The 72,089-nt window shown below is 43.7% G+C and overlaps 3 protein-coding genes across 4 annotated transcripts in view; 2 read left to right on the top strand and 1 right to left on the bottom strand.

Annotated features, from left to right (window-relative positions):
- Positions 1-15,313: 15,313 nt before the first annotated feature.
- Positions 15,314-17,983, top strand: prr15lb (proline rich 15 like b). The gene has a single exon (XM_043674656.1). It carries the CDS (start codon positions 15,564-15,566, stop codon positions 15,879-15,881), a length of 318 nt encoding a protein of 105 aa, XP_043530591.1. The 5' UTR covers positions 15,314-15,563; the 3' UTR covers positions 15,882-17,983.
- A 20,198-nt stretch (positions 17,984-38,181) lies between these two features.
- On the bottom strand, positions 38,182-48,479 carry pnpo (pyridoxamine 5'-phosphate oxidase). Its single transcript, XM_043674748.1, has 7 exons — positions 48,210-48,479; positions 47,178-47,302; positions 43,804-43,903; positions 43,561-43,614; positions 42,579-42,707; positions 41,861-41,931; positions 38,182-38,424 (listed from the first exon to the last, which is right to left on the bottom strand). The coding sequence occupies exons 1-7, from the start codon at positions 48,396-48,398 to the stop codon at positions 38,259-38,261; spliced, it is 834 nt and encodes a 277-aa protein (XP_043530683.1). The 5' UTR covers positions 48,399-48,479; the 3' UTR covers positions 38,182-38,258.
- Positions 48,480-71,591: 23,112 nt separating this feature from the next.
- sp2 (sp2 transcription factor) overlaps positions 71,592-72,089 on the top strand; it is a 37,296-nt gene continuing 36,798 nt past the window's right edge. Inside the window, exon 1 of one of the 2 annotated variants that reach the window (XM_043674746.1) lies at positions 71,592-71,696. In XM_043674746.1, the coding sequence (XP_043530681.1) occupies positions 71,690-71,696 (7 nt within the window). In that variant the 5' untranslated portion in view covers positions 71,592-71,689. The remainder of the gene's footprint in view (positions 71,697-72,089) is intronic. The other variant, XM_043674747.1, reaches the window with a different exon arrangement.

The following is a 72,089-nucleotide window of genomic DNA, read 5'->3' as shown; positions in this document are numbered from 1 at the left end:
TTCTAGCTCTCGCTGAGGAGTGCTCAGAGTTGTCACGAGTTTTATTGTCTTCGGAATTTATTTGAAATGATTCTGCGATATCATGCCTGAGGTAAAAACAATGACTGCAGATGCTGGAAACCAGATTCTGGATCAGTGGTGCTGGAAGAGCACAGCAGTTCAGGCAGCATCCGACGAGCAGCAAAATCGACGTTTCGGGCAAAAGCCCTTCCTGATGAAGGGCTTTTGTCCGAAATGTCGATATCATGCCTGAGTCTATTTAATCCATTTTCAAAAAAGACTGGGAAAGATTGCTGCCCAAGATGCACCTGTCTCAAAAGCAAACAAATAGACCACTCCAGACTGATGTGAATCAATGCCCTTTCTTGAAACTAATCCAGAATGGCATCATCAAATTAAACAGAGCATTTAAAAGCACAGACACTGACTTTCTCAATCACACATGGTGTTAAATGACAACACAGGATGTTGGAATCAACACAAACACCAGCTTTTTTCTGGAAAATGAATGTGACCTTGTTAAAATCATGTGATGAGGGAGCTACACTGTTCTCATCTTTTAAGATCAGAGAATCATAGAAACCCTATGGCCATTTGTCCCATCGAATCCACGCTGACCCTACAAAGAGCATCCCAGCTAGGCCCCCTACCCAATCCCTGTAACCATGATCAATTCCAGGTAGAAACTATTTGTAAGTGGAGTTCCATAAAAAAAACAACTACAAGCAATCCAAGCAGCTGAGTGACTAACAGCAATCTCTTGAAAAGCAGGAGATTCCAGCAAAAAGAGGGATTACCCAACTTGTTCCAGTTAAAGTTCACCTGCGAACCACCATCCTAGAAATTCAATGACAAGAAGCCTGGCAGTCTGCTGAGAATCCTGTGCTTTACAAGACCCTGACTCTGAGCCTGGGAAAGTGCACAGTATTAATGTAAATGTTTTACTCAGTTACTAATTTGGCCAATTAGATATTTTATCTAGTTTATAATAAAAAGATCCACCAACCAGGTTTCTTTAACAAACAATAAAATTATTGATTTATTGTTCAGAAAAAGACCATAAGAGAAAGCAACAGAATTAGGCCAATCGGCCCATTGGTCTGCTCCGCTGTTCGATCATGGCTGATATGTTTCTCAAACTTGTTCTCCTGCCTTCTCCCTGTAACCCTTGATCCCCTTACTCATCAAGAATCTATCCATTTCTGTCTTAAAGACACTCAATGACTTGGCTCCACACCCCACAGCAGCAATGTGTTCCACAGATTTATCACCCTCTGGCTGAGAAGGGAGGCAGAAAGCAAGAAACAATTGGCGAGTTTGCTTCACATCAGTCTCTGGGAAATTGCTAGAGTGCATTATTATGAAAGAAATAGCAGAGAATTTAGAAAAGCTTAACCTAATCAAACAGAATTGAGAAGGGAAATCAGGTTTGACTTATCGAGAATGACTAAAGAGATTAGCTTTTTGTTCATTAGAGTTTAGAAGGATGAGGGGTGACCTTATTGAAACATGCAATTTTCTGAGGGAGCTTGACAGGGGAGATGTTGAGAAGATATTTCCACTTGTGATGGAATCGTGAACGAGGGGACATAGTTACAGAATAGGGGATACTCATTTAAAACTGAGATACAAAGGAATTTTGTCTGTCAGGGGATAATGAACTTCAGGACTTCTCTACCCCAGAGACCTGTGGAGGCTATATCACTGAGTATTTAATGAGGAGGTAAATACATTTTTGAAAAATCAGGAAGTTGAGGGCTATGAGGAACTGACAGAAAAGAGCCTGGAGCAGATTATCCATAATCTTGTTGAATGGGGAGGAGGAAGGGAGGACTGCAGATGCTGGAGATCAGAGTTGAAAAGTGTGGCGCTGGGAAAGCGCAGCCGTTCAAGCAGCATCCGAGAAGCAGGAGAGTCGACATTTCGAGCATAAGTCTCACTTTTCAACATTGTTGAAGGGGGAGACAGGCTTGAGGGATGGATTGACCTACTCCTGTTCCTATTTCTTATGTTCTTATGAGTTGTAACTTCAAAACCCAAAGCATACTCTCATATGGTATATTCTCATTTCTGAATTATTTGATTGCAACTCATCATTCATCTTTATACCTGAACAGAACAAAAAGCACCAAATGCTGTGATGCCGAAATGACTTGATCAGTTTACTTATTTAACAGATCTAATATTCAGATGACAACATGCAATCCATTCCATGGGACAACATCACACCTCCTCCCTCACCTCCATCCAAGGCCCCAAAGGAGCCTTCCACATCCATCAAAGTTTTACCTGCACATCCACCAATATCATTTATTGTATCCGTTGCTCCTGATACGGTCTCCTCTATATTGGGGAGACTGGATGCCTCCTAGCAGAGCGCTTTAGGAAACATCTCCGGGTCACCCGCACCAATCAACCCCACCGCCCAGTGGCCCAACATTTCAACTCCCCCTCCCACTCTGCTGAGGACATGCAGGTCCTGGCCTCCTCCACCACTGCTCCCTCACCACCTGACGCCTGGTGGAAGAATGCCTCATCTTCTGCCTCGGAACACTTCAACCCCAGGGCATCAATGTGGATTTCACCAGTTTTCTCATTTCCCCTTCCCCCATCTCACCCCAGCTCCAATCTTCCAGCTCAGCACTGTCCCCATGACCTGTCCTACCTGTCTATCTTCCTTCCCACCTATCCACTCCACTTTCCACTCTGACCTATCACCTCCATTCCCACCCCCACTCACCTATTGTACTCTATGCTACTTTCTCCCCATCCCCTCTCATTTATCTCTCCACTCTGCAGGCACCCTGCCTCTATTCCTGATGAAAGGCTTTTGCCCGAAACATCGATTTTCCTGTGCCTTGGATGCTGCCTGACCTGCTGTGCTTTTCCAGCACCACTCTAATCTAGATTCTGGTTTCCTGCATCTGCAGTCCTTGTTTTTACCTATCACAATTATAGGGTTTGTTCATATTGAGCAGCCCTTGCAGGCACAACAATGGAGCTTTCCTGGAACAGCATGCCTGTGGCAATGAACTCTGACCTGAGTGTTCACCCACACATTGAATCACAATCCTGGGGGGTGACAGAAGAGCCCATTAATTACAGAATAATCAGTTTTGTGGTCTTGGAACTGAAGGAGATAATTCAAGAATCATTAATTCCAACATAATAAAAATGGCAGTATAGACTCAGGGGGCCAAAGGGCCTCTTCAGTGCTTTATGATTCTATGCCAGAGAGCAGGAAAGAATTTCTGCTGAATATCATTCTCGGAATGTCAGCAAGGTTGGCAATAAGGCTGATCCCTAATTGCCCGAGACCATTTTGGCAATTGAATGTTACAGAGCGTTTTCCTGAGTTATTTCGGAAAGCTGTTAAATGTCAGCCACATTGGCATGGGCCTGGAGTTACCTATAGACCCTGACTGGATATGGGCAGTAAGTTTCCTTCTATAAAGTGAACCTTTTTGGGTATTGCAAGAATCTGACAGCTTTGTGACCACTTTTCATGAGATGCATTTTCTAATTTTCATTTTTAATTGAATTCAAATTCTCAAACATGTTCTCAATTATTAAACCAAACCTCTGGAGTACAAGACAGTAACACAGCTACAATATCACTACATCCAATCTGTATTTGGAGCTTAGGAGAAGCAGTTTCACAGGAGGATTAGTTATAGTATGTCAGGGATAGAAGCTGGTCATGGAATGGGGTTGGAGGAGAAAAAGATGAGTGGGATGATCAAACAACAGAGTTCCACCAGCAGTAAAACTTCTTTCTATCTGATTTGGCAAATGTCTTTTACTGTCACAGTGATCTTGCTGACAGCTTTGAACAGAGGTTTATAACTAAAGTGGAATCAATTGTTGTGTAAAGATTTTCCACATCACAGGGCAGCTGAAATTGAAAGTGCACCAACCGTCAGTGTAGTTAATGATTGAGCTCCTGTTTGTTAAACATTGTAAGAATGGCCAGAAAATCTTTATTTCTCTGTACCCTAGATGGTATTTGATCTTCAGACTTTGCACACACCACTCCCAACCCCGCTCCCCAGAATATCTTTCAACTGAGCACATCAAATCCCCTGGCCTCTTGTTTTGTGAATTTTGTGTCATGGTGATGGGATGTTGGTGTTGGCAACAGGAACATTTTCACCTGTTACAATGTTCAATGCAATAAATGCAGGGCGCAGTCTTAAGCAACAACATACAAAGGCAGGGCAACACACTTTTAATTGGTTAGTGGGATGTGAGCATCATTAACAAGACCAGTGTTTATTACTTGTCTTTAATTGCCTTTCAAAAGGGAGTGGTGGTCCATATCTTTAAACGACAGCAGTCCTTGTCATGCAAGTACACTCACTGTGCAATGAGGAAGCGAATTCCTTGATTCTGATTCCACAGTAGTGAACAGCAATAAATCTATCAGTCGAGGTAGTGAGTAGCTTGAAGGAGAACTTGCAGGTGGTGCTGTTCCACATATATACTGCCCTTATCCTTCCAGATTGTAGTGATTGTAGATTTGGAAGATGCTGTCAAAGAGGTCTTTGTGAGTTCCTGCAGTGCATCTTGGTACACACTACTGCGTTTGAGCATCAGTGCTGGAGGGAGTGGATAGAGTTGTAGAGTTGGACAACATGGAAACAGACCCTTTAGAGCAACTTGTCCATGCCAACTAAATATCCTAAATTAACCTAGTCCCATTTGCCAGCATTTGGCCCATATCCCTCTAAACCCTTCCAGATGAGTTTTAGGTGTTATAATTCTACCCACCTCCACCACTTCCCCTGGCAGTTCATTCCATAAATACACTGGAACAGTTGCCCCTTAGATTCCTTTGAAATCTTTCTCCTCTCACCTGTGTTTGTACAGACTTACCACTTCCTCTGGCAGTTCATTCCATAAATACACTGGAACAGTTGCCCCTTAGATCCCTTTGAAATCTTTCTCCTCTCACCTGTGTTTGTACAGACTTTCTCATTCTCCCTTACACCTGTAACTCCAATGCTAGGAGGACATACTCCTGGAGATATTGCTCCATGACCTTTCAGGACCATCTGTCTCACTCTCAAGCCTCCTGCCAATAGTCTCACAGTTTGTTTAGTAGCGAGATATCCGAATCAGAAGGCAAACACCATTTTCTTTACACTATTGTACAGCCTTTGAGTGTTCCCCAAACAGCATTTCCACCCCATTACTAATGTTTCTATAACTAATGAATCAACATATTTAAAAATGGACAAACTGGATATTCTTAAGGTCTTTTTTTACATCTGGGATATGCAGATTGTGGTACTGTAAAGATCAATACCCTAATTCTGGAGATTGATGGCAACTACAGGGACTTAGCAACTCTACAGTGATCACATATTGACAGCAAACCACACCCAGTGGGAGCAGAGATAAGATAAATCAAAGCTCAAATGACTTATAAAGGTTTACAAAATGATGAGGGGCATGGATAGGATAAATAGACAAAGTCTTTTCCCTAGGGTCAGGGAGTCCAGAACTAGAGGGCATAGGTTTAGGGTGAGAGGGGAAAGATATAAAAGAGACCTAAGGGGCAACTTTTTCACGCAGAGGGTAGTACGTGTATGGAATAAGCTGCCAGAGGATGTGGTGGAGGCTGGTACAATTGCAATGTTTAAGAGGCTTTTGGATGGGTATGTGAATAGGAAAGATTTGGAGGGATATGGGCCAGGTGCTGGCAGGTGGGACTAGATTGGGTTGGGATATCTGGTCGGCATGAACTGGTTGGACCGAAGGGTCTGTTTCCATGCTGCACATCTCTATGACTCTATGTCAAACTTGATTTTCAAAAGCCTGTTGGAGGGAAGAGTGTGGGGAAAGTCGAAATCTCTGAAGGCTGAGTTCAGAACCACAGGGGCACAAGTATAACTGTAGTTCCATTTGTTACATTATTGTTACATTATGTATAATGTAACCATTTTAACTGAAATCATCAAGAGGGCGACGAAACAGACTACAGACGGCAGGTGGAAGACCTGAAAAATGGTGCACTGAGAACAACCCAGTTCTCAATGCCGGCAAAACCAAGGAACTCAATATTGACTTTTGGCGGGATGTTACTCATGCCCCCCTACAATTAACAGCACAGAGGGGGAATGAGTGGAGAGTTTCAAGCTCCTAGGAGTGGTCATCCGCAACAAGCTTTCTTGGACTCTTCATGTGGATGCACTGGTTACAACAACATCTCTTCTTCCTCAGGCAGCTGATGAAATTTGGCATGACAGGAAATCCCCTTGCCAACTTTTATTGGTGCGCCATCGAGGGCATTCTGTCTGGATGTATCACTACCTGGTATGGCAACTGTACCACTCAAGATCGGAGACGGTTACAGAGAGTGGTGAACTCGGCCCGGACAATCACAAAGGCCAACCTCCCATCTACAGAATCCATCTACCAGGCCCGCTGTTAAGGAAAGGCCCCAGCATTCTCAAAGATCCATCCCACCCTGGCAATGTTTTTCTACAATACCGAATGGACTCACAAACTCTTAACATTCACCTGTACCTGTGTTTTTGTTTTTGCTGCTGTTTATCTATTATTTACTTTTCTATGCTACTTAATTCCACATCGACCCTCCGAAGAGCAACCCACCCAGACCCATTCCCCTACACCTAACACTACAGGCCATTTAGCATGGCCAATTCACCTGACCTGCACATCTTTGGACTATGGGAGGAAACCGGAGCACCCGGAGGAAACCCATGCAGACACAGAGAGAATGTGCAAACTCCACACAGGCAGTTGTCCGAGGCGGGAATTGAACCCGGGTCTCTGGCACTGTGAGGCAGCAGTGCTAACCACTGTGCCACCGTATTTGTACAACTTTCCATATGAAAGTTGTACAAATGTGGAACTCTAACCCCATATAGGACATGGATGCTGAAGAAATTAATGAAATCTGCATCACTGTGATCTTTGTTGGGTATGGGGATTAAGGAACAGTACAATGGCAGCTGTGTAACTAGGACGTTATTTAATCAAATGGAAACAGAAATTGCTGGAGAAATGTCTGGCAGCATCTGTGAAGAGAGAAACAGAGTTAACGTTTCTGTTTTATTTCAGATTTTCAGCAGCCTCAGTTAATTGCTTTTAATTGAGCGCGATTTATTCACTTCACTGAGGCTTGAGGTTGATAACCTCAAGTTTGTAACTTTGATAACATGTAAATCAAATAGTTCTGAATTGTTATTTGGAGAGCTGAGTAATCTCCGACTGGGGCTTGCCTCTCTGTGAGATCATTTGGCCAGGCACAGCCGACCTTATCAGATTCCCTGTGTACAGAAAGTGACTCACTGCCAATTGAAACTCTGACTCTATGTTTAGACCTGATATTGCACATACACACTCCAAACACCTGAGCATATGATTCAGATGGACCTTGCTTTTAGAGAAGCCCAGTGCTCTGCTGTTTGTTTTTCCCACAAACTGACTGGACTCTTACTGCAATCAAAGTCCCACTGAGAAGAAGCTGCATTAATTATGAATCCAGAACTCAGTATGAGCATTACATTTGAAAACAGGGTAATATCTGCCCCCTCAGGGCATTGTATTGAACTGAAACCTGGAACCCGTTCTAAAAGATGAAAGACTTAACATCCATCTAGGTTTGATCATTATAGCGTATCAGTTGCATGACACTGTTATCTTTTGCTATAAATTCTGTGTCGTATGATCCTGTTCCACAGCTACCTGATGAAGGAAGTGCACTCTGAAAGCTAGTACTTCCAAAATAAATCTGTTGGACTATAACGTGGTAATTTTAACTTTGTCCACCCCAGTCCAATGCTGGTACCTCCACATTGAAGAAGAGCAAGTGAGCTCATCCTGATGTATTGTACCTCAGTTAACACAACTAAAAATTGATTTTTATGACATTATCACATTGCTATTTGTGGGATCTTGCTGTGCATGAACTGATTGTCAGATTGCCTACGTTACAACAGTGACTTCATTTCAAATAAAGCACTTAATTGATTGTAATATGGCTGGGGAATGGACTGAGTTTTTTTTTAATGGTGCTATATAGATTCAAGTGTTTGTTTTTGTTACCAATTCCAACAACCTCCCTGGTCCTCGCCTTTCATCCTCTGCCATTTCCGCCACCTATAAACAGATCCCACTACCAGGGATATATTTTCCTTCCCACCCCTATCTGCATTTTGGAGAGATCATTTCCCCCATGACTCCCTTTTCTGGTCCACACCCCCCACCAACCCACCCTATCCTCCTAGCACCTTCCCCACCACTGCAGGAATTGTAAAACCTGCGCCCGCACCTCCCCCCTCACCTCCATCCAAGCCCCAAAGGATCCTTCCACATCCGACTGAGATTTACCTGCACTTCCACACACATCATCTACTGTATCCATTGCACCCCATGTGGTCTCCTATATACTGGGAGACAGGATGCCAACTTGCTGAAGGTTTCAGAGAACATCTCCGGGACACCCCCACTAATCAACCCCACCGCCCCGTGGCTGAATACTTTAACTCCCCCTCCCACTCTGCCAAGGACATGCAGATCCTGGGCCTCCTCCATCGCCACATGCTAACCACCTGTTGCCTGGAGGAAGAACACTTCATTCTCTGTCTTGGGACCTTCCAAACCACGCGGGATCAATGTGGATTTCACCAGTTTCCCCATTTCCCCTCCCCACATCTTATCCCGGTCCCAACCTTCCAACTCACCACCGCCCTCTTGAACGATCCTACCTGTCCATCTTCCTTCCTACCTATGTGCTCCACCCTCCTCTCCGACCTATCACTTTCACCCCCACCTTCATCTACCTATAGCACTCTCAGTTACCTTCCCCGCAGCCCCACCCCCCTCCCATTTATCTCTCCACTCCCCCCCTGGCCTCATAAGCCTCATTCCTCATGAAGGGCTTATGCCCACAACGTTGATTCTCCTCTCCTCGGATGTTGCCTGACCTGCTGTGCTTTTCCAGCACCACAGATTCGACTCTGATCTTCAGCATCTGCAGTCCTCACTTTCTCCTTACCAATTAAGATTTACAAGGATGTTGCCAGGGTTGGAGGATCTGAGCTACAGGGAGAGGCTGAACAGGCTGGGGCTGTTTTCCCTGGAGCGTCGGAGGCTGAGGGGTGACCTTATAGAGGTTTACAAAATTATGAGGGGCATGGATGGGATATATAGACAAAGTCTTTTCCCTGGGGTGAGGGAGTCCAGAACTAGAGGGCATAGGTTTAGGGTGAGAGGGGAAAGATATAAAAGAGACCTAAGGGGCAACTTTTTCACACAGAGGGTGGTGTGTGTATGGGATGAGCTGCCAGAGGATGTGGTGGAGGCTGGTACAATTGCAACATTTAAGAGGCATTTGGATGGGTATATGAATAGGAAGGGTTTGGAGGGATATGGGCTGGGTGCTGGCAGGTGGGACAAGATTGGTTTGGGATACCTGGTTGGCATGGACGGGTTGGACTGAAGGGTCTGTTTCCATGCTGTCCATCTCTATGACTCGATGACTCTAATTATTCTGCTCCGCCAGAAGCATGTGTGAAGATATTGCCTTACATTCTTTAATTAGGAAAAGCAAACTTCAAAAAGATCATTCAAACAAGAATACTAAGCAATTTTCAAACTATGAACCCTCCCAGGGGGTGTGAAACACACTTTGTGTTACTATGCTGTTCTGTTTCCAGCTGATAGTTGTGGAGTGTAACTTTTTTTTAGAATTAGAATCCATGCAGTGTAGAAACTGGCCCTTTGGTCTAACAAATCCATACAGACCCTCCGAAGAGTAACCCACCCAGAACCATTCCCCTACCCTATTACTCTACATTTACCCCTGACTAATGCAACTAACCTGTGCATCCCTGAACACTATGGGCAATTTCGCATTGCCAATTCACCTGACCTGCACATCTTTGGACTGTGGGAGGAAACCGGAGCACCCAGAGGAAACCCACGCAGACACGGGGAGAGTGTGCAAACTCCACACAAACAATCACCCGAGGCAGGAATCAAACCCGGGTGCTGTGAAGCAGCAGTGCTATCCACTGAGCCAGTGGCATCTCTTAGTTTCAATGATTGCTCTGTTGAAGCCAACCATTCTAGAGGAAACAGGCAGCTCGTGTCTTTTTCAGAGCAGAGTTTCACTTTATGGAAGTTATTATTTGCCAATTTCTTTTGGCATTGTGCATTGAGAGTAGTCTAACCTGTCCCATTAGCCATATTTCATCTATAGCTGCTGGAGTCAGTCCAGGATAAAAATAAACACATCCAATTATTGAGGAAGTCTTGTGCCCTTGAGGCACAATCAACCAGACAAGACTTCGGTGTGAGGAGGGTTCGAAATCAGCAAGGGGGCGGATGTTGTGTGTTGAACACCAGCGGGCCCTAAATCTTTAAAGTCATCAATTTGGAGGTTTAATGGTCTTAAGTCAATGAAGGAGAACACAAAGTATATAACATCAGAAATCTCAACCTATCACACGCTGTCGGTATCTTCTGTTATATTTTAATTTTCTATTTTTGTCAGCAGAAGACCAGAATAACAAAGGCCTGAGACTGATACTGGGCGTGAAACTGGTTTGGCACAATCGCTCACAGTCAGTGACAGGTATAAATGCAGGGGGGAAACACAAGCATTTTGTTCATCTCTGCGACTCACCCTGGGGCCACATGGGGGGGGGGGGGGGGTGGGGGAAGACATCAAAGTGTCAGTGGCAACCCCGAATGTTTGGGAAACATCCTCGCCCAGCACAGCTGAAGGCAATCCGGGAGGTGGGGTGGGAAAGTTCCCACAGACATACGGTGAGAGGAGAGTTGGTTCGGTTTCGGGGTGGGACCAGCAGAGGGCTCAGTGCACAGTATCAGGTTACACTGGCGATCAGACACTCTGCTGGTGATGATCACTGGGTGACAAAAGCAGGTAACCAGGCGACTGACACAAACAAACACTGCAGAGACAGAAGATACAAGTATCACCCCGGCAACATGAGAATCAGAATTTAAATGTTCCATTTGTAATAAAATGTATGAAGATCAATCTTAAATTATATGCGATCTGCTCCTCATTATTTCACAGACATGTTTATTTCAAGGTCAGCGATATAAATATTTTGGAAATTTGATAATTTATTTTTGCTTCTTTCTTTCATTCCCAGGACAAGTGCATTCTTTTTCAAATATATTTTCATGAAACAAAGGGTGTTGCTGCACTTGTTGCCCATCCCTAACTGTTATTGAAGTTAAGAGTCAACCATATTGCTGTTGTTTAGCTATAAAGGAAAGCTCCCTTTACATCGTCCCCATCAAATACTCCCAGGACAGGGTTAGGTACAGAGTAAAGCTCCCTCTACATTGTCCCCCACCAAACGCTCCCAGGACAGGGTCAGCACAGGGTTGGATACAGAGTAAAGCTCTTCCTACACTGTCCCCCATCAAACACTCCCAGGACAGGGTCAGCACAGGGTTGGATACAGAGTAAAGATCTCCCTACACTGTCCCCCATCAAACACTCCCAGGACAGGGACAGCACAGGGTTAGATACAGAGTAAAGCTCTCTCTACACTGTCCCCCATCAACCACTCCCAGGACAGGAACAGCTCGGGTATGCTACTGAACAAAGCTTCCTTTACCCTATCAAACCCTCTCAGGACAGGTGTAGGACAGTGTTCGATACAGAATAAAGCTTTCTCTACTCTTAAAATGAAAGTAAAACTCACTCAATACTTTTTCCATCAAATACTCCGAGGACAGGGATAGGAGAGGGTTAGATATAGAGTAAATTGTCTGTACATGGTCCCCGTCAAACACTCCAAATGCCAACATGGGTGCAACAGGATGCCCAAGATAGTGAATATAAAGATTATTCTTGGTGTACCCATGGCTTGTTTTACCTCCTGTCTATTTTCTCAGACAGCAAGTTCCCAGGTGCAACAATCAACAAGTGTCAGTGGAGAATGCAGCTTTTATTAACATGACTAACCCTGGAAATATTAGTTTAATTGGCCTCAGGGGACTTGTTTAGCAAAACACCTTCTTGCTGAGTCACCTGGTGAAATGTTACCTTGTTGTGAAGGTCAGTACATGGCTGCACTGATCTGGGTGGTGCCCAGCTCAACTCCCAGTGTCAGAGCTACAACACTCACTCATAATCTGTGATACAGAGTAACTCAAACTCACTACAAAACCTGACTGGGTTTGTTGGGTTCTGAGTAATTGAAGAATAGTATGTAGATATCAAGCTACCTTCCTATCTTCAATCTCTTCCCTTTTCAGAGATATTGAACACATTGCTGACTTCCAGATTTTCTGCAACTCCTTTTTGAATGTCTCTAAACTGTTTTCCACAGCTGCCACCGCATCGAAGCGGCCCTTACCAAAGTCACAAATCACACCCCATGTGACTGTGACAAAGCCAAACCCTTCCTTTTTATCATTGTTTACCTGTGTGCCACCTGTGACATGGCTGAACAAAGCTTTTGCATTTATATAGTGCCCTTCACGATCTCAGTTTGTTCTAAATCACTTTATAGCTATTGTTGTACCTTTGAGGTTTAGCCATGGAGCAATCTACCACCGCCCAGCAAGATCCCAAATATAACGCTGGGATGATGGCCAGACAATCGGTGACGTCAGCTGAGGGATAAATGCTAGCCAAGGTACCATGCAGGATTCCCTTCTCTTCAAAATGGGATTTTTTTTAGGCTAAGTGGGACCTTAGTGGTGCAAGCAGACACCTTGAGGCTGGCATCTCGCCAAACCAGAGACACCCACATCCCATGAACGAATTAAAACAAAGCATCGACTGACTACGTAAGGAGTGTCAGCCAGGAGAACGGGTCCGAATCTCTCAAGTGGAAATGTAAACACACACAACATTTTGACTGAGAGTTCAGTGTGTTCCCCCCTTGAAGTTTTGTTGACTAACTGAACGATTACCGTCCCTGCCATAGTGGACGCTGCCACTGAAGGTGGGGACAGGTCGGAGACTGGCCTCAGATTTTTGTTTGATTAACCTGTTTGAATGCGTTAGGACAAATTCTCATGGACATCCTGAGGCAGGACTTGAACCTGCACCTTCATGGCCTGGGACAGAACCACTATACCATGGGATCCTCTCAGCCCTTGGAACGTGGTGAGCACAAACGACAGGCAAAAATGCACGTGGAGTCAGTTGCAGAGCCACGTCACAGAATCCCCCACAGCATGGAAACAAGCCATTCGGCCCATTGAGTCCACATCAACTCACCACCTCCTCCACCCCGCGAGAGAGCATCCCACCCCGGACCCAATCCTCTTCCTGTAACCCTGCATTTCCCGTGGCTAATCCACCTAGTCTGCACATTCCTGGACACTATGGACAATTTATTGGGCCATCTGGCCCATCGTGCTTGCACTTCTCTTCAACTAAGGATCATTACCAATGTCCTACTCTCCCCCCACCTCGCCCGCCCTCCATTAGCCTTGCATACCATTTCTATCCAAATAATTATCCAATGCCGTCTTGAATGCTTCATTTGAACTTGCCTCCACCACATTGCCAGGACTACATTCCATACTCTAACCACCTGCTGGGTGAAAAATTCTTTTCTTGCATCACCCTTGCTTCTTGTGGACGACACTTTAAATCCACAACAGTCCCAAACAGTGAGGCAACCTGAAACCCACAGACACTTGAGAAGCAGTTAATGTAGTCGAGTGGCTTTCTGAAACACCTCAGCAGGAAGCCAGTCTTTGTTCATAAAGCAGACTGATCTCATTAGACTGAATGAGATACGGAACACCACAGATCAATGACGGAGAGTTAAATTGGCAGCTTCTGTGCTCAGTGTCTGTACATTTCATGATGCCAGGAGCTACGGAGGGCTACGCTGGGTCCCTTATCACATAACACCAGGTTATAGGAGAAAGTGAGGTCTGCAGATGCTGGAGATCAGAGCTGAAAATGTGTTGCTGGAACAGCGCAGCAGGTCAGGCAGCATCCAGGGAACAGGAGAATCGACGTTTCGGGCATAAGCCCTTCTTCAGGAACAAGGGCTTATGCCCGAAACGTCGATTCTCCTGTTCCCTGGATGCTGCCTGACCTGCTGCGCTGTTCCAGCAACACACTTTCAGCTAACACCAGGTTATAGTCCAACAGATTTATTTGGAAGCATTAGCTTTCAGAGCACTGCTCCTTCATCAGGTGCTTGTGGAACATGACCAAACGACACAGAATTGAGAGCAAAAGGGTTACAGTATCCCTTATGGTTTATGATCTATCTAAACCATGTAGATGAAAACGTGGGAGGTGATAAGTAGGTTTGTCATGACACACAAAGATTGCCTGGGTGATTGACACTGAGAAAGAAGATTTTAAGAAGGGAGTACTCAATTAATGGCGGGAGACTAGGAAACTCAGAGGGATCTTGGAATGTTTATCAATAATGAAGAGTGACAATTTTAAAGTAAAGGTTTAGAGGGGATTTGAGGAAAAATCTTTTCACCCAGAGGGCGGTAGGGATCTGGAATGCACTGCCACGGAGGGTAGTTCAGGTGGGATTTCCAAGCCTTTAGAAAGTACTTGGATGAACACTTGAAATATCATAACATTCATGACTGTAGGCCTATGATAGGAAGGTGGAACTAGTGTAGATTTATTGTAGATTTGATGGGCCAAAAAGTCTCCTTCCTCTATAATCTTAAGTGGAATTCAGAGTGATCCCCTTGGAAACGCTAAAAGCTGGTCAGATCCCAAAGTTACCTTATGGGATCTTTCTGTGCACAAACTTGCTGCACCGTTTGTCTGAAATGACGATTAGTGTACTTTGAGAAACACCTCCATGGATGCAGGATGTGCAGAAAGAAAGAGAGGCCTTTCGGCCCATTGTTAGAAGAGCTTCCTGCCACAGCTTGCTGGGAGAGAGAAGGCCTCAGAATATTCCGCACAAACTTCACCGCCCACCCGCCATGCACACCCCATGCGCTGCGCCACACACCTGAGCCCCCAACATCCTCCCCCCATGTCCCCAGTCACCTCCCCACAACTACCCCCATAACTCCCCACCCACACCGCCAAACCCTCCTCACCCCCATCCACACTCCCCCATACCCACATGTCCCCATATCCCCATACACCCCCCCGACCCTAGCTATGTTCCACATTTCCCTCCTCAGTCAGGGACAGAGGGTGGAGTTCAGGAAGTTTCAGTAACTTAGTGACTGAGTCTCGCTTTCCCAAATATGTAAAATACTCCCCATTGGCCAATGAGCCACAGCTCTCTCTCGGCCACGTGACAGAAGGGGTTGAGCTCAGGTGGATTTATACCTGGGCAGGTGAGCTCCTATTTACCTGCCGGAGGTATACAGACACTCACACGGACCTAGACCGAGACACAGAGTGAGACAGTCACTGTCACTGACAAGGGGGACGGGAGATTGGAGCCTGGCCAAGATTGGGGGGAGTTAGATAAGGTTTTGTGTGTTCCCACAGAAAGGCGATGATCTTCGCTGAGGTGGGAGCTCGTAGACCTCTCTAAGACAGTGCAGTCAGCCCGCTGTGTGTGTTTGCCAAGTCAGTGAGAGGAATGGGTGAGTCTGCTCCGCCGAGCTGGTGGAAATTTACTTTCCTGCGCAAGAAGAAGAACAGCGCGAAGGTTCTGTACGAGGTCCCGGGGGAGAGGAGCAACCCCGACAGTAAGGAGGGCGGCGGCAGCCCCGAGAACGGGGAGGACTCGGAGCTGGAAGCGCGTCTGGAGAAAATCGTGGACAAAAGCACTAAAGGCAGACACGTGAGAGTGTCCAACTCTGGCAGGTTCAAGGAGAAAAAGAAAGTACGGACCAGTCTGTCAGAAAGCCCCGGCTTCTACAACGATTCAGGCAACGGCGAGGGAGCGCAGTCCTGAACCTCCCACCGGGACCGATGACCCCCTTCCCGGGGAGGGCTATAGCCCCGGGACCGTGTAGAAACCAGAGGCTTCTCCTGCACAGAATGAAATAAATCGTCCGTCAGTAACCACGGCCGGGTCAAGCCGGACCTTCCGTTTAAAGGGTTAATACCTGCGACCTGTCTAAGGGGTAAATACCGGCAATCTCCTCGCTCACTCCCCCACGCACTTTAAAGATGAACAGGCTTGGAATCCTTTCCAACTTCAGAAGCATCATCGTTTTTGCTCTGAACAGTTTACCTGGAAGAGAGGAGGTTGTGGGTTTTCAGTTTGGTTCTTGGAGTCAGTTATTTGAACTAAGACTCATCTTCGTGGGATGAATATTCCACTCGGGGTTCTTGGAGTGTGGAAACCAGTTGGAGAAAATGGCTGGGGGTTGATGGGGCTCAAGGACAGGAGGACACTCCATCCCACTGGGGTGGGAAGGTTGTAACTGAATGTTTCAACCATTGTACTGTATTGTGTGTGCGTGAGAGTTCCCCGTTTCTTTTTGAGACAATATAAAGGAGGACGATGGGGCTGAATCACAGTAAAAAGGAATTAGGAGAAGCCTTACATGTGCAAAAAAAAACGACACTGGATTGTATTTGGTCACCAGTGAATGCTCGATAAACTGGCTCCCACTTTAGTGTGGAAGCCGATGAGTGTAAAGTGTAACCAGAGGATTTCAAGGAGAATTCAGTGGCAGAGTATAATTGGGGGGGGGGGGGGGGGGGGAAGGTTCAGAAACGCCTTTTTCAAAGCTGATTTTTTTAAAAATGACCTAACTCGACTATGATTGTGTCAGCTTTTGTTTAACACTCGTGTGATATGCCTCGAGGCAAGCTATTATGTTAAAAGTGCTATCTAAATGCAAGTTATTATTCAGTCATAGACTGCTGGCCTTGTGGGATCTAACAGAAATTCATAGGTTTGCGTGTTTGTAGGTGAGAGAGAGTAAGTATTCAATCATGACCTGAGTGGTGAAGGAGACTGATGGGCTGAATGGCCTACTGCCCGCAGTTCCGCTTCCCACCGCCCCCCCGCCCCCGGCTCCCCAACACACACACTGTAGGGATTTTACGGCTAATACAACCACGTCATCTAGGAAGTTCCAAATGGTTTAGAAACAGATTTTAATAAATAAATAGCAAAATACTGGGTGCGAGAAATCGATGATAAAAACAAAGTGCTGGAGAAACCGAGCAGCTCTGGCAGAATCTATGGAGATAGGGAACTGTTAACGTTTTGAGTCTGGTATGATTCTTCAGAACTAGAAAGTTTTATAAAAAAAACATTCCTGGGTCTGCCTGAACACTAAATGATGTCAAGATTGGACAGATTATCGGAATAAAATGCACAAGAAAACTGACCAGGTTTAGACATTTTGGCAACAGAACTGGAGCAGGTCTGACTCAGACGGTTCAGTTAATATCCACATTTACCTCGACTACATGCAAGGTGTTTCCTACTATAAATATTGCATGTTGTTCATAACGTGTTACAATAACCACACCTGGGTCTCGTCAACAAGTACGGTTGGGCAACACTGGGTTGGCAGATCGGCTCAGAACGCAGCAGCTTAGTCAAGCTGTTTCTTCCGCCTCCTAGCCCCGGCCGTGACCATTTAACACTTCACCTGTGTAGTCTCGAAGAGACACACTTCCCATAATTTTGTGAAAACTAACATCCGACATATACGCAAAATTGTGAGGAAACACATTTACTTTATAAATTAAAATGAAAATTCCGAGATGGAAGTGTCAGTTTGTGACTCAGGCGAACATCTCGAAAGGAGGCTCAATATTGGAATCCTACCTTAAGTCAGATGGTATCATTGCATTTCACAGAGTTGATCTTTCTCTACTGCTACCTGAGTGCAAAGGCCAGCCAAGGGCAATAGACAGTTCTGTATTTTGGGTGCAATAGCAATAGGGTAAACTTGCATCTATATAGCACCTTTCATGACCGTGGGACCAAAATGTTTTATAGGCAAAAATGTTCAAAATGTTTTTGAGGTTCCTCTTCATTTATTTATGTTTTGAATTGACTATTAAAGTGATAATGGTTTAATGGTCGCACTCAAAGACTAGCTTTATTTTAATTTAAATTGGAGATTCTCTTAATTGAATTTAAATTCCAGTTAGTTGCCATGGTGGAATTTGAACCCATTGAGATTCCATTGAAGTCTGATTTGAAAAATGAATAATATACACCACTGACCATGTCGATATTAATATTTACCACCATGGTATGTTTGTGAACTATACTAGGTCTCTTGCTTTATCATTTTATGAAATATCAGAGTTTGTGCAATGTCTCTCTCTCTCTATAATAATTGCCATGGCTCTTTTTCCGTCCTCTTGAAAGAGCAGATGGCATCTTTCTAGTACTTCCAGTATCTCTAAACGTTATTTGTGGGGTGAGTATTACTGGCAAAGCCAGAATTTATTGACTGTCCCTAACTGTCCTTCAATTGAGTGACTTCTCAGACTTTGCAGAGGGCAGTTGAGATTCAACCACATTGCTGTGGGTCTGGAGTCACACGTAGGCCAGACCAGGTGAGGACGGCAGATTTCTTTCCCTGAAGTACATTAATGAACCAATTGGGTTTTAACAATAAACAATGATCATTTCTGGGTCACCGTTTCTGAGATTTATTAATTGAATTTAAATTCCACCAAGTGCTGTGATGATTGGGTGGCACAGTGGCTCAGTGATTAGCACTGTTGCCTCACAACACCAGGGTCCCAGGTTCAATTTCAGGCTCGGTTGATTGTCTGTGTGGAGTTTGCACATTCTCCTTGTGTCTGCGTGGGTTTCCTCCGGGTGCTCTGGTTTCCTCCCACAATCCAAAGATGTGCAGGGCAGGTGAATTGGCCGTGCTAAATTGCCCATTGTGTTAGGTACATTAGTCAGAGGGAAATGGGTCTGGGTGGGTTACTCTTTGGAGGGTCGGTGTGGACTGGGTGGGCCGAAGGGCCTGCTTCCACACTGTAGGGAATCTAATCTTTGAACCTATGTTCCCAAATCAATAAGTGGGTCCTCTTGATTCTTGCCAATCCAGTGACAATGCCACCACATCATATTCTTCCAGTTTCTCTTAAGGGCACAGCACAATTCTGCAATGAAACGTCAGCCTACAGAATGTCATAGATGCCTTGTGATCATTTAGAGTCATGGAGATGTACAGCACAGAACCAGACACTTTGATCCAACCCGTCCATGCCGACCAGATATCCCAACACAATCTAGTCCCACCTGCCAGCACCCGGCCCATATCCCTCCAAACCCTTCCTATTCATATACCCATCCAGGTGCCTTTTAAATGTTGCAATTGTACCAGCCTCCACCACTTCCTTTGGCAGCTCATTCCACACACATACCACCCTCTGCGTGAAAAAGTTGCCCCTTAGGTCTCTTTTATATCTTCCTCTCTCATCCTAAACCTATGCCCCACTGGACTCCCCACCACAGGGGAAAGACCTTGTCTATTTACCCTATCCATGCCCCTCATGATTTTATAAACGTCTATAAGGTCACCCCTCAGCCTCCGATGCTCCAGGGAAAACAGCCCCAGCCTATTCAGCCTCTCCCTTTTGCTCAAATCGTCCAACCTTGGCAACATTCTTATAAATCTTTTCTGAACCCTTTCAAGTTTCACAACATCCTTCCAATAGGAAGGAGACCAGAATTGCATGCAATATTCCAAAAGTGGCCTAACCAATGTCCTGTACAGCCACAACATGACCTCACAACTCCTGTACTCAATCCTGTATTTAAATATCTGGAGCAAAACCTTGATCCACCACCTTCTGTCTCTGATGGCTAAGTCAATATCGATAAACCACAGTCATTCAACTCATTGAGCCCCTCCTTCCCCCATTCAATGAGATTACAGCTGGTTTAATAATCCTCATCTCCATTTTCCTGCCTTGTCCCATAATGCTTGATTACTGTTTAAATATGTCTGTTCCAGCCTTGATTTACTTAATAACCCATCCTCAAATTATTGCATGCAAGGTGTTTTCTAAGTAGGGCTCTGTAGCACAGTGGTACTGTCTCTATCACTGAGCCAGGGCACCTAGGTTTGAGTCCCACCTGCTCCCGAGGTGTATCATAACAACTCTGAACAGGTTGGTTCAAAAATTTAAATAAAGTGAGTTACTTTCTACTTTAAATATTCATGTTGTTCATAAAGTGTCACAATAACCACACCTGTGTCTAGTCAGCGAGTTCTGTTGGGCAACACTGGGTTAGCAGATCAGCACAAAGCCTAGTGGCATCGTCAAGGTATTTCCCCCCCACCCCACCCCTTGCCATAATCATTGGACATTTTCACCTGTAGGGTGGTTGTGTGGTCTCTGAAAGACTCATATCCCATAAAAACTGACATCCAATCTGTATGCAAACTTGAGAGGAAATGTATTCACATTATAAATGAAAATGAAAATTCCTAGATGGAAGTGTCAGTTTGTGACTCACACCAACATCTGGTTTGAATAGATGTTCAATATTGAACTTTTACACAAAGGCGAATGGTACCATGGCCTTTCACAGAGTTGACCTTTTTAGGAGTAATGGTAAGCCAAGGGCAAGCAGCAATTTTGTAATTTGGGTTTAACAGAAACAGGAGCAGCTCTCAAACCTCAGGATAAAAGTGTTTTTATAGTAAATGAATCTGAGGCTGTTTATCATTTATATTTTGTGTGAATTATTAAAGTGACGTAAGGAGTCTTCAGAAAGTAGTGTTACACAGGCCACATACGCTCTAATTCATATTTCAGTGTAACCATTCTTAAAGTGGATTATTGACTGCTGAGGTCTGTATATGAAATTCCCTGGTTGCAGATTCTATCCTTAGATACACAACAGCTTATTTGATTTATGCAAATATAATGGGAGGTAAGATAATGGGGGAGGACTGATTTTGCAAGAGATGTCATGTGATAATACTGTAGTTTTGAGATTCTAACCCATATTACCTGCAAAATACAATAACTCCTCACTGGAAATATGTGGTAATGGAATTATCATTTATATCATTATCAGTTTTTTTAATCACCATGGTCTGCAATGTTTTGTCAGACAATGTAGAACAAGGTTCTGATGTTTGCGGATGTCCACTCAGGCACCACAATAGCTAGTGTTCATCATTCAGATCACTGTCCCCTTTGTCAGTGAGGCTACTTGGGCTGAGGTGAAGTTGATAGCTGGTTTGTTTGTAAGTTTAATTGTTGCCAGGAAACAGCCCATCAACACATTCAAGTTGTTTCCACTGTCCATTGCTGGGTCCTTCATCAATATTGCAACCTCCAAAGTCAATTTCCCTTTTCATTCTGAAGATCCTATAACTTGTCCAAGTTCATTCTAACTGCTCAATTTCTAGCCAGGTCTGTCATTAAACCCTTTTAAGTTGAACTTTATGCCTAACCCATTGCTTTTACTTATCATAGAAAGGGTATTCTTAACCCTTTAATCCTTCTTTCAGACTACAACAGACTCCAGTTTCTTTGTTTAAATTTTATTCAATGCAGATATGGGAAGTGTACGAATCAAAGATGGCTCACAACTCAAACTTTATTAAATGAATCTACGTATTGAATGCCTATCTGATACCTATCCCCTCCTCCCCAGTACCTTGCCCACTTGTCTTAACAGTCTTTCTTATACTGTTTGACTTATCTCCTCAAAACCCTAAATAGTTTAAATATTACTCCACAGCTTAACTAACCCTTTCCACAAAAATACTTTTAGAATATAGATCATTACAGCGCAGTACAAGGCCTTTGCCCCTCGATATTGCGCCGACCTGTGAAATTAATCTGATGTCCATATCAGCTGGGGCTGATCCATATGTATGTCAATGCCCAATTAAATGCCCTTAACGTCGGCGAGTCTACTACTGTTGCAGATAGGCTGTTCCATGCCCCCTACGACTCTGAATGATGAAACTACCCCGATATCTGTGCTAAATCTATCACCTCTCATTTTAAAGCTATGTCCCCTTGTGAGAGCCTTCACTATCTGAGGAAAAAGGCTCTCACTGTCCACCCGATCTAACCCTCTGATTATCTTATATGTCTCAATTAAGTCTCCTCTCAACCTCCTTCTCTCCCAACGAAAACAGCCTCAGTTCCCTCAGCCTTTCCTCGTAAGACCTCCCTTTCATACCAGGCAACATCCTAGTAAACCTTTCTGAACCCTGTCAAAGCTTCCACATTCTTCTTGTAATGCAGTGACCAGAACTGCACACAATACTCCAGGTGTAGCCTTACCAGTGTCTCGTACAGCTGAAGCATGACCTCATGGCTCCAAAACTCAATCCCCCTACCAATAAACACTAACACACCATATGCCTTCTTAACAATCCTATCAACCTGAGTGGCAACTTTCAGGGATTTATGCACCTGGACACTGAGATCGCTCTGTTCATCTACACTACCAATAATTTTATCATTAGCTCAGTACTCTGCATTCCTGTTATTTCTGCTAAAGTGAACTACCTCACACTTTTCCACATTAAACTCCATTTGCCATTTCTCCACCCAGTTCTGTACCTTATCCATGTCCCTCTGTAACCCACAACTTCCTTCGGCACAATCTGTCACAACTCTGCCTACCTTAGTGTCATCTACAAATTTACTAACCCATCCTACTATGCCCACATCCAGATCATTTATAAAAATGACAAACAGCAAAACAGATCCTTGCGGCACACCACTAGTAACTGAGCTTCAGGATGAAAATTTCCCATCAAGCACTACCCTCTGTCCTCTTTCAGCGAGCCAATTTCTGATCCGATTCACTAAACCACTTTTAACCCTGAAACTCCGTATTTTGTGCAATAGCCTTACTGAAGTCCATATACACCATATCAACCGCTTTTACCGTCATCACCTGTTTTGTCACCTCTCAAAGAACTCAATAAGGTTAGTTAGGCATGACCTACCCTTCACAAAACCATTTTGACTATCCATAATCAAATTATTCCTTTCCGGATGATTATAAAACCTATCTCTTATAACCTTTCCCAACACCTTACCCACAATCAAAGTAAGGCTTACTGGCCTATAGTTACCAGGGTTGTCTCAACTCCCCTTCTTGAACAAGGGGACAACATTTGGTATCCTCCAGTCTTCTGGCACTATTCCTGTACACAATGATGACATAAAGATCAAAGTCAAAGATTCTGCAATCTTCTCCCTGGCTTCCCAGAGAATCCAAGGATAAATCCCATCCGGCCCAGGAGGCTTATCTATTTTCAGATCTTCCAAAATTGCTAAAACCTCCTCATTGTCAACCTCAATCCCATCTAATCTAGTTCCAGTTTCTGAAGAAATGGCAATGCATTTCCAAGTCCAGATGCCGTGTGATGTGGAGGGAAGTTTGCAGATGCTGGTGTTTCCAGGTATCTGCTACTCTGGGGTCCTTCATAGTGGTAGAAATTGCAAGTTGAAAAGGTGGTGCTGGAGGATCCTTATGAATTGTTGCAATGCCCTTTTTGAAGGTACACATTGTTGCCAGTGTGCATCAGTAATGGAGGAGGTGAATGGGTTCCAATCAAGTGACTTTGGAACAATGTGTGGCTTCTTGAGTGTTGTTGGGTCTGCACCCATCCAGGTAAGTGGGGAATATTGCATCACACCCCTGACTTGTGCCTTGTCGATGGTGGACAGGCTTTGGGGAGTCAGGAGGTGAGTTACTGACTGCAGGATTCCAAACCTCTGATCTGCTATTGTGGTCACTGCATTTCTATGGCTGATCCATTTCAGTTTCAGTTTATCTGGGAAATTAAACAAAAAGGTTTGAGAAATAGAAGTACAACATTTCAATGTTATCCAGCTTCGCTTTAAGCAAGGTTTCTGTTTATTCTCACAGATAGTGCATTTCTGGAGCAGGAACAGAGACAACAAGTATTTTAATTAATAATTATTCATGAGCGATGAGGCTGTGGATTGGAGACAGATTAACAATATTACTTGAATATTTTTCTGGAAAGGCTGTGCAGGTGGATTGTGTGGAGGTAAATTATCTGAGTAATAGCAGCTCCTGTTTCTTAATTTTCCCATCAACAGCCCCATCAGCTTCATGTTATCCAGATTTACAGGATATTTGTCACTGTTAATTTTACTTTGGCCCTGACCTCTGACATTCTCTCCTTAACTCTCTCCACTTCTCTCTTCCCATTAAAAATGCTCCTTTTAAAACTTATCCTTTTGACCAATACAGTTTTATGTAGCTCAGTGTTATTTGTCATTTAATCTCTCATATGTGTTACCTTAGAAGACTTTCATAACTTAAGCTTTGTAAATGCAAGTTGTTGTTTTATTGTGGAGGGATTTCAGCTTAGAGTTACCTCATTATTGGTAGAAAATTAATTTGCTAAAATCAGATTTCTTTTGTAATATAGAGATTGTGGATTGTTTCTGACCATTCTCTGAAATCACATGGGAAGTGGCAAACATTGAGCAAGAATGGGAGGCAGAAGTAGTTAAAGCAAGGAACAGAGAGTGAATCCCAGAAAGAGAATATACCTTTCAAACTTCTATCTGAAAAATGTTACAGAAATTCATTTACTGGTTAATTATCACAATAGAGGTTTATTAAAAACATGGGCATAGATAACATGGATAGCCAAAGTCTTTTCTCCAGGTGGACAAGTCCAAAACTAGACAGCATAGGTTTAAGGTGTGGGGGGGGAAAGGTTTAAAAGGGACCTAAGGGCAACCTTTACACAAGGTGGTGCATATTTGGAACAAGCTGCCAGAGGAAGTAGTAGAGGCAGGTACATTAGAGGGATATAGGACAAGTTCAGTTTAGGAAACCTGGTCGGCACAGATGCGTTGGGCCGAAGGTCCTGTTTCTCTGCTGTATGACTCTGATTCTGAGCTGATTGGAAGGTTAATGTTTCACCCATATCATTATGCTATAAAAATTTAAACCTTGTTACATGAGCTTCTTAATGTTCTGGGGAGTAACTGTAGATGGTTCAGTAAAGAGAGTGAATTGATACAATTCATTTATATCAGAGAGCCACATTACCAAAAGGAGGTGGATGCTTTGGAGAGGGTGCAGAGGAGGTTCACCAGGATGTTGCCTGGTATGGAGAGTACTAGCTATGAGGAGAGGTTGAGTAGATTAGGATTATTTTTATTAGAAAGACGGAGATTGTGGGGGGACCTGATTGAGGCTTTTATAAAATCATGAAAGATATAGACAGCGTACATAGCAAGAAGCTTTTTCCCAGAGTGGATGACTCAATTACTTGGGGTCACAAGTCTAAAGTGAGAGGTGAAAAGTTTAGGGGAGATATATGTGGAAAGTTCTTCACGCAGGGGGTAATGGGTGTCTGGAACGCATTGCCAGCAGAGGTGGTAGGGGCAGGAACGATCGCATCATTGAAGATGTATCTAGACAGATACATGACCGGGCAGGGAGCAGAGGGATACAGATCCTGAGAAAATAGGTGACAGAAAATAGGTGCTCAGCACAGGCTTGGAGGGCCGAAGAGCCTGTTCCTGTGCTATAATTTTCTTTGTTCTTTCTTTGTTCTATCATAGCCTAGGCTAAAGCTTCATAAAACCAACACTCATTGGGAATCATTTCTGAGATCTCTGAAACACAGAGATTGGTTTTAAACCACTGAACTATACTATTGTGCTCGTCAAACATTTCAACTCAACATGTTGGAAAGAATTGTTCTGCTGCTTATGAATCTCCTACTTGTTAATTGTTCTGTTAGTCACCTGAGTCCCTTCACTGATCCTTTGCCTTAAGTTTTCCCTTGGACTTGTGGTGATGTTCCTTTGTAATCATAGGGTTGCTCCCAGTCACACCATCATGCCTTAGAGCTATATCATATTTGTCAACTATATGTACATATTTGCTGGGTCAAAATTCTGGAATGACCTCCTTAATGGTATTTTGGGTGTATCTACCCATGAAACTGCAGTGGGTTCAACCATCTGAGCCCTTCAATTAGATTCTGTTCTATAACTTGTGCTTGGGTATATTACTGCTGTGTATACTAACCATCCCTCTCCAATCTGCAGTTTCTAAAGAAATTAATCAATTTACCATTCATTTACATATTATTAAAATACAGAAACATATCAAGCTACATGGGAAGGCAGTTTCCGAGATCTAGGATTAACATGAATTTTGTGTAAATAGGACAGGAGATTTTCAGTTAATAGCGCAGCGATAGCTGCTGTTAATGGATGTTATTTCCTCAGCCCAGATCCTGATATTACTGCAGTGAACTTCTGATGCTTCCTTCACAACTGAACAGGGGTCTACTGACTGGTAAGGCACAAACGAATGGGGAATCTCAGGCTATAATAGAATTTAGAAATTCTCAGTGAGCTAGAACTCTACAGATGCTGTAGACAGTGGAAATGTGAAATAAAAACAGAGAATGCTGGAGAATCTGAGCAAGTCTGCTCCTCTATGTTCAGTGGTAAAGCCATCACTGAATACCCAACGAGGAATAACCCTGAGAGTTACCATTGTACTGAAACTGAACTCGATAGACAATATAAACACTGGCTGAGAATCCTGTAGTGAGTAACTCACATCCTATCTTCTAAAGCCTCTCGACCATCTACAAGGCAAATACAAGTGTGATGGAACACTCTCAACACTGACTAACCTCAATACTGTTCACCACCTTCACCCTTAATTCCTTTCCTCACTGATTTACAATAGCAGCAATGTACCATCCACAAGATACGTTGCATTAACTCTCAAAGGTTTATTTAATAACACCTTGCAAATCCATCACCACTAGAAGGTCAAGGACAGTAGTTACACTATACTCTGCAAGTTACCCACCAAGCCATTCACTGTCCTGACTTGGAAATGTATCAATGACTCAAAATCTTGAAATTCCTTTTCTCAGGGCATTTTGGGTCTACCCAAGCATACTGACTGCAGTGGTTCAAATGGCAGTTTACAAACATCTTCTTAAGGGCGACTAGGGATGGTTAATAAATATTGGCCAAGTGAGATACACTCACTTCACTTGAAAATATTAAAGAAAAATCTATTAAGGCTGGTTACTGTTGCAACGGAGCAAGATTCAATCTTACTGCTTGTCATGGCTCATAGAGTCATACAGCGTGGAAACAGACCCTTCGGCCCAACCAGTCCATGCTGAACATAATCCCAAACTGAACTAGTCCCACCAGCCTGCTCCTGGCCTATATCCCTCCAAACTATTCCTATTCGTGTACTCACCCAAATGTCTTTTAAATGTTGTAATTGTACCCGCATCCGCCACTTCCTCAGGATTTTCATTCCACTCAAGAAGCAACCTCTGTGTAAAAAAAAAGCACTCTTGTTTTTTAAATCTCTTTCCTCACTCACCTTAAAAAATGTCACATTGTCTTGAAATCCCCCATCCTAGGAAAAAGACAATGACCATTTACCCTATGCATACCCCTCATTATTCTAAAAGAAGTTTCAGTCTGGAGGCATGTAATCAGTGGAGTGCCACAAGGATTGGTGCTGGGTCCACTACTTTACATCATTTATATAAATAATTTGGATGTGAGCATAAGAGGTATAGTTAGTAACTTTGCAGATGACACCAAAATTGGAGGTGTTGTGGGCAGCGAAGAAGCTCACCTCAGATTATAACAGGATCTTGATCAGATGAGCCGATGGCAGATAGTGTTTAATTTAGATAAATGCAAGGTGCTGCATTTTGGGAACGTAAATCTTAGCAGAACTTATACACTTAATGGGAAGGTCCTAGGGTGTGTTGCTGAATAAAGGGAACTTGGAGTGCAGGTTCATAGCTCACTGAAAGTAGAGTTGCAGGTAGATAGGATAGTGAAGAAGGCGTTTAGTATGCTTTCCTTTATTGATCAGAGTATTGAGTACAGGACATTGGTTCGGCCACTTTTGGAATATTGCATGCAATTCTGGTCTCCTTCCTATTGGAAGGATGTTTTGAAATCTGAAAGGGTTCAGAAAAGATTTCCAAGAACGTGGCCAGGATTGGAGGATTTGAGCTACGGGGAGAGGCTGAACAGGCTGGGGCTGTTTTCCCTGGAGCGTCGGAGGCTGAGGGGTGACCTTATAGAGGTTTATAAAATCATGAGGGACATGGATAGGGTAAATAGACAAAGTCTTTTCCCTGGGATGGGGGAGTCCAGAACTAGAGAGCTTAGGGTTAGGGTGAGAGGGGAAAGATATAAAAGAAACCTAAAGGGCAACTTTTTCACACAGAGGGTAGTGCACATGTGAAATGAGCTGCCAAAGAAAGTGGTAGAGGCTAGTACAATTGCAACATTTAAAAGGCATCTGGATGGATACATGAATAGGAAGGATTTAGAGGGATATGGGCCGGGTGTTGGCAGGTGGGACTAGATTGGGTTGGGATATTTGGTCGGCATAGATGAGTTGGACTGAAGGGTCTGTTTTCATGCTGTACATCTCTATGACGCTTAGTGAGCAATGAAGGCCAGTGTGCCAAATGTTTTTTAACCATCGTTTCTATATATGATGCAAACATCAAGAATTATGTCCCTTAGGTGAGCAAGTTCTGTGGAGAAATGCAGAGAGGAGAAGGTAGGAATCACATGTTCCCATCTATCCTGTTCAAATCCTTCCTAATTTTGAATGTTTTCCTCAAGATCTTGGAGCAGGCACTTCACTCAGCCACCTTCAGCTGCACTTCCCTGCAGCTTAGGCAGTTCCAATGGCCACCTCTGCTGACCAGGGGAAGAGCGGCCCAGCCCCACCACCAATAACCAAGCAGCAGCACCAGCCCCATTCCCCTCAATCTGCACATCCTTCTGCAGGACATGGGGGGATAGACCCTGAGGTCCAACTGGAAGCAGGAGAGAGCCCTAACCGAGGGTCTCAAGTCGTGGTGGAAGTCAGCTCTCCCAGTACATCTGAGCCACCAGTACCTCACTTGGCAGATCACTGCTGATCGCTGTAGTCTCCTGAACAAGAACACTTTCCCAGTGAAGTTGGAATGAGCCCATTGCCAGCTGCCTGTCGCCGGAGGGCACACACATGCGAATAAGGAACAAGAATAGGCCACTTGGCCCCTTTAAGCCCTGCTCCACCATTCAATAAGATCATATCCCCCGATAATCTTCCATCTTTTTGTCATCAAGAATCTAGCTATCTCTGCCTTAAAACTGTTTGAAGATTCTACCCACTACCCTCAAGCCTCTGCCTCTGATCTGTGCTGTTCTCTCTTTGAGAGAGTTACATCAAATTCTATACAGAACCACTTACAAACTGAGGCTGCTGCCATTAAATCCCCACATTAAAGCCTCACTCATGTTATTTGACCAAGCCAAAAATCTCACAACACCAGGTTATAGTCCAACAGGTTTATTTGGAAGCACTAGCTTTTGGAGTGCAGCCCCTTCATCAAGTAGCTGTGAGCACTTCCAACTAAAGCTGTTGGACTATAACCTGGCGTCGTGTGATTTTTAACTTTGTCCACCCCAGTCCAACATCAGCACCTCCACATCATGGTTATTTGACAGGGTTGGCTGAGAATTTTGCATTTGCAATCAGATGGTGTTAGCTAGCTGAGTCAGCTGAGAGAGCTGCCTATTTCCTGTACTAGTTTAATTAACAGAACACCTTATAGAATCAGCTTGTGAACCAAACCAGAAATTCAAGACAGACTTGACATGCAGCAAGCAAATCAAACACAAGCCCCTTTCATTCTTTCACCACAAAGGAACTGAATCCCAGTTTCTTTCCAATCTTCTATTTTGGTTTCTGTTGAAACCTTTTCATCACCCAACTGAGTTAAAGGGCATCATTGGGCTGGAGTGTAATGATGTTATGGAAATGAGTCTTCCACTCATTAAATGCTGCAGAAAAAAATGCAGATGTGTCGATCAGTGTCGCTCAGTGATTGGTGCTTGTGCATCTGAATCATGTTGGATCAATTCCCTCTCCAGTTTGAAGAACACAGTGTGACTGGATTAATCAAATTAGCAAAGGTAGCCTCGAGGGAGACTTCATTGAATATATTAGAGATAATTTATTTGCGTAGTATGTTGTGGATCTAATCTAGGAACAGGCTATTCTGGATTTGGTAATGTGTAATAAAGTGGAATTAATTCATACACTCCTAGTAAAGAATCCTCTAAGGAACAATGATCACAGCATGCTGGATTATCAAATTCAATTGGAGGATGAGAAACTGGAGTCCCACACTAGTGTTCTGGAGTTGAACAAAGATTCTTACACAGGCATGAGGCCAAATCTGGGGCTAGTGGACGGGGGAGGAAGTCTAAAACACAAGACAGTTGATGAGCAGTGGCAGATGTTTAAGGAGATGCTAAATTTCTCCCAATTAAAGTATATTCTTGAAAGGAAGCAAAATCATAAGAGGGTATAAATACATCCATGACTAAGCAAGGAAGTGAAAGATATTATAAAGACAAAAATTAAGGCATACCATGTTGCAAAGGTGAGTGGCAGACTGGAAGATTGGGAAACTTTTAAAGACCAACAAAAGGGTTACTCAAAATAGTATTAAAAAAGGAAAAGGTAAATTATGAAAGAAAACTAGTGCAAAATATAAAAACAATAACAAAAGCTTCTGTAAGTACACAAAGAGAAGAGAGTAGCTAAAGTGAAAGTGGTCCCTTGGAGGGTCAGACTGGGGAGTTATTAATGGGGAACACAGAAACGGCAGGGTCACTAAACCAATATTTTGCCTCAGTGTTCACAGTGAAGGATACTTGTACTGTCCCAGTAGTAACAGGTAATACAGAGATTATAGAAAGGGCTGAACTTGAAACAATCATCATTACTAAGGAAAAAGTACTGAGCAAACTATTGAGATTGAAGGCAGACAAGTCTCCTGGACCCAATGGCCTACATCCTCCCCTAAAGGAAGTGGCAGCACAGATAGTAGATACATTGGTTGTAATGTACCACAAATTCCCTGGATGCTGGAAAGGTTCCAAACGTTTGGTAAAAATCTAATATAACACCTATGTTCAAAAAGGGAGGGAGGCAGAAAACAGGAAACTAGAGACCAGTTAGTTTACCATGTGTCGTTGGGAAACTGTTAGAATTGAATCCATTATTAAGGTAATAATTATGAGATATTTGGAAAGTCAAAACAGAATCCGTTAGACTCAGCATAGTTTTATGAAGTTAAGTCAATTTGACTAATTTTCTGGAGTTCTTGCCAGTTGTCAAGAAAAACCCATCTGGTTCACTAATGCCCTTTGGGGAAGGAAACTGCCATCCTTACCTGGTCTGGTCTACATGTGACTCCAGACCCACAGCAATGTGGCAACTCTTAACTGCACTCTGGACAATTAGAGATAGGCAATAAATACTGACATGGTGACTCAGTGGTTAGCACTGCTGCCTCACAGTGCCAGGGACCCAGGTTCAATTCCAGTCTCAGGCAACTGTCTGTGTGGAGTTTGCACATTCTCCCTGTGTCTGCATGGGTTTCCACTGGGTGCAGTGCTCTGGTTTCCTCCCACAATCAAAAGATGTGCAGGTTAGGTGAATTGGCTGCACTAAATTGCCCATAGTGTTCAGGGATATACAGGTTAGGGGTAAATATAGTGGAATGAGTTTGACTGGGATATTCTTCAGATGATCAGTGTGGACTTGTAGGGCTGTCCACACTGTAGGGATTCTATGATAAAAACAAAACAAAAAAAGTATGTCAATTATGCACTAATTTCTCATTTTCCTTGTTTAAGAAAAAATGTAAATGTGTTAGAAGAAGTACAAGGGCCTGTGCAGCTATCCATCAGACTTTAGACGGAGGTGATCTTTCAAAGGATTTGACAGGGTGGATGCTGAAAGGATATTCCCTGTCCTTTGAGAGACTGGAGCTGTGGGACACAGTTTAAAAATAATGGGGCAGCAGTAACACACTATTTAATTATCAATGGCCTCCTCCTGGTCAGTGTATTTACTGGGACAATCACACAATCTCTTACAACTAACTGATCTGATTTCTTCATCTGTTGTCTGTTTGGTGTTAAATTGCTCATTGTCCTTCTCGTGTAACAGTTGATGAATAAATGAGTAAAGAACAAATGAAACCAAACAGAAATGTGGGAGAATCTGCTATTGTGGATCAGATGTACGAAGAACACAGGAGGACCTTTTTGTGAGATTAGAGTCTTTATTAACAGCTGGTTTAGAATTAACACAGTTACCAAAAAGTTTGTACTGATTTTCTGAATGACAGAATGACTAGAAACTAAATACAAACATACATTGTAATTTTACAATATCCCCACCACATAAACGATGGTTAAAAGAGCAAGGTCTTATCACAATATCCAGACACTGATCAAAAGCAAATGCTGGAAATCACCATTAAAGACAGAAAGTACAGGGACTACTCAGCAGGTCAGACAGCATCTGTCAGAGAGAGAGAAAAAGTGAATGTTTCAAGTCAATGATCTTTCAATGGAATGTGTCCTGAATGATTACAGAATTTTCTGTTTTTATTTGAGAATAATCAGCCACGCCCTTAACTGAATTTCTTTTCTTAAGAATTGGGCGTCCCTCGCAAGACTGGCATTCAATGCACATTCCAAGATGCCCAGTTCCTTCAAACGGCATTTAAGAGTCAACGACATTGCTGAGGGTCTGGAGTCACATGTAGGCCAGGCCAGGTAGGGACAGCAGATTTCCTTCCCTAAAGAACATTAATGAATTAGATGGGTCTACATAACAATCAACATGGTTACATGGTCACCATTAAGCTAACTTTTCTTTCAATTCTTTTAAATCAAATTCAAATTGAATTCATACAGATGGAGTAAGCAGATAGATGGAGATGGATCCCAGAGAGAGAGAAAGAAAATTAGATAGACAAAGGTCTAGTTGATAGTAAGCCAGGGAAAAAGAGGGATCTGGATGTCCTCGTTCATGAGTCACAGAAAACTAGCATGCAGGTGCAGCAGGTAATAAAGAAGGCAAATGGAATGTTAGCTTTTAAAGCTAAAGGAATAGAATATAAAGGTAAGGAAGTATTGTTGCAATTATGCAAGGTATTGGTGAGACCGCATCTGGAGCATTGTGCACAGTTTTGGTCTCCTTATTTGAAGAACAATTAAGTGGCATTGGAGGCAGTTGAGAGGAGGTTCATTTAATTGATCCCAGAGATGTGAGGTTTGTCGTATGAAGAGAGAATGAACAGTTTAGGCCTATACTGTCTGGAATTTCGAAGAATGAGCGGAGATCACATTGAGGTATTCAAGATGATAAAAGGTGTGGATAAAATAGATGTGGAGCAGATGCTTCCTCTTGTTCTAGGATGAAAGGTTCTTAGGATAAGGGGTAGCAAATTTAAAACAGAGTTGAGGAGAAACTACATCTCCTAAAGGGTTGTGAATCTGTGAAATTCGCTATCCCAAAGTACGGTGGATGCTAGGACAGTGATTAAATTTAAAGAGGCGTTGGACAGATTTTGAATTGGTGAAGGGTTGAAGGGTTATGGAGAGAAGGCAGGAAAATGGGGGTGAGAAGCATGTCAGCCATGATTGAATGGTGGAGCAGACTTAATGGGCTGAATGGCCTAATTCTGCTCCTATATCTTCTGAACCTGTAAATGCTAATAATGGAGCTATGATTGACTGTGCTGAAAGCAGCCCTTATCATGACAGGGCCAGGCAAGTGGAGATTGGGGAAAAGGATATGGAAGGAGATGTTCAGGCCTTAAAATCATTGAACTGGATATTGAGTCCCAAAGGCTGCAGGGTCCCCAAGGGGAAAATGAGGTACTGTTCTTCCAGCTTGTGCTGAGCTTCCCTGGAGCACTGCAGCAAGTCTGGGGCAGGTGTGTTGGCTCAGGATCATTTTTACAGATCGAAGATAGGTGTTCCACAGAGCAGCTACCCAGTCTGCATTTCATCTCTCCAGTGTCGTGGACACCTTGTTGTGAGTATTGTCTTTTATATAATATGGGTTACCTGTTTGCATCCCATTGATCTATGTAAACAAATACCTATTTCCTTAAAAGTGTTATTGAAGCATTATTTAAAGGCATTTCCAGCAGTTTCATATGATAGTATTCATGAAATAGCATTATAATGTATGTGGAGAACATGATACTAACCCATCTGAATTGGCATCCTTTGAACACAAAAACTTGAGAACCACTACTCTGGGATTTATTAATCCAGAATCACAATTCCAGCAATATACCACAACACTACCCATAGCCGGTTCAAGTGGAATAGCTCACAATAGAGAAACTAATTGGGTCTTGTAAAAGCCCATACAAAGAGCAGAGAATAAGAACAGAGCATTGATCAGGATAATGGGGGTTGACCTAGATCAGAAACTCACTGGTAGAAGCAGACAACACAGGAGTGCATCGTCTTTATCTGACTGATTCAAACACAGATCGTTGTGTCACTCACTCATTGTGATTCTCAGAAATCTTTTGCAATTTCCCAAATTCAACTATTTATTGGAAGTGTGCCAATCCATAGAGAGAAAAAAAATCAATCTTTAAAGAATAGGCCAGGGATAACTGGAATGGACCCTAATACAGCCAGAGGGTGTATACATCTGTATCTCTAGCTTACACGTCACAGCTAATGAGGTGGCACAGGGCAGTAGATGTAATTAACCCAATAGCACTCATATCAGCACCCAGCCCTAACAACAAAGGTAATGCTTCTGTGGGAGTGCAAGTATTAGTTGCATCTTCACCCAAATTGTCTTCTTTCAGGTCCAAACTCCAGGAGTAAGTGCGCCTCCAATCCAACTAAGTCTTTGTTCAATGTCTGCATGTAAGTTCAGGCCAGGAAAAGACTGTGAATGGAGTCCTGCCCAATATTCCCTGTCCTTGATCCAGTGTTACCTTCTTCACCCCTTGAGGTGTCCTACCTCCAACCATCGCCTTTCCTACCTTCCTGCCACTGAGCTGCCCAGATGTTTAGATTAGAATAGATTACATTACATTAGACAATAGACAATAGGTGCAGGAGTAGGCCATTCACCATACCTCTACATTTACCCCTTACCTAACACTACGGGCAATTTAGCACGGCCAATTCACCTGACCTGCACATTTTTGGACTGTGGGAGGAAACCGGAGCACCCGGAGGAAACCCACGCAGACACGGGGAGAATGTGCAAACTCCACACAGTCAGTCGCCTGAGGCGGGAATTGAACCCGGGTCTCTGGTGCTGTGAGGCAGCAGTGCTAACCACTGTGCCACCGTGCTGCCCACAATGTTCACGGCACCTTCCTCCCAGTGGCCAATCAGAAAGTGAATAGGTGCTTCATTATCCAATTAGATGATGCTTTGCATTAACATTGCCATTTTGCTGACTCCTATACTTTCACAACTAGCACCTGAGGGATTCAATTTTCCTTTTAATTGTCCCCTCCATGATTAGTATTCCATGCTTTGCAAGCAGCATAGTCCTGGAGATTGTTTTTTATTTCCAAGAGACTGCAGGACAATCCTGGAGAGTAGGCAACCCAAAAGCACTGAGGATGAATGTTGGAGATCCACAGGAACAAATTATAAACCCATCTCTCATTTGTTAGGATATCTGTTTCCTTCCTTCCCTGCCCTGCTTATTGAACAGACCCTCACCCAGCCCCCAAACCCCCCACACAATGAGCTCTTTGAGATTAAAGTTTTAGCCAGAACGATGTCAATGTGAAACCTCACCCTGAGGACATCCTTGCTCACTTCCAATTTTAATTGTTCACATCCAGTGGCCACCCTGTCAGCTGCCAATACCCGAGCCTAAGGATTCCCTCCCTAAATCTCTCCATCTCTCTACCCTTTTTGAAATATACTGTTTTGAAATGTGGTTTAGTGGCAAGTGTTTACCTGAAGATGTTCCAAAAAACTCCTTGTGTTCCTTTAACTCGGATAAAGGTGCCTTATTAAAGCACATTGTTGGAAGAACACCATTCTTTCTTCATTAGTTGTTTCTGATAAATGACTATAAAGTTAATTTTGCACTATGAATCCGAAATGGATAAACACTCTGGGTCTCCTCCACAGTCGATGATGAAAACTGGATTCTACATCAATTGGTCAAATGAATTTAATCTTTCTCGGGCAGAGGTTAATTCTGTCAGCAAATGTAACCAACCTAGAGTCACAGAGTCAGAGAGATGTACAGCATGGAAACAGAACCTTCAGTCCAACCCGTCCATGCCACCCAGATATCCCAACCCAAACTAGTCCCACCTGCCAGCACCTGGCCTATTCATATACCCATCCAGATGCCTTTTAAATGTTGCAATTGTACCAGCCTCCACCACTTCCTCTGGCAGCTCATTCCATACATGTACATCCCTCTGTGTGACAAATTGCCCCTTAGGTCTCTTTTATATCTTTCCCCTCTCACCCAAAACCTATGCCCTCTAGTTCTAGACTGCCCTGCTGCAGGGTAAAAACTTTGTCTATTTATCCTATCCATGTCCCTCATGATTTTATAAACCTTTATAAGGTCACCCCTTGGCCTCCGACGCTCCAGAAAAATAGCTCAGCCTATCCAACCTCTCCCAAGAGCTCAAATCCTCCAACCCTGGCAGAATCCTTGTAAATCTTTCCTGAACCCTTTAAGTTTCACAACATCTTTCCGATAGGAAGGAGACCAGAATTGCATGCAATATTCCAACAGTGGCCTAACCAATGTCCTGTACAGCTGCAACATGACCTCCCAACTCCTGTACTCAATATTCTGACCAATAAAGGAAAGTATACCAAACGCCTTCTTCACTATCCTATCTATCTGTGACTCTACTTTCAGGGAGCTATGAACCTGCACTCCAAGGTCTCTTTGTTCAGCAACATTCCGTAGGACATTACCATTAAGTGTATAAGTCCACATAAGATTTGCTTTCCCAAAATGCAGCACCTCGTATTTATACAAATTAAACTCCATCTGCCACTTCTCAGCCATTGGCCCATCTGATCAAGATCCCATTGTAATCTGAGGTAACCTTCTTCGCTGTCCACTACACATATAATTTGTGGGCGGCACGGTGGCACAGTGGTTAGCACTGCTGCCTTACAGCGCCTGAGACCTGGGTTCACTTCCCGCCTCAGGCGACTAACTGTGTGGAGTTTGCACGTTCTCCCCGTGTCTGCGTGGGTTTCCTCCGGGTTCTCCGGTTTCCTCCCACAGTCCAAAGATATGCAGGGCCAGGTGAATGGCCATGCTAAATTGCCCGTAGTGTTAGGTAAGGGGTAAATGTAGGGGTATGGGTGGGTTTCGCTTCGGCGGGTCGGTGTGGACTTGTTGGGCCGAAGGGCCTGTTTCCACACTGTAATGTAATCTAATCTAAAAAAAATCTAATTTTGGTGTCATCTGCAAATTTACTAACTATACCTCTTATGCTCCCATCCAAATCATTTGTATAAATAATAAAAAGTAGTGGGCCCATCACCGATCCTTGTGGCACTCTACTGTCCAAGGGGCAGCATGTCAGGGTGAGGAGTAACTGGCCCTTGATCCAACTGCGAAGATTAGAAGTCAAGTTCAACACTTGGGAAAAAAGCAAATTACTGCGGATGCTGGAAACTGAAACCAAAAGAGAAAATGCTGGAAAAGAGTCAGTTAGACTCGAAATGTCAGCTCTTTTCTCTCCTTAGAGATGCTGCCAGACCTGCTGAGATTTTCTAGCATTTTCTCTTTTGGTTTCAACTCTTGGGAAGGTTTGGAGATAATGAGAATGTGTGTAGAGTATACACAGGCAAAGAAAGAGTTAAGTTCTGAGTTTTGTGAATCAAGAGGTTCAGCTGAGCATGATTCAGATCAGATAAAATGTTACAGTTAACAATGGGGTGCTGGAGGCAAGGGTAACGGGTTAACAAGGTGGAAAAGCAGCCATTACATAAAGCTATTTAACATGATGATGTAGCATTCAGTATGCAAGGTGAAAAGTATTCATTATGTGAAGCCAGTTATTCATTGTGTAACAGCAAATGGCTTAATCTTTACTATTGACACTCGCTGATTGTAATGGTCACCCAATCAATATGTATGTTGCCTTATCTGGATGCTCCTCCCTGTAAAATGGCTATGTAGCTCATTGACATACTGCTGTTCCAGAGAAGACTGTGAACTCATATGTCTGTGCACGTTGGGCAATCGTTCTCTCTCCCTCCAGGGCACTGAATAAAGATGAAGAGGTAAAACTATTCTGTGTCTCTGAGCATTTTGCTTCAACTGAGGGGGAAACGGGACGACAATAATCCTAATTGTGTAACCTTTGATTTAAAATAACAATCTGATGTGAAATGTGTCAGGACTCAATTAATTTAAAAGAAATTATTATTATTCTCTGGTTGGATGAGGAATGGTTTGAAGACTGAATTCCAAACATCTTGGCAGTTGTCAGGGTGACAGTCTTTTATACACCCAATCTCCTTCAGCCTTGTGAGTCATGGCAGCATCTGCAATGTTCCCTCCTTTTAATCGCTGGAATTGGATTCGGTCATGTAGACGGTTGGTCTGGCCTTGCCAGAACTCAATGGTGTCGGGCTCCAGAAGATATCCTCCCCTTCAAAACAATAGCACAGATAGAATTACAAGGACAGTTCAGCACAGAAACTGTCCAGTTGGCCCATCTAGTCTATGCGGCTGCTTAACCTCCACACTGACCTCCTCCCATGCTCTTCTTCACCTTACTTGGTCACCGTATCCCTCTATCCCTTTCTCCTTCATGTACATGTCTAGCTTCCCCTTACATCCTTCTACACTATTCTCTTCATGTAACCACTAGTTTTACATTCTAACCACTCTTCAGAAATAAGTTACTCTTAAATTCCTTTTTAAATTAAATAGTAACTCTGATATTAATGCAAACTGCAAAAAGGTACTGAGTGACTGGTAGAACCCAGAACTAGAGTCTTGACCCTCCCCACCTCTCTAACATGTAGGTGAAGGATTGCAGAACTCATTCCCTGAAGTGAAACAGTTGGGTTTTTGCTACAAGCTGACAGGCAATATTTTTTAGGATTTTTTTTAGGATTACTGATTCAGTTTTAAACTCACATTACAATGGGAGATGATGGCGTGGTGACGATGTTACTGAACTAATTATTCCAAGGCCCTCAGGGCACACGGGTTGAACGCTGTGAGGATTTAAGTTCAATTCATAGCTTGCGATTTTGGCAAAGATTTGTAGCTCAGGTTGAGGTTCTGGATGTAAGTTTGCTCACTGAGCTGGTAGGTTTGTTCTCAGATGTTTTGTCACCATCCTCAGTAACATCATCAGTGAGCCTCCGGTGAAGCGCTAGTGTACTGTCTCACTTTCTATTTGTGTGATTTGGTGTGTTACGGTGGGTGATGTCACTACCAGTTCTTTTCCTCAGAGGTTGGTAAATGGGGTCCAAATTGATGCGTTTATTGAAGGAGTCCCAGTTTGAATGCCAGGCCTCCAGGAATTCCCGTGCACAAAAAAGAACAACACAGACAATTCAGAGATTTGGATAAAGAACCTGTTGGACTGACCACTCTCAGACATGGAAAAAGCCGTCCTAGTACAAGTGATGAATTTCAACTACAGGGACGTGGGCAAAAAGGACATCTTAGCAGCACTAGAACCAACCCTTAAAGACAATGGACTCAAGGAATAAATCCAGCTGGCCAACAGACAGACAGTAGCACCAACACTAAGCAGAAAGAAAGAAAGGAACACCCTCAACACACTGGAAAAGAAAGCTCTGGAAGGACTCAAAAAAGACAGAAATATTGAATTCCTACTGGCTGAAAAAGGGCACATGACCGTCATCCTAAACAGAACATAGTACATTTAAAAGGCAATCTCTCTTCTCACAGATACCAACACCTACCAACAGGTGGCGATGGACCCAACTCCACCGCTAGAAAACCATCTCACTGCATCACTGAAGAAACTCCATAAATCAGGCCAAATTAACAAGATAGATCTCCAAAAAATTGAAACCTGATGGATCCAACACACCCCGGTTCTACGGATTACCTAAGGTACACAAACCAGGACCCGCCCCACAGACCCATCGTCTGTCTGGCATACCGACATACAGATGAGCAAAGGAACTTCATCGTAAACTGAAATACCCAGTAGAAGACTCATGACACTCTATCCACTCCATCCAAAACTTCCTGAACATCAAAGACATCAAGATAGAAGAGGATGAAGTCGTGTTCTCCTTCGATGTAACGGCCCTATTCACATAATTAACATTAGCCTGACCAAAGAAACACTGGCCTCACTGCTGGATGAACTAAGGACACAAACACCAGACAGCACCAACTCCATCAGCAAGGACAGCATCCTCAAGCTTGTAGATCTGTGCCTCACTAACCACTTCACCTTTGACAACAAGATCTACAAACAAATCAACGGGACACCCATGGGATCAGCACGCTTAGCAGAAACAGTAATGCAGAGACTCAAACAAACAGCCCTCCCCACGATCCAACCCAAACTTTGGGTCCGCTACGCGGATGACATCTTTGTCATCACAGAACAGAGCAAATTAGAGGAAACCTACAATATCATCAACAACGTCCTTTCTGGCATAAATGTTATCAAAGAGGAAAAGAACAACAATAGACCCCCCTTTCCTAGATGTCACAGTGGAGCGAACAGTTAATGGAGGACATCAGACCAACACACAGACCAGATACTCAACTACAGGAGCAATCATCCCAGTACCCACAAATGGAGCTGCATCAGGACATTATTTAAAAGGGCCACAACACACCCAAACAAGCAGGCACAACACACCCAGAGACTCTAGCCACATTACCATACATCAAAGACATCTCTGAAATGACGACCAGACTACTCCAACCCCTTGGCAACATGGTAGCACATAAACCGACCAACACACTGAAACAGCTACTGATGAAGCTAAAGGACCCTGTACAGAACAACCAGCAAAACAAATGTCATTTACAAAATATCCTGCAAGGACTGTAACAAACACTACATCAGTCAGACAGATAGACAGAAAACTAGCCACCAGGATACACAAACACCAACCAGCCACCAAAAGACATGACCCACTATCATTAGTATCCTTACATATAGATGAAGAAGGACACCACTTCGACTGGGGCAACACAGCCATCCTGGGACAAGCTAAACAGAGACAAGCACAGGAATTCCTAGAGGCCTGGCATTCAGACTGGAACTCCATCAACAAACACATTGATTTGGACCCCATTTACCAATCTCTGAGGAAAAGAACCAGAAATCATCCACCTTAAGAGACCAAGACACATAAATAGAAAGCAGGACAGAACACCAGTACTTCACCGGAGGCTCACTGATGATGTTACCGAGCACGGTGATGGAACATCTGAGAACAAATCTACAAACTCAGTGAGCAAACTTACAACCTCAATTCATTGTTCTGAAAACTAGTCTCAGTTATAATGCGAATGTCACAATGTTTTTTTTGTAAAAATTCATCTAGTTCACTAACATCCTTTAGGGAAAGAAATCTGCCATCTTCACCTGGTCTGACCCACATGTAACTCCAGTCCCACAGTGATGTGGTTGACCCTTAACTGTCCTCTAAAATGGCCCAGCAAGACACTCAGCTCAAGGGTAATTAGGGGTGAATACCAAAATGCTACCTTGTTGACGATGCCCACATCCCATGAAAGAATAAAATAATCCCTGGGATTAACTAATTCAGTTTTATGATCACTACATGAATCATATCCGCAGAAGTGAGGGTTCTGCTCAGTCACATGTAGCCATCACATGTAATTATGTAGTAGAGTCTAGCAGAGTTGTCTGAGACCAAATGAAGCTGGGAAACAGGTGATAGCTGTATGTAAGTAAAGGGATAAATGGGTGAGAACAGGGCGTGTACATGCAGAGTGAATAATCAGGGTGTTGGACTTGATGTGTAAATGGAATAAGACTCTGACCAGAAAAGTCCATTTCTCAACTTTCTAAGCAAGCTCCCAACCCTGTGGTTTTACACATCACTCACCAGTACTCAGGCACTGGCACCTCCCTGTCTTTGTAGAGTTCCTCCAGCTGTGCATTCTTCTTCCTCAGAAACTGGCAAGAGGAGAGAATGAAACAAATGTCACACTGGAGGAATTATAACATTTTCAAGGACTGCGTTCAGATCCAATAACTACTCGTGAAGATCGATTTCTGAAATTGCAGGTCAGAAGAATGAAGATGATCTCATTGCAATAGGTAAAATTAAAAAAGGATTGATGATGAGAGAGTGGTTCTCTTGCCTCAGGTGTCTCAGAGTAAGGGGACAGCCATTTGACACTGAGATGAAGAGAAGTTTCGGAACTCAAAGAATTGCGAGTGTTTTGAATGCTCTTCTATAGAGCGTTCTGAGTATATTCAAGATAGGGCCAACAGGTGTGAGGGTGACTGAGTATTCTGGGTTTTTGTACTGAAAACAAAAAATGCTGGAAATCACAGTGGGTCAGGCAGCATCTATGAAGAAAGAGCAAGGTAATGTTTCAAGTCTAGAAGTTTGCTCCTACATTGGGTTTTTGTTTTACTCCTTTTGCGCATCAGAACCTCAAACCAGGAAATTAAGTCTGTGGCTAGACTTCATGATGGAACAGATAATGTATGGATTACCAATTACCAGTGTGTGATCTGCTTTTGTCTTTCCTTCTGCTACAAGCCCATAAATGAGACCCATATGGCTTCGTATACACACAAACACACACACACACCTCTCTGTCAGGGATCACTGTGCTCTGCCGGCTAACCACAGCACCGATCTGGCTACTCTTGGGCCGAGAATGGAAGTACTCCTCCGAATCTGCGACTGGCAACTTGGTCACATGACCTTCGATGCGTACCTGAGGAGAGTGAATGTTGGTGAGGGTCAGGACCTGTGTTCTTATTCATCTCGTAGCAAGTGGGACAGAAGCAGAATAGAGGCAGCAAATCGATCAATGGATTTGGTAGAGAATGCTATACTGAATTAGTAATAGCAAAGACATTGTTGTAAATACTTGGCAGATCAGGCAGTATCAATACGAGAGAAACACAGTTCACGTTTCATGTTTGTAACCTTTCACCAGAACTAATCTACAGATGCTGCATTTTCTGCTTTATTTAATTAGTGATAAGGGCCACAACTCTTAGCTGATTTTTCTCCCTCTCCTCCTAACTGTGTGGTAATGCATACCAATAGTCAGCACTGGGAGGCATTCTTGCTTTGAATCAGAAAGTCATAGGTTCAAGTCCATCTCTTGCCACTGACACTGAGCTGCAGTGCAGTGCTGAGGGAGTGCTGCACTGTCAGAGGGTTTGTCTTTCACATGAAATGTTGAACTGCTTGCTCTATCAGGTTCCTGCAAAAGATGATTTAATACTTTCCAAAAAGGAATAGGGAATGTTTGCCAGTATCCTGGTCAATATCTATCCCTCACCGAGACAGTATCCCATCAGATTTTCCACTTAATGACAGTAACCATGCAGTAAAGTGCTATATGAGCTGAAAGGCATTTGGAGACATCCTGAAATCCATTAAATAAATCCAAGGTCACAGGTACATAAAAAAAGAAAATGCTGGAAATGTTCAGCTAGACCGTAGAGAGCAAAACATAGTTAACTGTTCAGGTCAACAAGCTTTCACTGGAGGTGGAAATGGGAGAAAAAGTAAAGAATGCTTTTAAAAAATAACAAATATGTAAATTGAAGACGTACTTGCCTATTCAGGGCTTCCCAGTAAAATACTATTGCCGCATTTGGATTGGATTCCTAGAAAATAGATATATCAACATGTTGTTCAGTCCTGCCCTTGACTCACAACCAGGAGACTGACAATCAGAATGTTTAACACAGTATTTCTGTGAGGATATTATAAGAAGGGGAGAGGTGGTAATGAGTTGATAATGAAGGTTGGCATTTGTAATTGGTACAAAAGTGACCTGTTAAGCAGTTACTTACGAGCTCTCTCCCTTTTCTGCTCTCATGGTTTGTGTAGAATTTAAATCCCTCTGGTCCAAACCCTTTCAAAAGCAACATTCGAGCAGAGGGCTTTCCATCCCTACAGAAAGTACAGAAATGGAATTTGAGCTAACTGATCCTGCTTTCAAATCCCACCAAGTTATTTGTGAATGCTATCACCCCACGTACAAACACACAAATTCCTCCTCTCTGATCCGGTCCGGTTAGAAAACAATTCCAGTAATTATAAGACAAAGACAGCCATTCTTCTTCTCCCCAACATTCCCAATCCTCTCCCACTAACTTTCTTCCCATTTCCTTCAAGCTGTGATCCCTGCCAGCAGCTGTCCTCTGGTATAGGAAAAAGGGGCCATTTCCCATGTCCATATCATGTGACAGCAGGATATTTGATTGAGCTGGACAGTGGGGCTCAATTCCACTTGAGCCGATTTATCAGATCTCCATCAGGTTTGTGGGAACAAATCTGGACAAGGGAGGTAGATAATTTGCAGGAATTCTCATACACAGCCACAATCACTAGTAGATACTGCATGTCAGTGGAGATGAGGTGAGATTAAAGCATGCCTGTGATACACATTGTGAATGGATAGGCCTATAATTTCTGAAGTGTGGTCTCAGAGGGTAGCAGGCACCAACCCATGGAGTGAACATTGTGAGGACTAGAGGGAATATGATCAGCAGAAGAATTAAACAAATAATTGAGCACACGCAGGAATATATGATTACATCAAATAAACAGCACAGAAAAGCCATTCAGTTCAGAGTCTATGCTGGTGATCCTGTTGCATGTCAACCTCCTCCCTCACTGTTTACGTCAGCTCACTCCATCAGAATAGCCTTCTGTTCCTTTCAAACTTATGTAATTATTCAGCTTCCCGGTACAACACATTGATTCTTCAGTACTCCCTGTGGGATCATGCTGCACATTCTCACCAGTGGGTTACTCCTGAATTCCTGATTGGATTTATTCATCACTATCTTATTTTTATGTTTCCTATGTGGTCTCTCCAACAAGTGGAAAAATCTTTACATTCTTCTTCATTCATGAAGTGTCCTGATCCCCATTAACTCCAGTTTTGGTCAAATGTAGCCTAAATATCAAGGGGAATCATGCTCCCCTACGCTCTGTAGCTCAGCTGTCAGGCCCAAGTTTGGAGCATCCCTGCAATGAGCTCAGGAACTGAATGGGCCTGGCCAAACTCAAATTGAGCATCACTGAACTGGCTATTTTTGAGTAATTGCCTCTTCATAGCATTGGAAGAAAGTGAGGACTGCAGATGGTGGAGATCGGAGCTGAAAATGTGTTGCTGGAAAAGTGCAGCAGGTCAGGCAGCATCCAAGGAGCAGGAGAATCGACGTTTCGGGCACGAGCCTGAAGGGCTCATGCCCGAAACGTCGATTCTCCTGCTCCTTGGATTCTGCCTGACCTGCTGCGCTTTTCCAGCAACACATTTTCAGCTCTTCATAGCATTGCTAATGATCTTTTCCATCACTTTGCTGATGACTGAGAGTAGATTGATGGGGTGGTAATTGGACAGGTCAGATTGTCCTGCTCTTTGTAAGCAAGACATACTTTGAAGAAAGAAATTGTCTACGTTGTTAGGTGATGCCAGTGTTCTAACATAAATTGGAACATCTCGGCAAGGGTAACAGTTTGTTCTGGACTTTGTGGGACAGTATCGATTTAGCAGCAGAGAGTAAGCAAACAGTGGTAATGAGCAAGAGGTTTCCTTGCCCATTTTTACCCTGATGTCATGAGACTTCATAAGGTCCAGCATCAATTCTGAGTACTCCTTGGGCATCTCCCTCCCAACTGTATAATGCTACCCCATCTCTGGTGATGGTGGTGTCTGGGACATTGTCTGTCAGGTATGATTCCCTAACCATGACGATGTCAGGCTGTTGCTTGATTCACCTCTGGGGCAGCTCTCCCAATTTTGGTATAAGCTTCCAGATGTTTGTAAGGGGACCTCACAGGTGCCCTTGTTGTATCCAGTGCCTTTGTCAAGATTGAGTGGTCTATCCAGTTTCATTCCTCCTATCAAACTTTGTAGCAATTTGTTACAATCACAGGACATTTCATCGTCTGGATTTACACGGCTGCCAGAATGAACAGGGCAGAATTTTCCTGCCTAAAAGAATTAGGGAACCAGATGAGTTTTTATGATAATCAATTAGGGTTTCATGGTAATTACATTAGACTAAGTTAAAAAAAATCACACAACACCAGGTTATAGTCCAACAGGTTTATTTGGAACCACTAACGTTCAGAGCGCTGCTCCTTCAGAGGTGGTTGTGGAAGCTCCTGATGAAGGAGCAGTGCTCCAAAAGCTAGTGCTTCCAAATAAACCTGTTGGACTATAACCTGGTGTTGTGTGACTTATAACTTTGTCCACCCCAGTCCAACACCGGCTCCTCCACATCATACATTAGATTAACTTTATTGACTGAATTCAAATTTCACCACCTGCTATTGAGGGATTCATGTCCCCAGAACATTAACCTGGGTCCCAGTGACAGTACAGTATACCACCACTTACTAAACTATTTCATAATTTTAAACATCCAGTCACCCCTCTTCTTGGTTTTTCCTGAAGTCTTAGGGTCTACACTTTTAATATTTGTCCATGGGATGTGCATTTTGCTGGCTGGGCCCAGCGTTTATTGCCCGTCCCTAGTTGCCCACCCTCACCCTAGGTGGGGGTGAGCTGCCTTCTTGAACCGCTGCAGACCTTGGGGATGTAAGGACATCCACAGTGCTGTCAGTCATAGAGTCATAGAGATGTACAGCATGGAAACAGACCCTTCGGTCCAACCTGTCCACACCGACCAGATATCCCAACCCAATCTAGTCCCACCTGTCATTGTAAATCTTTTTATAACTTCTCAGTTGTTATGTCTTTTTCATAATGTGGAGACCAAAACTGTGCTCATTAAGTGTAGTCTCACCACGTTTTCCACACAAGTTTAAGATAAATTAAACAAACGCAACAACAGATTGTTCAGCCCAGCTGACTTATACCAGAGCCTATACTGCATAGGAACATGCTTCCATCCTCAGTGCATCTTGACTTGCTCCCACTCCACCCTTAATTGTGTCTGTTAGCATTACACCTCATTATTGAGCAGGTATAAACTTGCTCTTTGGCTTTTATTTTATCAAAGGTGTGAACCTAATTCAGTAAAATAACAGAGAACTTTCATATCAATATTGCAACACAGTTTTCATAAGTCAGTTTCAGTAAGGTCGGGAAACCCATGTAATTTGAAAACCCAGCTCTAATTCAGGCTTTTTAGTTAACTTTTTGAGATGCCCTCTTAATTTCAGCCAGAAGATTAGCAAAGGTGGTTACTTGGTGCAGGTAGCAAGGCACATGGCATTAGCTTCTTGGATCGATGGGCATTTCGTGGCTGCTTCAAACCAGTCGGCAAACTGCTTCATAGGGTCCAGAGAAACCAGCTGGTTCTCTTCAAAAGCCTGAAGGAGCGAGAGAAACATAAACACATATATCACGGAAATGACAGAACAGCAGCTGGATACAGGGATGTACTTTTAAAGTTCATTTAGCCCTGGGCACCGGGGTCGCTTTGTTGAGGTTTTATCTAAACCCCTCCTCAAGTCTATCCAGATGTTAGTGATAAAGCTGTGTGAAGATGTGCTTCCTGATATCCCCCGGCTTCAGGTCCCACCTGTCCCCTGGACATGTTGATTAAACAAAAGGCGAGCTCCTATTTGAAGGCTATGCCCCTTGATCTGGACTTAAACTTGGAAGTTGCTTTCTCCACTTTGGTCACCTGTCCCGATTATTCCGTTGGCTCAGTGCCAAATTTGGTTTCATAACGCTCCTGCAAACAGCGATGGATGTTGTAATACGTGGAAAACACTATATAAATGCACGTTGTTGTGGTGATTATGCAGGAGGGTTTCTAAATAAACGCAGGGGTTTTGTGGTGCTTACCGTACCGACGGACGGATATAGTAGACAACCCTGAATGTCGTCTTTTGGTGACACAGCGGGGCCTAGATATCGCTGGTTCTCTCAAACTGCAATTCTTAATTTCATCGTAGACATTATCTCTTTAATGCAAAATTAAGCTAATATTTTAATTCTATATTTGTTTCTGAGTGACAAGCGAAAATGGAGCCCGAATTACACTGTTATAAAACCTGCAGGTGAACGAGCTTTCCATGGGGAGGCACTTTATGTTGTTTTAATTTAGTGAAACATGATATAAAAAGCTGAAAATATTGATTTTACTGCAGTGGAGGTCTCTAAGGGAAAGAACAGAACACGCTCCGCCCTCCCCTCGATACATTTCACCGAAACTGGATACATTCGCGGGTCAGAACTGGTTACATCGGATTGTTACATTTTGTTACTCACTTCCTGGTCGCATTTGTAACTCTTTCTCATGGCGGCCACCGCAAGGCTAGGGTCGGAGGACGAAGTGGACATGTTACCGACTGGAGATGGTGGGAATACGCTGTTGTTACCGAACCAAAGTGGGGTGGAGCGTCTGAGCAAACTAACGTTGAAACTGATCTTGCGAATGTCAATTACACGCGGCCACATCGCAGCCTGAGGGACACCATTTGCATGTGTGTGTGTCACACTGCAGTATGAATGCTCTTCGATAAAATAGTTTCCCACACACCCAGAACCAGACACACTTGTTATCTGTTCTATTATCTTTCAGACTTGGTTAATCATTACTTGCAACGTATTTATGAAACTTTAAATGACAGCTGCCTGTACTTGCTGGGTGTCAGAGCACAGGTAAGTGTGTTTTTGGCGAACATCAGTAAAGTAAATAATGTGCTTATGTCACTTGGGTGATGCACATTCTCGGACATTTACGAAGAAACGCCAATCAAAGGGCTGGAGGTTTAAACAAACAAAAGTCTTCCACAAGGTAACATAGTCCTCAGGCTCGTCATCATAATTATTAGTAGTTTCTTACTGCCAGTGTTTGTATGTGAAGAGGATGTGTTTTTTTATTCTGCGATTGACCCAATTTAATTAACGAATTAAATAAATAAATACTTCTTATCATATACTTGCTTCCAAGTTTAAAAAATTGCAATATCTCACTGCACTCCCTCCTTCACTCACTATGATGCACCCAATCAAATGCAATTCGAATATACTAATGTATCAATTACTCTTTTAGAAGACCTGCAGTTTCTTAGATGAGCTCCTGCTTTGGATGAAATTAAGGTCTTATAAAGCAGTAAACTGAAGTTTCTTGTAATGAGGAAGTGAGCATGACCAGGACGTGTGGATGACTATATGCTTCAAGTTGTTCCTCCAGGCTACAAACTCTGCAGCAAGAATTAAATGAACTTGAAGTTGGAACTGATTGGGGAGAGTCCTTGTCCATTCTCAAGATGTCCTTGTTTATTACCTTGACAATTAGACGAGAGCCTTTCTGATAGAACTTTGCCTGCTAGCAGCTTCTTGCTGAAATTTAAAAGTAAACACCAACTATGGCTGTGTCACTACATGATGTCCTTTTCCAAAATCATGTGGGTTAGTCGCTTGATCCCATGTTACAATGTTCATATTTCAAGAGTTTGAGACAGCCAGGGTTTTTGTATTTGAATGATCAATTCGATTTGAAATTATTTTGTGAATGCCTGTTAGGAAACGGTATGTAGTCATCATCAGTTGGATGGTTCATTTAGTTCTTTCTGGACACAGGTATATTTCAGTCCACAAAAAAAAGTCAGGTGAACCTTAGATTGTCAGCTTTTTGCCGCTTTCAGTGGTCAGTTTTTAAAATATAAAAATTAGTTTAAAATTCAGAATATACTGGGGCATGACAGCAGTTCTGTGATGAATAAACCAGAGAGAGGAGTAGAATTAAATTTCATCTGCAGACTACCAAATATTTATGTATGTGATTCACTCCAGACCTTTCCCATTAATACAAATCTTTGAAAGTGTCTGAGCAAGTTGGGAAGATTGTTTAAAACCACACAGTAAAAGAGATTGAAAGTTCCCTATCCTGTTATTATCACTGCTTAGGTCTCAGCTGGAGGGCAATGTCCAGCCCATTTTTGTAACTCAGTTTCTCCCTCCATAGATGCTGCCAGACCTGCTGAGATTTCCCAGCACTTTCTGTCTTTATGCCATAGATGAGCAACCTTAGTTAATATGGAGAGACAGGAGAAACTGGCATCACAAGACCATAAGACAAAGAAGTGCAAGTAGGCCATTCAGCCCATTGAATCTGCTGCACCATTCAATGGATCTTGGCTGATCTGATAATCCTCAAATGCACTTTCCTGCCTTTTTCCTGTCTTTTCCCCATAGTCTTTGATTTTCCTTACTCATTAAAATTCTATCTCTATCAGACTTGAATATTCTTAATGACACAGTCTGTGGTAAAAATAATTCCACACGTTCATTGCCCTCAGAGAAGAAATTCCTCCTCTTCTAAATGGGTCACCCCTTATTGTGAGATTATTCCCTCTAATCCTAGACTCTCCTATAATGGAAGCACCTCTCAAGATCTACCTGTCAGGTCCCCTAAGAAACTTCTATGTTTCAATAAGGTCACCTTTCATTCTTCTAAACTCCAATTAGCACAGGCCCAACCTACTCAGTCTCTCCTCATAGGACAGTACCTCCACATCTAGGTTCAACCTGGTGAACATTCCCTGGACTGACTCTAATGCCAGTGTATCTTTCCTTAGATAAGGAGCCCAAAAGTGTTCATGGTATTCCAGATGTGGTTTGCCTCATGCTTTGTATAGTTTAAGAAAGAAAGGATTGTTCTGAATGTATTAGAAGTGTCCAAAATAAGGAAGCTTTTGCTGCAATAAATAGGGAGTAATCTCTGAGACAGAAGGGTCAGTAACCAGAGGATTCTGATTAAAGGTGATCACTACAAGACCAAAGGTAAAATGAGGAAACATAGAGTTATAGAGTCATAGAAATGTACAGCATGGAAACAGACCCTTCAGTCTAACTCATCCATGCTGACCAGATATCCTAAATTAATCTAGTCCCATTTGCTTGCATTTAGCCTATATCCCTCTAAACCCTTCCTATTCATACACCCATCCAGATGCCTTTTAAATGTTGTAATTGTACCAGCCTCCACCACTTCCTCTGGCAGCTCATTCCATACACGCATCACCCTTTGCACAAAAATGTTGCCCTTGGGTCCCTTTTATATCTTTCCCCTTACCATACCTCCTTTACTCATATCCAAATCATTTATTGGATGTGCAGATTAGGTGGATTGGCCATGCTAATTTGCCCATAGTTTCCAGGGATGTGAGGAGTAGGTGGGTTAGCCATGGTAAATGCAGTGTTATGGGGATAGGGTTGGGGGTGATTTGGATGTTGGAGGGTCAGTGTGCACTCGATGGGTTGAATGGCCTGCTTCCACGCTATGATTTGCAGTTCAAAGAGGACACAGCAGGGGATTTCAGCTAATTTAGATTTCACTGACAGAAAGCCAGCACAGGAGTGATGGGCCGAGTGGCCTTTATCTGTTTTGTATGATTCCATAATTATTTAATTTGTACTTTTAAAGTTACAGCCCTCCACCTCTCAGTTTTCTCCTTCCTCTATGAAGATGCTTTCACTAGATCCCTTTCACCATGAAAATGTTGGGACCCATTTTCATAGCAAGAGGGATTGGTGTGAGTTAAACAGGCAAGTCGCTTCTTTTATTCTCATACAGGACTTGGGCAGAAGCTGGTCTTGCTGTTTTGTTGGCCATTGCAAATGGCTTGAGTTGAATGGCTTGCTCACACATTTGGCCAGACTGGATAAGAAGAACATTTGTTCTTAAAGGTCATTTGTGAACAGTGGCTCATCAGTGCAAATAATGTGAGTTTCACTGTCATCGTTACCACCTTTCAATTCCACAGTTTTATTCACTGAATTTAAGTTCCTCTCACTGGTGTTCGGGGCTCCAAAAACTGCCAAATTGGAAAGAACTGACAGTCCCATGGACTGGAGGGTGGAGGGGGGAGTAGATGTGGTGACAGAAAATGCAACAGGAAAAGCTAAAAGAAAGGGAAGGAATGGGAGTGGGTCCACAATCTGAAGGTGCTGCACTCAATATTAAGTCCAGAAACCTATAAACTGCCTGTCTGTTGTTCCTCCAGTTTACACTGTCATTTGCTGGAGCATTGCGACATGCTGAAGATGGACAAGGAGGCATATGAGCAGGGTGCTGTATTAAAGTGACAAGCTATGGGAAGGGTGAGTGTTAGGCTGTTTTTGTGTGGAAGACAAGCAGGAGGCACAAAAAACACAGCAAGCCAGGCAGCGTCAGAAGGTGGAGAAGTCAACGCTTCAGGTATAACTCTTCTTCAGGACTGAGGTGGATGTAGGGGGAGTTGTAGACAAAGATGAGGGGGGGGTCAGCGGGGTGGTGTGGTAGGGGTAGGTGAACACAGGTAGAGGGTACGACCTGGTTGGTCGATGGGAGGAATGATTCCGTTTGGTAGCTGGGAGGAAGGGTCAGTCAGAGGACTCGAAGGGAGAGGCAGGGGCTGGGAAAGGAGGTTATTTGAAATTGGAGAACTTTTGTCTCTAACCATGTTTATGTATGGAAGCAATACAGTCGTAGAGCCATAGAGGTCTACAGCTCAGAAAAAGGCTTTTCATTCCATCAAGTTACACTGGTCAAAAACAACCACCTAACTACTGTACTCTAATCCTACTTTCCAGCACATGTCCTATAGCCTTGTCCTTGTCCTACAGCCTTATCCTATAGCTTTATCCTATAGCCTTGTCCTATAGCCTTGTCTTATCGCCTTGTTATAGCCTTGTCCTATAGCCTTTTCCTATAGCCTTGTCCTATAGCCTTATCCTATAGCCTTGTCTTATCGCCTTGTTATTGCCTTGTCCTATAGCCTTGTCCTATAGCCTTATCATATAGCCTTGTCCTATAATCTTGTTATAGCCGTATCCTTGACATATCGCCTTGTTGTAGCCTTATCCTAGCATTGTGTGTCTTGGCACAGCTACACACTGCAATGTGATGAGGGTTTCTGTCTCTACTACCATTACAGACAGTGCAATCACCCTGCTCCCCCCCCCACCCCCCCACCCCCACCAATCTTTGTCACACACAACTAAAGGCAGTTATTGAACAGTGCCCCAGTCAGATTCCTCCTCATTTATACAGGACTGAAAACCCTGCATTTATGTAGTGCTTTTGACTGAGTCAAAGCTGGCAGCTCATATGAATCTTATCAAAGCGAAACGTGGAGAACTATTGTATTATGACAAAGCATAGTCAAAAAGATTGGTTTTAAGAGGTGGAGATACTTTGGTCAGGGGGTCTGGAGACTAAAATTCCAGAAACAAATACAAATTACTTAATCTGGTTTCCCCAGCTCTCCCTGCCCTCACCCCCAGTCCTGAAGAAGGGTTACACCTGGAACGTTGACTTCTCCATCTCCTGATGCTGCCGGGCTTGCTGTGTTCTTCTAGCCCCCTGCCTGTCTACCTTAGATTCCAGCAACTGCAGTTTTTTTGTCGCTTTCATTAATTTGAGGCTGACAGACAGACCTTTCAGCCCATTGTTCCCTGTGCTGGCCCTGTGAAAGAGCCAGACAAATAATTCCACTCTCCCCCCTCCACGTTGCTCTATACATTCTTCTCCCTTTGAGGAGTTTATTCGCTCATTTTTGAAAGTTACTGTTGAATCTGTTCCCATCTCCTTCTCAGGCACACATTCTGTATTTTTTTAACATACCTATTAATAATTGCAATTTTTTGGCATTGGATCCCGTTAAAACCTTTACCAAGACATACAGCCTTGCTAGACCGGGATTTAATTTTGATTAATAGCAGAGTGATGCATTAGAGAGGACAAACATTCGCTTCTCCCCCAGTGTGTTTCTGTTAGAGGTCATGATTTGGAGATGCCGGTGTTGGACTGGGGTGTACAAAGTTAAAAATCACACTACACCAGGTTATAGTCCAACAGGTTTAATTGGAAGCACTAGCTTTTGGAGCGACGCTCCTTCACAACCACCTGATGAAGGAGCGTCGTTCCAAAAGCTAGTGCTTCCAATTAAATCTGTTGGACTATAACCTGGTGTTGCATAATTTTTAACTCCGTTCGAGGTGCAATTTGCTTTGGTGATGATTGTTCTCCCTCTGGGTTTGTGATTGGCAGCTGTCCCTTCCAAAGCAATTGTAGATTGACAAACAAGAGCCCCCTCCCTGCTCCGTGAGCGAATGGGGATGGACAATGTGTTTGACATGTCCTGACCTGTGTGTCAGAATCATGGTGAGCTGCTGGGATGTGCTAGGTGGTGGATTTGACTCTGAATGGCTCACCCTCTGCTGTCTGCGCCAGAGTCAGCTCCTGTGTACACCGAGCAGGTCACAGGCAGAGAGAAACGCCAGCATTGAGGCAGTAGGGGAGAGCAGGATCAGGAGGAAGGGGAAGGAGGAGATATGCACCGGAGAGGAGAGGCCACGTGGGCAATTTGACTTTTCCAAAGCCCCAGTGTCTGGTCCTCCCTGGCAGCAGGACAGTGAGTGCACTTCCACCTGCAGATTATAGAGCTCAGGAACTCAGCAAGGTACCGACAAGTAAAAAGACAAGACAGGAGCATGAGTTTGTCACTGAATTTACAAACCCAATAGAAGGCAGGTTTTAGCTATGGGTCAGCAGGTTTAATTCAGTGGATTTAGTTGCACAGAGAGTTTCACTGAACTGTATCTGGAGTTAGTGCATTCAGTGTCCAGCACTGGTTCACTAGTTTGTCTGGGGTTAAGTTATAAGGACAGGTCGATAGACTAGACTTGGACTCGCTTGATGGAAAAACTGAGGACTGCAGATGCTGGAGATCAGAGTCGAAAAGTGTGGTCCTGGAAAGCTCAGCAGGTCAGGCAGCATCGGAGGAGCAGGAGAGTCGAAGTTTCGGGAATAAGCCCTTCATCAGGAATGAGAATTAGTGGGTGGAAGGTGAGAACCGAGGGGAGGTTCTATCCTTGTTGCAGTTGGAGGGGTGTGGTTCAAGTGTGGAGGTGCAGGAAGTGGAGGAGATGTGCTGGAGAGCATTGTTGATCACATGGGAGGGGAAATTGTCATCCTTGCAGTAGGAGGCCACCTGGGATGTCCTGGAGTGGAATTGCTCCTCCTGGGAGCAGATACGGTGGAGGCGGAGGAATTGCAAGTAAGGGATAGTATTTTTACAGGAGGAGGAATGGGAGGAGATGTAGTCCAGGTAGCTGTGGGAGTTGGTGGGTTTGTTTGAAGTAGATGTCTGTTTTGAGTTTGCTGAAAATGAAGTCGGAGAGGTCCAGGAGGGGGTGGGAGGTGTCTAAGATCGTCCAGGTGCACTTGGGACTCAGGAGTATTTCACTGTTAACGGAGGCGCCGCAGGACGGCTTGAGGTTGAAAAAGATGCTGGAAAAATGCAAACTTTTTTTGTTTGTTCAGACACATCCAAGAAATAGCATAAATTGAATTGAATTGATTGTCACGTGTACCGAGGCACAGTGAAAAGCTTTGTCTTGCGAGCAATACAGGCAGATCACAGAGTTAAGTAGCAAAGATAAATAAATAATAGGTAAACAGCAGCAAAAACAAAAACACAGATACAGGCCAATGTTAAGAGTTTGTGAGTCCATTCAATATTCTAACAACAGTAGGGTAGAAGCTGTTACGAAACCGGCTGGTGCGTGTGTTCAGGCTTCTGTACCTTCTCCCCGATGGTAAGGGGTTGTAGAAAAACATTACCAGGCTGAGATGGATCTTTGAGAATGCTGGCGGCCTTTCCTTGACAGTGGGCCTCTTAGATGGATTCTATAGATGGGAGGTTGGCCTTTGTGATTGTCCGGGCCGAGTTCACCACTCTCTGTAACCGTCTCTGATCTTGAATGGTACAGTTGCCATACCAGGTAGTGATACATCCAGGCAGAGTGCTCTCAATGGTGCACCTATAAAAGTTGGCAAGGGTATTCGCCATCATGCCAAATTTCCGCAGCTGCCTGAGGGAAGAAGAGATGTTGTTGGGCCTTTGTAACCAGTGCGTCCACGTGAAGAGTCCAAGAAAGCTTGTTGTGGATGACCACTCCCAGAAGCTTGACACTCTCCACTCATTCCCCCTCTGTGATGTTAATGTGTAGGGGGAGGCATGAGTAACATCCCGCCGAAAGTCAATAATGAGTTCCTTGGTTTTGCCAGCATTGAGAGCTCGGTTGTTGTCAGTGCACCATTTTTCCAGGTCTTCCACCTGCCGTCTGTAGTCTGTTTTGTTGCAAAGTTCCTGAAGAATCTTGTTGAGCTGCTCGAGTCAAACGGAAACACAGGTAAGGGCCAGTGCTGGAAATGGGTGCAAGGAGGAAAAGGAGGCCAGTGAGATCATTGCTAATTTGGTTCTGAACTCCATGCAACCGGCTTGGATGTAAATCTTTTTACAACGAGTCATTTTTGGTAGAAAACAATGTTAGATTTAACATGATTAATTGGGTCCCCTTTGGGGGTATTTAGTGGTGTTTATCTGTGTCTTGTTTATATGCTCAAGACCGGGCCTGCTGGTTCCAGCCCTCGCTCTGTTTCCCAGTGAGTCTGTGGTGTCTGTGACTTTACAGACAATGCCAGTGTCACCACCTTGTGGAATAGGGTGGAGAAAGGCGTTTCCAATCCCCTCAGATGTCAGGAAGCTCCACCTCTGAGCCATTCCATAAAGGACAAACTACTGGATGGTTCACCAGTCTGGGCATGTGCTGTTGAGGTATGGTCAGTCAGATCCTTTTTGTTTGGTTCAGGACCCACTGTTAATGCCACCCCTTCATTTGCTCAATCAACTTTCTGTTCTTATTGTAACTCGTCCCAAATGCCCATTACCTGTTACCGTCATAGTGCTGATCTACACTCACTCCCAAAACTACAACATTAAAATTCTCATCCTTATTTTCAAATTCTTCCTTCCCTCTCTCTATCAGTGCAATATCCACCAAGGAGAAAGTGAGGACTGCAGATGCTGGAGATCAGAGTCAAGAGTGTGGTGCTGGAAAAGCACAGCAGGTCAGGCAGCATCCGAGGAGCAGGAGAGTCGAACTTTTTGAGCTCTTCCTGATTAAGAGTTTGTGCTCGAAACATTGAATCTCCACCTACCCGAACAGCCCCTGAGATCTCGGCACTCCTCCGTGTACGTGCAATTTTAACCCAAACATCAGAGAGGCTGCAGAGTCTCTGTGCTCTGAAACTCCCTTCCTAAATCTTTCAGCTTCTCCACTGCACTCTCACTTAAAAAGTTACTGAAAACTCACGTCATTACCTGAGCTTTTGGCCAGCTAGGCCTTGTATCTGTTTATATAAGAGCAAATTACTGTAGATACTGAAAACAAGAAGTGCTGGAGATCATAGTGGGTCAGACAACATCCATTGAGAGAGAGCAAGCTAACATTTGACTCTTCAACTGAGCTGACCTGAAATGTGGAGGGGGCAGCATTTATGCAATATTCTGGGGAAGGTGGAGTGCTGGAGGAGAAAGGGTATTAAGTGATCGGAATGTAAGAATGGCAGAACATGGTGTGTCTAACTGCCAAACTGGGAAGAACAGACAGTCTCACTGGGGTGGGGGAAGGGGAGAGAAGACATGGTGACAGAGAATGATCAAGCAAAACTAAAAGAAAGGGAAGGAATGCGAATGGGTTCACAACCTGAAGGTGTTCAACTCAGAAATAAGTCCAGAAGATTGTAAAGTGCCTAGTCTGAAGATGAGGTGTTGTTTCCCAAGTTTGTGCTGTGATTCACTGGAACACTGCAGCATGTTGAGGACAGACACGTGGGCATGTGAGTGGGATTAGCTGTTTATTTGGCAAAATCTCACTGTTTTAAGGGGGAGCAGAGGTCAGAGGTCAAGGCAAGTGTCAAATATATCCAAAAAGGTTGATTCGAAATATCTATAGTTCGGTCTCACTTTTTGTTTGGTAAAGCTTCCATAAAGAGATGTTTTCCTTTGTGAGGTGTGATATAAATATAAGTTGTTGTAAAGAGGCACAATATAAATGCAAGTTGATTTTCTTGTTGACCAGGAAAATGGAAGACCCAAGTGTGAACTGACCCCTGGCTCAGGTGTGTATCTCACCAACAAACTCTCTCAGCTCCCCAGGGACAAATCACAGCTGATGACTCGGAAGCTCCTGGGGTATTTCTTAGTGAAACCGTTAGCTCAGGGAAAACGTCTCACCCGCAACAAGACCACCATGGAGAAACCAAACTGCCTGCCCACTGCAGTCACTTATTCCATCAAAGCTGGGGATCCCAGTGAGGAGGGGCTGAGGGGACAATGCTGCAGTTTCATTGTATTCCTGCTGGTGGGGCTGCTGAGACCCCTGACCAGCTGCTCCCCCCCAGTGGGTACTTGTTGCACTGCAGCATTTTGGAGATTCTAAAATATTAAATGTATGGTGAATACACAGGGAATGGCAGCATCAGCAGAGAGGTCTCTGCATTCTTCTCAATTCTGACGACTTGAGCATCTTTGATTTGAGCCACTTGCAGCGGTGCCTTCGGCTGCCCAGGTCTGAAATTCCCTCCAGCACCTTCTCATTATCAATTTAAAGCACAAGTTCAGATGTACCTCCCTGACCAAGCCTTATTCATCTGCCATAGTCTCACCTTATGTGGCTGTGCCTAACTGTGCTTGATGATGTTCCTGTGAAGTGCCTAGTAATGGTTGGGCTCCGCTGATGCCTCAGCAGAAGAGATGGATAGTAAATGTAGACTTGTATATAGGAAAAATAAATTTCGATGTCTGTTTGTAAAGCAATGTAATGTGTGCACAAGAAAGGCATGATCAATTGTATAGAGAGCAAAATAATTTTATGAATAAAGTATATTTTTGAAATTAAAAAAAGTTTTACATTAAAAAGCCTATTTAAATAGACCCATGGAAAAGTTACAGCACAAAAAGTAGGCCATTCAGCCCATCATGTCTGTGCAACATGAATAGAAATTCAGAGCAGGATGATGCCCTTCAAGCGTGATCATGGCCAATCCTCTATCTCTCTGCCAAATTCTCACTTTCTGTCCATTCCCCATAGATGCTTTTAAACCACACAGGATAAATGTGGATTTCAACAGCTTCTGCATTTCCCCTCCCCCCACATTACCCGGGTCCCAAGCCTCCAACTTGGTACTGCCCTCTGAACCCGTCCATCACTGCCCTGTCTGACCGATCACCCTCTTCCTCACCTTCATCCACCTATTGCATTCCCAGCTGCCTCCCCCCAACCTCACCCCCTTCCCATTTATCTCTCAGCCCTGACACACAAGCCTCATTCCTGATGAAGTGCTTATGCCTGAAACATCGATTCTCTTGCTCCTCAGATGCTGCCTGACCTGCTGTGCTTTTCCAGCACCACTCTCTCGACTCTAATCTCCGGCATCTGCAGTCTTCACATTCTCCTATGCATTTAAACTAGCCTGTTACATTGATGATTCACTCAGAACTTGGAATTATACACAAGGTAGATGAATGGTAAATCTGAACAGGAACACTTTATTAATGATGTTCACACCTCCACAGCCAGTTCTAGGCTAGAGTCATAGAGTCATTGAGATGTACAGCATGGAAACAGACCCTTTGGTCCAACCCGTCCATGCTGACCAGATATCCCAACCCAATCTAGTCCCACCTGCCAGCACCCGGCTCATATTCCTCCAAACCCTTCCTATTCATATACCCATCCAGATGCCTTTTAAATGTTGCAATCGTACTAGCCACCACTTCCTCTGGTAGCTCATTCCATACATGTACCACCATCTGCATGAAAACGTTGCCCCCTCAGGTCTCTTTTATATCTTTCCCCTCTCACCCTAAACTCCCAAGCTGCAAACCCTCAGAATATTCTGGCTAGTTCTCTTAAAGGGGTAGCACCCTCAACTACATACATAACATAGCCATTCATTCTAATGCCACAGGCCTTTTAAATGAGTTTACGGTTCCTGCCTCAACCACCAAACTAGGTAGAGACTTCCAGCCAATCTCTGGGTGTTTCTCCTCATGCCCATCTAATGTTTTCACCAATCACCTTAAGCTGTTCCTCTGGTAATTGACTTCTCCACTACTGAAAACAAGGCTTCACTGTTGACTCTATCTCAGATCCTTATCATTAAACTTTTAGACTTCTCGCTGATCTAGACATGATCCCAGATATGTTCAGTGACCTTGATATTTCCCCACTGACCTGGGCTACTATCCCAAGAGTTAGTGTCCCTCTTTGTGCCTGATGGGTTTGTATTGCTGCCATTGACAGTGTTACCCAATGGTGTAATTGACATCATCCTCCAGGGGCAGAGAAAAGGGAGAGAAACTGATGGAAACTCAGTGTGAAACTGCAAAGTCAGTTTTTTTAAAGACTGAGCAACCTTATCAGCAATTAAAGGCAACCTCTGGTGGATTTTTGTTTAGTTGGTGATTTTAGATTGTGACTGAAGACCCTTGTTCATTTTCTCTGAGCCTGGTTCAGAATGGACTGTCCTGGGATAGAACCTGCTCCTTCAGTCGATTGTTGATTTGTAAAAAGAGGATTCATTCTTTTAGAAAATATTGAAATTACTTTGCTGTTGAAAAATCACAACCAGTTTCAATATCTTAGGAAATCAACCAGGATTCCTGTTCCAGATCACTGTTCAGTGATCCCTGGGTTAGAGAGAGAGGAGTGTTGGGGAGTGGGAATCAATCGGGATTCCTGTTCCTGATCACCATCCACTTACATTCTGAGTTAGACAGAGAGAGGGGAAATCAGCCAAGGTTCCAGCTACTGTTCACTGTCCAATGATCCCTGGGTTAGAGCGAGAGGGAATGTCAGCGAGAGTTTCTGATTCTGCTTCTGTCCTTTGTCTGATGTCTCCAAGCAGTGTGTGATTGTGTCTCTGGTTCTGGCCATTGAATCTCCTCTCTAGGTTCATGAGTCATTTGGAGAAGGCAGCGATCTCTTCATCACAGCAGGAGCCAGGAACGTTCAGGGAAGTTGATGGGGATAGTGGTGGAGGTGGATTCTGACATTGAGACATAGGTGTTCCAGACTACATTACCTGTGTGTGGAGAAGGGGATGTGACTTTATTGCAATGATTAACAGTAAATGTGCCAGTTCCAGAAGGGCAGTGAGGAAGCTGACAGAAAAGATGGAATGAAACTCTTGCCCTGATACAGTACAACAGAGAGTGGGCAGTAAAGGTGATTTGAGATCATTCTCATCAAGCTGCCTCAAAGAAGACCATCTCCAAGAAGACTTATTCACCAAGGAGCCACTGATTTTGAACTAGCAAGCTTGTTGCTGGAAAGGGAGAGTATGTTAAATCTGCAAAGGTTATTACTGACTGCAGAAACGGGGTAACTTATTGGGACTGAAATGGAGAAAGGAATGGGAGAGACTGGAGTCTGCATTCCAAATTACACCACTTGAAAAATAAATGGAGAAAGCAAAATTATTGTGAACTTTAATGTTCGTACAGTGCTGTTTTTCTGAAAGCTCCATTATACTTACAATTTTTACATTAGATACTTTGTATGTTTTGGTTGTTGAGTGAATTCTACCCAGGGAAAAGACTGTCTTATGAGATGTATTTCAAACTATATTTTAAAATAATACTGAATAATTGTGCTTTATTATTTGTTGATTTTACTATTTCTTATAACATTTATTATTTAACCTCTTCTTATTAATTTTCCCACATAACCCTTCCCCATCCCTCAAGAGACAGTGCTTCATGTTTCACCTCTGTCAGCAACAACAATTTGAATTTACATAGCAGTTTAACAAGAGGAAATATCTGAAATTCTCTGCAATTCTAGTGCACCTGCGTGACCTCAGGATGTCTCAGAGTATTTTTCATCAATGAAGTGAGGTCTTAGAGAATCACAGGCACCATGTAGGAAAAGTGGTACTCGATGTTCTCACAGTCAACTCTTGCCTCCAGCAGCATCGAGATAATTTTCACTCTCATCTGAACCCACCAATTTTCAAGGTTCTGTGAATTACTTGGCTTTTTATTTATATTCTGAACAGGATGAAAAGTTGGCAGTCACTAGTTTTGGTGCAAAACATTAAGAGGATGTATTAAGTAACAATAAAGCAATACTTGACAACCAAGTGATAACTTACCCAAAGACTTTACTCTCTGAAGCCTCTTGGAAACAGGTCAACACTCCTCCATCTGGTCTGACTTCTGTCTTTGGTTTGTTTGTTTTAGTTATTTAACACTGTGCCATAAGAGGACCCAGCAGTAATGCTTAATATTTCTATATTTTCCCCCAATCACCTGTGGTTCTATAATTTTTATATAGTGAGACCAAGAAAAGAAGACACCATTGTGAAAACTCTTTATTTTACATATATTTCTTTCCCTGCACCACCCATGTAGCCAATTGATACCTTCCTCAGATGCTGCCTGACCGGCTGTGCTTTCCCAGTGCTTCACGTTTTGACTCTGACCCTCCAGCATCTGCAGTCCTCACTTTCTCCTAGTTCCAAGGAAAGTCTGTTAGGAGCAATGCTAGCATCAAAAAATAAAAAATCACACAACACTAGGTTATAGTCCAACAGGTTTATTTGGAAACACTAGCTTTCAGAGCACTGCTTCTTCATCAGATAGCTGTGGAGCAAGACCATAAGACACAGAATCTATAGCAAAAGATAACAGTGTTGTGCAACTGAAATGATATATTTAACAAACCTAGATTGTTATTAAATCTTTTATCTTTTAGAATGGGTTGCAGGTTTCAGTTCATTAATATGTAAATCTCTGAATTTTTTAAAAGTCACGTTCTTGAGATAACTTAAGGCTTTATAAAAAATGTGACAGTTCAGCTCAATGTATTAAAGGTGTGAGGTTCTGAGTCTGTCTGTATCCAAATCTTGAGTCAGACTGGTTCTATTTCCAAAGTGGAATTTACAAAATATTACATAGATTGACTGCCTGCAGATTGTGTGTGTTTTTTGAGCAAAATAGAATGTGTCTGCAAATATAATTCTGCAAATGCACATTCACCCCGAAGACTTGTGTGTGTGTGTGTGTGCGCGCGCGCATGAGAGAGAGAGAGAGAGAGAGAGACAGAGAAAGAGTGAGTGTGTGAATGTGAGTGCATGTGTGAGAGTCTGTATTTGCATGTGTGCAAGCTTGGTAAAGTGTGTATGAATGTGATGGAGTATAAGCCTGTGAGAGGGTATGTGCGTGTAGAGAGTGTGGGGGTTGTATGTCTGTGAGAGAGAGGGTCTGCATGAGTGTGTGTGTGTGTATATGGATAGTATAGAGGGGTCACGTGTAGTGTGACATGAATCCAAGGTCCCAGTTGAGGCCATCCTCATGGGTACCGAACCTGTGCAATAATCACCAGACGGGGTGTTTCCTCCCTGTCGGACAACACTTCAGTGCTCAGGGACATTCGGCTTCGGATCTTTGGTTGGATTATAACCGGTGTTGTGTGCTTTTTAACATTGTCCACCCAGGTCCAACACCGGTGTCTCCACATGGTCAAAAAGTGAGAGCCAGGGGGAAGGTTTCTGCTGTGAGCCAGTACAAATTTGTATAAAAACCACGTTTTCTTACATGGACAGGATTATTGGTCTGGGCACTGGGTAGACTGCCCCAGGTATTCCTTATGGTGCTGTTAAGTTTTTTTATTTCTGCCTTGGAGGCCGTTCACTGAAGCTCTGAGGTTGAATGTCCCGAACCGCTGAAGTGTTCTCTGACTGGGAGGGAACACTCCTGCCTGTTGATTGTTGTGTGGTGCCCACTCATCCGTTGCTGTAGCCTCAACTTGGTCACGCCAATGTACCATGCCTCAGGATATCATTGCCCATGGTAAATGAGATGGACGGCATTGGCCAAGTCACATGAGTACCTGCCGCGTTCATGGTGGATGGTGTCCCCACGTGTAGTGGTGGTTGAGCATTGTACCCCGTTCTTATGAGGGCATCCTTGAGTGAGGTGCCCATCCTTGCTGGAGATGCATGTGTCCAACAATGAGACAGATACTAAAGAGTAGTACACATGCATCTCCATCAAGGGTGGGTGCCTTAGCATCTCACTCGACTGCAAACCTATGGATAACCTCACAATGCTACACTTCTCCAGCTTCCACCTGAAACTTATTAAAACAGCCATCCCGTATGGACAAGCCCTATACATACACAGGATCTGTTCAGATGAGGAAGATCATGATGGGCACTTGGTACCCAAGGATGCCCTCATAGGAACAGGGTACGATACTCAACTTGTCGACCGCTATCAACCAACAGGGTACCCTTCATTGTTCAGTACTTCTCAGGAGCCGAAAAGCTATACCATGTTCTTCGCGTTCTGCAACACACTATCAATGAGGATGAGCACCTCGCCAAAACCTTCCACCACACCTCCACTTCACACCTTTAAACAACCATGGGCGGCATGGTGGCACAGTGGTTAGCACTGCTGCCTCACAGTGCCAGAGACCCGGGTTCAATTCCCGCCTCAGGCGACTGACTGTATGGAGTTTGCACGTTCTCCCCGTGTCTGCGTGGGTTTCCTCCGGGTGCTCCGGTTTCCTTCCACAGTCCAAAGATGTGCAGCTCAGGTGAATTGGCCATGCTAAATTGCCCGTAGTGTTAGGTAAGGGGTAAATGTAGGGGTATGGGTGGGTTGCGCTTCGGCGGGTCGGTGTGGACTTGTTGGGCCGAAGGGCCTGTTTCCACACTGTAATGTAATCTAATCTAATCTAAAAAAACCCACCAAATCTTAAATAGATCATTGTTCTTAGCAAACTGCTCAGCTTTCAGGACTATACCATACAACCTTGTCATGGCAGATGCTGCAAGATGTGTCACAGTGTCGACACAGATACACCATTATATGTGGGGACACCACCCATCATGTATGCGGCAGGTACTCACTTGACTTGGCCAACTTTGTCTATATCATACACTGCAGGGAAGGATGCTCTGAGGCATGGTACATTGGTGAGACTGAGCAGAGGCTACAGCAACGGATGAGTGGGCACCACACAACAATCAACAGGCAGGAGTGTTCCCTCCCAGTTGGAGAGCACTTCAGCGGTCCGGGATATTCAAACTTGGACCTTCAGGTGACCATCCTCCAAGGTGGACTTCGGAACAGGCAACAACACAAAGTGGATCAGTGGTGCTGGAAGAGCACAGCAGTTCAGGCAGCATCCAAGGACAGGCCTGTCCTCGGATGCTGCCTGAACTGCTGTGCTCTTCCAGCACCACTGATCCAGAATCTGGTTTCCAGCATCTGCAGTCATTGTTTTTAACAACACAAACTGGCTGAGCAGAGGCTGATAGCCAAGCTTGGTACCCATGGGGATGGCCTCAACCAGGGCCTTGGGTTCATGTCACACTACAGGTGACTTCACTGCACTAAACACTCTCTCACACCCACACACACTCTTACATACTCACACGCTCACGCAGACCTTTTCTGATACACAAGCTCTCTCTCATGCATTCACACATACACAACCACACTCACACCCATACATGCACCTTCTCACAGACTGCTACCCCTTTACACTCACACATACACACTGTCACAGACACTTACAGCCCCCCACACATACACCCACACGCACACACACACATGAACTTTTCAGCTCAGCGAGCAAACCTACATTCAGAACCTCAACCTGAGCTACAAATCTTCTCAAAACTTGCTAACACACATGTAAGTTTGTGGGATGAATTTGTACTTGCAGAATTACATTTTATTTTGCTCAAAAACTGTATAATCCATGTAAGATTCTGGTAATCCATTTTTTAGAAATAGAATCAGTCTGAACATTGGGACACAGACAGCGCCACACAGGGCACCTCATACCTTCAATGAATTATCTGAGCTGACATGGCACCTATTGTTAAAATTCACTTGAGAATGTAACTTTAAAAAAGATTCTGGGATTTGCATATGAAAGAACTGAAACAAACATGTTAAAAATCACACAACACCAGGTTATAGTCCAACAGGTTTAATTGGAAGTACACTAGCTTTCGGAGCGACGCTCCTTCATCAGGTGATTGTGGAGGGCTCGATCGTAACACAGAATTTATAGCAAACATTTTGCTATATCGAGCCCTCCACAATCACCTGATGAAGGAGCGTCGCTCCGAAAGCTAGTGTACTTCCAATTAAACCTGTTGGACTATAACCTGGTGTTGTGTGATTTTTAACTTTGTACACCCCAGTCCAACACCGGCATCTCCGAAACAAACATGGTCATTCTAAAAGATGAAAGACATAACAAACAATCCAGGTCTTTTTCAATATATAATCTCAGTTGCATCACACTGTAAACTTTTGCTATAAATTCTGTGTCTTACGATCTATTCCTCCACAACCACCTGATGAAGGAGCAGCACTCCGAAAGCTAGTGCTTCCAAATAAACCTGTTGGACCATAACCTGGTGTTGTGTGAATTTTAATTTTGTCCACCTTAGTCCAACACCAGCACATCCACATCATGACCAGATATCCTAAATTAATCGAGTCCCATTTGCCAGCACTTGGCCCAAACCCTTCCTATTCATATACCCATCCAGATGCCTTTTAAATGTTGTAATTGTACCAGCCTCCATCACTTCCTATGGTAGCGCTTTCCATCCATGCACCACTCTTTGCGTGAAAAAGTTTACCTTTAGATCCTTTTTAAATCTTTCCCCTCTCACCCTAAACCTATACCCTCTAGTTCTGGATTCCCCAACCCAGGGAAAAGATCTTGTCTATTTACCCTATCCATACCCCTTATGATTTTATAAACCACTATAAGGTCACCCCTCACTCCCTGATGCTCCAGGAAAACAGCCCTTGCTTATTCAACCTCTCCCTATGGCTCAAATCCTCCAAACCTGGCAACATCCTTGTAAACCTTTTCTGAACCCTTTCAGGTTTCACAACATCCTTCTTATAGGAGGGAGACCAGAATTGCATACAATATTCCAGAAGTGGCCTATCCAATGTCCTGTACAGCCACAACATGACCTCCCAACTCCTGTACTCAATACTCTACTCAATACTCTGACCAATAAAGGAAAGCATACCAAATGCCGCCTTCACTATCCTATTTACCTGCGACTCTACTTTCAAGGATCTATGAACCTGCACTCCAAGGTCTCTTTGCTCAGCAACACTCAACAAGACAAATGGGCAAGAATGGTGCAACGGTAGATATTTAATCAGTAAAGGGAACCAAACATAATGGGGTTAAAGGAGGAAAGTGGAGTTGAGGATTATCAGCTCAGCCATGATCTCATTGAAAGGCATAGCAGACCTGATGGGCAGAATGGCCTATGTCTGCCTCTTGATTTACAGTCTAACAGTATTTTCTAGACTGACCTCAAGGGTGAGAATCCACCACATTTTATAAGTGGTATGAAGATGTAGATGTCTACTGTACCTTAAAGAGAGACTGGAAGCTGGCATGGACTTAGAGAGGCACGGAGTGTGCTGAAAGAATTTAAAATGTAACATTTGACTGTGAAACCAATAATGCAGCTGAGATGCCATGGTACACAACAAATTTGAATTTGGCCATAAATTATGTCCCAAGATACCAAAATCCAATCGAATTTGAATTTAATGTTTTGATGACATCAATCTAATGGAATGATCTGGTGTTTTGGAGTATAAAACCAGACATTTTGAACAGTTAGGGGAGAGAACTGCCAAGAAAACCAGCAAGTATAGACTAGTAGCCAAATAGCTCTCTGAATGGTACCTGTCCATAAGAAATGTGCAGCAAACTGTTGGGTGGCACGGTGGTTAGCATTGCTGCCTCACAGTGCCAGGGACCCGGGTTCAATTCCCGCCTCAGGCAACTGTCTGTGGAGTTTGCACATTCTCCCCGTGTCTGCGTGGGTTTCCTCTGGGTGCTCCAGTTTCCTCCCACAGTCCAAAAATGTGCAGGTTAGGTGAATTGGCCATGCTAAATTTCCCGTAGTGTTAGATGAAGGGGTAACTGTAGGGGAGTGGGTCTGGGTGGGTTGCTCTTCGGAGGGTCGGTGTGGACTTGTTGGGCCGAAGGGCCTGTTTCCACACTGTAACTAATCTAATCTAATCAAAAGACCGAAGAAGAGACAACCCAGGAAAACCCAGAGGAAAATCTACAAAGCTGACTGGTTTTGAAACGTTTCTTTTTTGGTAAATCTTAATCAGGATTTTATTATCAGACCAGTATTGTAGAGTGTGAGATAAAAGATAGGTTTAAGAGAAAGGCGTTGTAAATAGTGGTTTTAATGTTCTCTGTTGGACTTAAAGAATAAAATTGTTAATTTTTACTGTAAATAGTGAAACCTGAGATAGTTCTTTGCCTCTTGAAATGTAACAGATTACGGTATGAGCTGAGCTTCTCTGTGTGTCGGGTCTAATTTAGCAGAGGGGTTAACCAGTGTTGTAACATAAGGGAGTCAAACATTGGTAACACTATCACCACATTAAACTGGCCACGGGCTTAAGAGTTGGTCTTAACTGTGATTCCCACATTCCAAAAAAAATTTAAAGAAGATTGGGCTGGATAATGTTTAAGATTCTGCTTATAGAGTCACAGAATCATACTGCATGAAAATAGACCCTTCAGTCCAACTTCTCCATGCTTACCACGTTTCCAGAAACTAAACTGGTCCCATTCAAGTTCTGAAGAAGGATCACTGGACTCAAAACATTAACTCTGATTCCTCTTCACAAATGCTGCCAGACCTGCTGAGATTTTACAGTAATTTGTGTTTTGGTTTCCCATTTGCTTGTGTTTGGCCCATATCCCTTTAAACATTTCCTACTCATGTACCTGTTTAAATGTCTTGTAAATGTTATAACTGTACCTGCATCTGCTACTTGCTTTGGCAGTTCATTCCATATTGTGGTGTTCATGGTATTTTAATTTTTGGAAGCAGTCCACAAATTTACAAGGTTCACCGAATTCCATTTTTTACAACAGCTCAACAGTGACTACGCCTCAACAGATAACGTTATTATCTCCTAAATTTGTAGTTGTGGGTTAATAACCTCAGCCAAAAAAAAATCCACTTATCCAAGGGAATCATAGAGTCATGCAGATGTACAGCATGGAAACAGACCCTTTGGTCCAACTCGTCCATGCCGACCAGATACCCCAACCCAATCTAGACCCATTTACCAGCACTCAGCCCATATTCCTCCAAACGCTTCCTATCCACGTATCCATCCAGCTGCCTTTTAAATGTTGCAATTGTACTCACCTACACCACTTCCTCTGGCAGCTCATTCCATACATGTACCACCCACTGCATGAAAACATTGTCTCTTAGGTCTCTTTTACATATTTCCCCTCTCACTCTAAACCTATGCCCTCTAGTTCTGGACTCCCCGACCCCAGGGAAAAGACTTTGTCTATTTATCCTATCCTTGCCCCTCATGATTTTATAAACTGCTATAAGGTCACCCCTCAGCCTCTGACACTCCAGGGAAAACAGCCCTATAGCTCAAATCCTTCAACTCTGGCAAAATCCTTGTAAATCTTTTCTGAACCCTTTCAAGTTTCACAACATCCTTCCAATAGGAAGGAGACCAGAATTGCATGCAATATTCTAAAAGTGGCCTAACCAATGTCCTGTACAGCTGCAACATGACCTCCCAACTCCTGTACTCAATACACTGAACAATAAAAGCATACCAAACGCCTTCTTCACCATCCTATATACCTGCGACTCTACTTTCAAGGAGCTATGAACCTGCATTCCAAGGTCTCTTTGTTCAGCAACATTCTCTAGGACCTTACCATTAAATGTATAAGTCGTGCTAAGATTTGCTTTCCCAAAATGCAGCACCTCACATTTATCTAAATTAAACTCCATCTGCCACTTCTCAGCCTATTGGCCCATCTGACCAAGATCCCGTTGTAATCTGAGGTAACCTTCTTCGCTGTCCACTACACCTCCAATTTTGATGTCATCTGCAAACTTACTATCTAAACCTCTTGTGCTCACATCCAAATAATTTATATAAATGACGTAAAGTAGTGGACCTATCACCGATCCTTGTGGCAGTCCACTGGTCACAGGCCTCCAGTCTGAAAAACAACCATCCACCACCACCCTCTGTCTTCTACCTTTGAGCCAGTTCTGTATCCAAATGGCTAGTTCTCTCTGTATTCCATGAGATCTAACCTTGCTAACCAGTCTCCCATGGGGAACCTTGTCGAACGCCTTACTGAAGTCCATATAGATCATATCCACCGCTCTGCCCTCATCAATCCTCTTTGTTACGTCTTCAGAAAACTCAATCAAGTTTGTGAGACATAATTTCCCACACATAAAGCCATGCTGACTCTCCCTAATCAGTACCAGATGTAATAACATCTCTGAATGGGTTGATTAGAAAATATGAAGCCAACCATTTCAGCATTACAATGACCTAAATCCTTAAACCATTAAAATAGATTACCTGGTTAGTTAGATCCCACTTGGTGGTGGGACCTACCTTTGTGCAAACTACCTTCGTGCAAACTACCTTCTACACTGACAGGACTCCCTGTAGTTCACCCATTTGTAAGTCTGTGTTCATGAATATTTTACAAAATGGGTAATTAGATTACATTACATTACAGTGTGGAAACAGGCCCTTCGGCCCAACAAGTCCACACCGACCCGCCGAAGCGCAACCCACCCATACCCCTACATTTAACCCTTATCTAACACTACGGGCAATTTAGCATGGTCAATTCACCTGACCTGCACATCTTTTGGACTGTGGGAGGAAACCGGAGCACCTGGAGGAAACCCACGCAGACACAGGGAGAACGTGCAAACTCCACACAGTCAGTCGCCTGAGGCGGGAATTGAACCCGGGTCTCCGGCGCTGTGAGGCAGCAGTGCCACCGTGCCGCCCACTAAAGTAGTGATTGTAACCAATTCAGCTGTGTGGATCTCACAGATTAAGAGTTCCCTGATTGGGGCTGTTAACCTTTGTTGACAGACATAACAGTTGTGTCAAGAGGTTCTGTTCACTCTGAGAGCTGGCTCTGAGGGAGCTGGATTAGAGTGGTGCTGGAAAAGCACAGCAGGTCAGGTAACATCCAAGGAGCAGGAGAATCGACGTTTCTGGCAAAAGCCCTTTATCAGGAATGAAAAGAGGGAGCTGGACCAGTATCGAGGATGGCGCACATATAAATAAAGGGGGTGACAGGATACCAACCACTGTGGAGTTATTTCAAAAGTGATGCTGAAAAGTCCCAACTTTTTATGTAAAAGCTTGCAAATTTTTTTCAAAGTAAAAAAGCAGACAAGCTTGTTCCTTTTTTTAGGTATACATCCTGTCTGTTTCAAACTACGATTGGACTTGCAAACATTGCAACTCATGTCAAGTTAAAAAGTTCATTGCAATTGGATGGTTTCACATTGAGTGCAGGGCGGTGCCTGTTTTGCAGCCTGTTAGAACATTCCTTTCCCCAGGGTGAACAATGGCTGCTAGCCGCCTCTGGTTCATTTGCAGCTGCGCCAGCAATCCCCAGATTCCCCCCATCAATCATTCCGACAGTGCACCGCCCACACAGCTGTCGACCAATCAACTCCCATATGCAGATAACGCCCCCCTTCGCAATCCGCATCTCTCGTGGTCCACAGCACCATCAGTCAGAATTATGACCAATCCAACTCCACGCATACGTAGGATACGCCCACACAGTGCTGTCTGTCAAGATTGAGCGCCGGCCAATCAGAAAGCGGGAGAGTGAAAATCTCGCTCTCTTGCGGCTTGGCGTCAGACGCGAACGTCGCCAATACGGCGTCCGATTGGTCGGGTCTGGTGCCGGTCTGGGTGTGGGGGGGCGGGACGTAGGAGCCGATTGGACGGCGACGGCGCGCTCCACTTTGACCCTCTTAAAGTGAATAAAACATCATGAGCGGTAGGTTCGCTTTTTAAAAAAAATTAAAATAAATAATTGGGAATTAAATCGTTTTTTTGGGGGGGCGACCGGGTCCGCGAGGTGAGGGATATCCGGGGGAAGCGGGCTGACAGGCGGCGGCCCGGCCCCGGGGCCCAAGGGGTGGGGGATGGGGCCAGGGCCGGGACCGAGCCGCTCGCTCCCTCCCTCCGGCCGCCACCGCCGCTGCTGCCGCTGTTTTTTTTCCCTCCGACACTTAAAGGCGCACTTTGCGCAGGGGGTGGGAGGAGAAGGAGATTTGCAAAATATAATTAATCGCATGCATCCTGACGGGGAATATTTTCTTGCCAAAGCTGCATTGCAAAACCTTGCATCTGTTGCATTGCAAAATTTTGATAGTTCTTAACATTTTCT

Source organism: Chiloscyllium plagiosum, chromosome 33 (genome assembly GCF_004010195.1).
Source record: "Chiloscyllium plagiosum isolate BGI_BamShark_2017 chromosome 33, ASM401019v2, whole genome shotgun sequence".
Lineage (NCBI taxonomy): Eukaryota > Metazoa > Chordata > Chondrichthyes > Orectolobiformes > Hemiscylliidae > Chiloscyllium > Chiloscyllium plagiosum.
The sequence above is the reverse complement of the archived record's forward strand: the minus strand, read 5'-3'. Positions and strand labels throughout refer to the sequence as shown.

Bases quoted from the DNA above. Each gene is read 5' to 3' on its own strand.
- prr15lb (XM_043674656.1), top strand. From the start codon at position 15,564: ATGGGTGAGTCTGCTCCGCCGAGCTGGTGGAAATTTACTTTCCTGCGC.
- pnpo (XM_043674748.1), bottom strand. From the start codon at position 48,398: ATGTGGCCGCGTGTAATTGACATTCGCAAGATCAGTTTCAACGTTAGT. The intron at 42,708-43,560 runs GTACGTCTTCAA...CACTCTCCTCAG, and splicing joins GGGAAGCCCTGAATAGGCAA to GTACGCATCGAAGGTCATGT. The intron at 41,932-42,578 runs GTGTGTGTGTGT...TCCTCTTGCCAG, and splicing joins CAGTGATCCCTGACAGAGAG to TTTCTGAGGAAGAAGAATGC.